Consider the following 72,089-nt stretch of genomic DNA (forward strand, 5'->3'; position numbering starts at 1 on the left):
CGTATATGCAACTACAATCCCATTAATTTAATACAAAACTACTAAATGAAATCACATTTAAACAACAAATACACTATCAGGAAGCAATACCCAACAGATAATTTAACCCATATTCACAAAATCACACCCCAAGAATTGGGGTTTTAGCTAGACATGTAAAAGATATAAAAATTTATACCAATATCAGTTTTCATCAACTGGGTATGAAGATTTAAGTCTTAAAACACGTCAAGAGTGAAGAACCATTGAGACCCAAGACCAATTTCTTGGAGTTAAAACCCTTTGAATCTTCAAGGTCTTAGAACAAAGTTTCAAAAACCCTCCAAAACTTAAACTCTCCAAAAACTGTAAAAATTTCTAATAATAATAATTATATGATATCATGATAGAAATTTAAACAAGTATTTAGAGTGTTTGAAAATTTGTGTTGTGCAGGACCATTCGGCCCAGTTAGTCGGGATCGCCGATATGCTCATCGATCCACCTTTTGGTCGATTTCATCGCCTTCCTAATTTAGCCTTCAGCCTCATCGTGTTTTGAGTCGTTAGGCGATATGGTACTGCTTCGTGAAATTGATCGGCGACGCGCCGGCTGCCCTATTTCATCGCGAAATTGACCTTTTCCTACAAGACTCAGCACACTGGAACAAAAGGCGATCTCCAGGCCCTTTGGCGACTCGCCAACTGGGCTCGACAATCTTCTGGCCTTCATTTCTTCTTTCTTTTCAGCTGCCTTGTTTCTTCTTGCCAAGTAGTGTCCATGCTTTGCCTCAAACTCTTAATACCTGAAACTTAATGATTTTCATCAGATATTGAGAAAAAATATGCCTTTGAGGACACTAATTTTATCAAATTATAGCCCTAATTGAGTCCAAATTGTGGACTCATCAATGACTAAGAGTCAATTATGCTCATTAACTATGTCTTATGTTGACTTATGACTATATGATGCTTGTGTTGGAGATTGTTGATGAGTCCACACATTATACTTATTTAGGGCTTTATTTTAATAGAAATAGTGTCATCAAATGATTATTTATTCTAAATATCTGATTAAAATTTCTTAAGTTTCAGCTATTTGAAGTTTTAATGGAAGCATGGTCTTCATGCAGAAAATGGGTGTCCGAGAAGAACCCATTTGAAACGGGGTAAATTGCCCGAGAGGGAACTTATTTCCATCTAAAGCTTATCCTAGTCATTATTATCTTTCAAATTTCCTATCTAAAGCATGTACCCAATGATTTAAATCATTACATATTGCGGTCACACCCTAAGAATCCCCTCTCACTTATAGCTTTCTTTGTTGTTTTTATTGTTTTTGCTATATTTGTGACAAAACTCCCATTTGATATTTGACACCTTTGTGTCACCCCTTTTAATTTACAATGTTTTTAATCTTTAATGTCTTTAGCTGCGACTAGTTAGAACTTAATTTTATTTTTCTACTAATTCTCAAAACCACTCCCTTGGGACACGACCCCAACACTTGGTTGGGTTACTATATTATCGACGATCGTAGACACTCGTACCAGAGGTTAGTGTCGTTGGTCACGATAAGCATCAAAATGGCACCGCTGCCGGGGAGTGGTGTTATTTGGGAATTCTTAGTTAAGTTGAATTCTTGGTTTTTCTTAGTTTTAGCTTTACTAACCTTGGTTGTAGTTTTATTTTGTCTGTCTGAAGATCAAATCAGGGAAACAAGAATGGATAATCACTATCAGTATCACACGAATCATCCTCTCCTGAAACTATTGAACCTCAGGGATAATCTACTGACGTTCAAACAACCAGGAGAGGAGACAATTCCAAAAATGTGGATGCGGTTCAAAGCAATATTACAAACATGCTCATCTCATGGGATGCCTGATAAGACACTGTTGGATTGCTTCTATCGGGGTCTCGAGCCCGAAAATAATAGCATAATTGAACACCTTTTTGAGGGTGAAATGCTCAACCAACTCTACGAAGTTGTCGCAACACTACTTGACAATATGGTCGAAGCCAACAAAGAAACTCAAAAGAAATACGAATGGGACAAACTGGTGGCTCAAGTAGATGTTTTATCTAAATGGGTGATTGGATTGGAAGAACATTTCTCCCTTCGAGAATGCAAACATGGAAAGAAGCATGGGGGTGTGCAAAAAGATGATGTCCTTTCAATCATTCAGCAAAAACTCGATGAACTGAACAAGAATTTGAATGACATGAAAGACAACATTGATATGCTAAATGAAACGACCACTGAAAAAGTCCATGACGATTCAGCTGCAAGATGCTCAGATAAGCCATTTGATGACAGGTCAATACCCACCGTATGCCAAGGACTCACCTAACTACACCATGGGTGACTCCGGGGATGAAGAATAAATGTTGACTTGCGTCTTGCCACGACGTTCACTAAGGCGTTGTTGGCGAAGCAACCCAAAACATTTTGTTATCTTTCATTTGCGTATTGGTAAAATAATGATGTGTTGCGCTATAGGTTGGAATGTGAGAAGTGCTCGAAATGTGCAGCGTGACAAGAATAGACCAAATTGGCGAGTTGTCGAAGAGGTCGGCGAACTCGACCTTATCCACCGTTTGACGCCAATTATCTCAAAAATTGAAGCATGTAAAAGTCGGCGAGCATGTGAACTTATTGGTGCATCGCCGACTCTGTTGGCGTTACCGATGGTGACCGTCGTTTGAACTCTCACGTTTACTGGAATGTTCTATAAAACATGGTGAAACAAGTGTGTAATGACCCGAGAGCCCCCTAGTCATAACACGGCGTACTCGACCTCTCGGAGGTCTTTTACAAGCCCTTAGCATATCATGAACATTAAAGCATATGAAAATAACGGAAAATTTAAAACTTTTCTTTATAGTCAAAGTCTTCATAAAATAAGAGAGAGTCTATGACACTATGTCTCAAACCATCTATAATATTTAGAATAACAACTCTTTCATAACAACTTAGGGACACGGCCCTTACATAAAAATTACTAGGGACACGACCCTTACACAAGTCTAAAGACATAAAACATAAAGACATAATGACATAAGTGTACAAGGTAGGTTCATCCTCAAAACTATAAGGATTCCCCTGGTCTTCATTCCCAAGCTCCTTAGAAACCGAACATCCAAGCATAAGACATCACGTCACCAAACCGTACACTTTGTAAAAATGTAGAAGAAATATGGGTTAGTACAACACACGTACTAAGTATGGAAGCCATGCATAAAAAAACCATTAAAACATGCTTAAAGGGACATTTAGTTGAAACCATGCTTTATACACTTTTGAACATCATTCTTTAAAAGAGTTGGAGAACATAAGTCATTAAGAACGCACTTATAGTTTATGAAACACAAGGGTAACACATCAACAAAGCATAGTCTCCAAACATAGCTATAATGCATATATCACTCATTACAAGACATGATACTCATGCATAGTCATAATCAAGGTCATTGCATCATAATAGAGTATTCACATAAGTAACCCTAGGTTCTACTTGTGCAATGAATAGGTAGGGTCCGTAGTCCTACCCACACTAAGTATTACCTTTGGATCACCATGCTCATACTTATTATACATTACTCTTATCCATAGGTCATATACATAGTAAGGTGACATTCACAAACATTAGTTCATATCAACAAAAGTCAATCATTAACATAATACAATTAAAGTATGCATTATTCATAATCTTCATAATAAGATAGAATAACACCATTAAGGCATAATTCATACAACATGTTCATATCATATATCTTAGTCATAATTCAAATAGTCTATATCATAGGTAAGCCGTCTTCATAATAATCATACATAACATAACTTCAACATACATAAGTCATAATCATCATAATCATGAGAGAACACTACTACAACCATCCCTTAGGATCCCACAAGTGCAATGTGCAAGAGAAATCCCATACCGTCCCTTACACTATATAGAAACCCTTAAGAAAGCCCTAGCAAGAGTTCACACCTTTCATACCTTCATTTACTTTTACATTACAGAAATAGTGTAAAAATCGACATAGACCATGAGAGCTACATGGAATCCGGTGTTCTACTCCCACACCGAAAAGAGAAGGTTAACACTTGCCTAAGGTGAAACCATTCGTACATAGCTATCTAGGTGGATCCACTAAGCTAGGGTCCTGTGTGGGCACATAGTTAAGGGTCAAGGAGATTGATTCTAGAAACCCTAACTTACTAAACGTGGGGGTTTTTATCTAATGAGACAACACATACCGTGGGTAATCCGGACTTGCTAAATGTGAGGAAACCCATGTGGGGAGCCAGACTTACTAAACGTGGAACCCCCATCTTATTTACGTTCCGTTTCGGTGCTAAGCATCTAATTACCTTTTGTAATCATCTTTAGTCATCACATAAGTTCAGATTAGCCTTTACTAGACTCTTATGCAGAGATCTTACTATAATAGCTCATATGTGTTCATAAGTGAGTAACAATCCTTTCACCTTCGAAACACTTAGCAAGTGAGTAAACCTTTCACTTTACATTACACTATAATCATGAGAACTACCTTTCATTCATATAGAAATCATACCATAACATACATACATACTTCATAGCTAATTCAAGTGTAGAGGGTTAAGAATGAGGAAACTAGGTCATCAACACCACAACAACACATTAGGTATAACATCATTACAATCTGAGTAATTCACCTTTTAAAGTAGTCATTAGTCTTTACATTACCAGTTAAGGTCATTTAGAATACCCTTAGGGGAATACCCCTCATATAGTCATAAAAGCTCAAGAGTTCATAGATGAGAAAACCTTTCATCAAGAACCTTCATACATGTTTGTGTACATGTGTGAGAAATCCTTTCACATAAAACACCTTTACTCATAGCATGTTCATATTGTGTTAACAAGAATTACCTTCAATTCAACATAACAACAATAATACCAACTTATCACAACATTCATCCTTGCATTGCATCTCATCATAACATGCTCAATTACTAACTAGGGTTAGAGGGAAGAGGGAACTATCATCCAACTTCATCATACATGAATTAAGCAAGTACATTCAACAATACATAAAGAATTACATTGATGTCTTCTCCTCATGGCCTTGAAGGCCCCATTCAAGACTTAGCCCTAATTCCATAGTAATCATACATAATTTATGGTAATATCATCATACAAACATGAATTACATAGCATCACATTCAATTCATAACCTTCAATCAAATATTCAACAAAACTAGGGTTAGAATTCGAGAAAGAAGGGGAAACATGGGTCTCATGGGGGATTCTTCAAAAATCACCAACACTACATGAATTCATCCATAATTGTTCATATATCATCAATCAAAGTCAGTTATAACAATAATTCAACATTTAGAAAGAAGACCCACGTTTTTGGATTGAAATCTACAATTTGGGGGATTTTGAAAACCATATTTGGAAGGACCTCTTGGGGAAATCCAAGAGTGAAGAGCAACCATACCTTAGTTAAACCCTATAAATCTCGTGTGAAACCTCTCATCTACAAGCTCTTTCAAAGTTCCTTGCAAGTTCTTCAATGGAGTCTTGAGTTGAGAGAGTTTTGAGAGAGAGAATTTTGGGAGGGAAAAGTATTGGGTTAGATTTGGGTCTTTAAATTATAATGGGTTAATGACTTAGTTTAGGGTTTTATTAACTATTTATAGGAGGTTATTTACCCACTTAACCGACCCCTAAACCCTTAATTAATCAACTAACTTGATTTCTAAACCCCCAACTTAAAGCTAAAACTCACAAATTTGGCAGCATCTACGGACCGTCGTTTGATCTACTGTCCGTAGTTTGGGTCCGTCAATTAGACCTGGGACTGACACTGCTTCACTATTTTGGCCATAACTTTTTACTCTGAGATCGGAATTGGGAAAACTCGATGGCGTTGGAAGGAGGACTCAGAGACCTTTCATTGGCTTGGTAGTGGACCACCTAATTCATTTTGAACGATGAGATATAACAATTTAATATTGACCCTCACTCTTAACTTAAAACTAAAAACTTTTTAGGGGACTGTTTTGAGGGTCTTGGTTCTAAATAAATTCATTACTTAGCTTAAGGTCTTGCTAGCTTATAAAGGTGAGTAATCAACTAGCTAAACAACCCCTTAAGTCCTTAGTCAATTAACTAACTTAATCCCTAATCATTAACTTAAGACTAGAGGGCTGGAAATTGGCAGCACCTATGGCCACCCACCTACGGACCGTAGGTGGGGTTACGGCCCATGTTGTGCTCTCGTCGTTTTGTTCAGAGGCTCCTTATTTGGGAGCCAAGCCGCCCAAGACTAAGTCCCCACCTACGACCTAGACCTATGGTTCGTAGACCAGTCTACTGGCCGTAGATGGGTCTCGTAGGTCCTGCTATCTTTTTACAGCTTTAGGGTAGATATTGGGGTCCTCCTCAAGGACCCCTTGGGTAGTCCTTGGGGGGTCGTACCTGGTATTTTGGACCCTAAACATGTCCATATATGAATAAGAGTCACTCCTATGGGTATTAGACCTCAAACAACACACCAAACACCACGACAAGAAACTAGCACCAAAACTAGTTTCTAGACGTCCTGGTCATTTCTTGACCTTTGACCTCTAAAGTCACCAAACTAACTTCAATAGCCATTTTTCATCATTTAAAGATGGTTCCAAGCATAAACTATCATCTGAGGCTATAGGTCAACCTACTAGATTCAGTCAAGCCTTAGCTAGGTCTTACTAGTTTCGTGCGGGGTGTTACAAAGTGAATGCTCGGCGACAAGGCAACTGATCCGGCGATTCAGACTGAAATAGCCGAGTATGCAGAAATTGGACGACACTTGAGTAAAGCTGAAACAAGGTGGTTGTGAAGAATTCGAGAAAGTGGGTTAAAAATAGGCGTGTTGGGTTGTTTAGCGATGTTGTGGAGATCTTGTTGAATTACTCAACTACTCACTTAACGTCGCCACCTCACTTTCTTTTAATGCTAAAATTGTGGAAGGTCTACACAGAAAAGTAGCTGAAGAAACATGTCGCCCTGACAGATGGAGCAACCGCATAGCCAGGATCACTTCTTTAACTCTGTATTTATCTTACTTATTTTTAGTTTTGGGTACTTTTATTCGCAAGTGAGGACAACTGCTTTTATTTGAGGTGGGGTGAGACCCAGACCTTCTGTGTTGATGCTCATATTTTGTGATTATATTTGGGTTGTTCTGTTTTTAAATTGTATTAATACTGCTTTATGGCTCCTTTTATTTTAAATTGCAAAACAATTTTGACCTGTCCGAAAAATTTTAATTTTTTGAAATTTTTTTCCACCTCTTGTTATTGAAAGTGGTTGTTCTTGTACAAATTCAAGTCTCAGTTTCGATCAATACCGATGTCTTGAATGGTGCTCTCGATTGAACAGACATGAACGTGCAGCTGCGACGAGACCAAATGAAGTTGCATAGACAATATGTGAACTCTTTGCATCTCATTGTGATTAGCCATTCATCGAATTGATTCTCTTGTAATGACCGTTGCACACTAGCTTCGTGTGTGGTCTTGTTTAACTTAAGTGTCGATGCCTTGTGTAATTAGCTTACTTTGGACCATGCACGAATAAACCTAGAATTTTCCCCGTAAGTCTGATTGATTTCGAAAGGTGTGCTCTTGAAATGATCTTAGGGAACCTTAAAGAGTGTGAGCCAGATTTGACATATACCTCTTTTGTGACCTACCCATGAGCGTATAAACTCCTCTTGAACACCCTTTGAGCCGTACCTTTCTTTGGAAGAACCTTGATGAACCCTAGACCTTACTTGACCCACTATCTATAATCCTCTTGATTTGTAGATTAGCGAATAGCCAACTTAGTCCAAAAGCATAAGTTGGGGGTGTGGTGAAAAGGAAAAGGAGAAGTCAAGAAGTGCAGCAAAAGTCTCCCTTAACCCATGGTGTTGCATAATAATGGAACCCCTCCAAAAAAAAATATATTGTGGAATAAAGTACAAAAGAAATCGGGTTTCCAAGCAATCCATGGAGGTGAATAAAAAGATGACTTAGAAGCACTAGAAATAGAATTGAGAAAGAAAAAGAAGGGAATTCCTTGAGAACAACACATATCAAGAGGATGACAAGTCACTGAGTCTAAATGACCATACATTTACACTCATCCCCATTACAAGCATTAGAAAGACCTTTTTTATCTTGACAAAGTCGAACCGAAGATCAGTTGGAAAATAAGGGCAAGCCTATGGGTGAAAACATGCATTGTGTTCCTCTTTTTTAGTCTTAGCGTGCATCTAATTACTGATCTTTAATTGATTAACCTATTTGTGTGAGTAAGGAATCATACTTTATGTGAGGGCATTTAGATACTTTTTGTTGAGCTTGAACTTGCACATGTAGCAAGTATTGCGAGCATGAGAATCTTTGGTAATGGTGTGTTACAACTTGAATCTTTGAGTACACAGTTGATCTTTGCTCGAGTAATTCGATTTTTGTTGTGTATGTTCATGATTTTGTCTTGTGTAGCACTATTCGAGACATCCTATTTGAACTGTTGAACTTGAGTTTTACTTGAGGACAAGAATAAGTTTAAGTTGGGGATATTGATGAGTTCACAAATTGGACTCATTTAGGGCTTTATTTTAATAGAAATAGTGTCCTCAAATGCTTATTTATTCTAAATATCTGACAAAAACACTTAAGTTCCAGGTATTTGATGTTTTAGTGGAAGCATGGACACTTAGGTACAAAAAGGAACAAAAAGACTTAAAAGAACGAAGAAGCTGAGCCTGAGCATCACCAAGCACGCTTGGCAATTTGCCGAAGGGACATATTCATCATTTTTTTCTAGTACGCGAAGCCGTGAAGGAGCAGGAATGAAAAGGCGATGAAAGGAGTATTCGACATTTCACCTAAACCAAGATCACTAGACTGATGGTCTAAGGAGTGGGTTAACATGAGGTTCAACCCGAGAGGGTGAGCCCTAGTCCCATATTCTAACGCTAATCTCGAGAGAGTGAGTTGGGTAAGGGTAGGCTGGTCTTCATGAGACAAATGGGTGTCCGTAGGTTAGTGTCGTTGGTCACGATAAGCATCAATTATGCTATGACTATGATGATTATGCTATGACTATGCTATTATCTCTAATGCTTATGTCTTATGTTTACTAATCATTTCGAGATGCTCTTATGATGTTGTCCTAGCTTTCATACTTGGTACATTTTGTACTAACGCATACTTTGCCTACATTCTAATCAAATGTAGGGTTTCGGAGATTGAGTTCATTTGGAGGCTAGGTTTCTAAGAAGCAACAAGAGTTGAAGATTTAGTGAGTCCTTATAGCTTCGAGGAAAAACTCATTATTTCCTTTATGTCATTTCTATATGTTTTATACTTTGTATGGGCAGCGTCCCAATAGTTTTATTCACGAGTTTAATTGATGGTTTGAGACAAAAAGTGTAGTAAAAACATCCGCTTGCTTATGAAAATGTTTTCGATTGTATGGTTTAAAAGAAGTTTTAATTTTCCCTACTTTTCTATTATCTTATGTTATGATTATGCTAAGAGCTTGTATGAGACCCATTCGGGGTCAAGTACGCCATGTTATGTCTAAGGTGTACCCCTGGGTCGTGACATAAAGTTCTAGTGTACCAAGCCTTGAAGGAGAAAACCAAGTTGGCGAGAGAGGGGAGCAGTCCGCGGATCACCGAGTCGTTCCATGATGCAGTGCGGGATCGCCTAGAGTTACAGAACTTGAGGATGCTAAAGGCCAAGGCAAAAAGGGTGATAGAAATGACCAAAGGGCGGATCGCCGAGTTGATTGGTGAGCCCGAATCACTTCGCCGAGTGGCTATTCGCTGCACATTTTTGGCGACTATAAATACATTTTTGAACATTTAGTTTTGTATCAATTACGAATTATTATTATTATTATTCATATCAAATGCGGAGTATTTAGACAGTTTTCTCTAGTTTTTCTTTAGCTTTTAAGAGTTTAAGTTTCTTCACTTTTGAAAAATTGGAAGTGGGTCTTTGAGATTCTTTGAATGGAACCTTTGTAAGAACGAAATCAATCTTAGCCAGTTGATGGAAACTCAATTTGGTAACAATTTTTATCTTTTTATGATGTCTACCTAAAACCCCAATTCTTGGGGTGTGATTATGGGTTGATTTACACTACAACAAATTTGATTATTATCGACAAAAAAAAATTTCACTAGAAACTCACATTTCGTCACTAAAAGAATTTTGTGACAAAAAATAATTGGTCAGTCATTCATCCCTAAAACATGGGTCACTAAATGTATACATAGACAATTTAGTGTTTCGTCACTAAATAGAAATGTAATAACTACGAACATATGTTTTGTCCCTAAATGCTTCGTATTTACGACAAATCCGTCATAAAAATTATTAAAATTTATAGGTCAAGATATATTTTTGTCACTAAATAGGTTATTATAGCCGACAAAAATGATATGTCACTAACTATCTAGTTTAATTAGTGACGATGCAATTTGTCTCAAATATTTTATGTATTTCGTATTCAAGCAAATAATATTTCGTTACTAAAAACTACTTTTTACATGGAATTTTTGCGTTGTCTCTAAAGATAAAAATTAGTGACAACTTTATATTTAAATAATTTTGTAGTTGAACAAGCATGTCGTCACTAAAAATAAATCCTTTACCGACAAAATAAAATTGTCACTAAAAAATATCATACATAAGTAGGCAATTTTGGGACCAAAAATATTTGTCACGGAATGTCATACTTTAATGATGAAAATGTTATCGTTTTATAAAATAATGTATTCATCACTATAAAAATTGAGCTTTTGAAGATAAAATGTTTTGTCACTAATGTCATTTAAACTTGTAGCAATAATATTTACAATTTGTATTAAGCAAGGTCTCTGTAAATTTTAAAATTTATTAAAAAAATTAAAATTATAAAATAATAAAAATATATTAAACTTAATAGCATGGAGTAGTTTTTTTTAATAATGAGCATCATACACTATACAAATTAAAATTAACAACATACTAAAAGAAGCAAGAAAATAATAAAAATATTACACTATCATTTATTAATTAAGAACATCTAAAATGTCATTCATAGATAAAAAAAAAAAATTACACTGTCATATATTAATTAAGAACATCTAAAATGACATTCATGAGATAATATCTTAACATTCCCCTTAAAGAAAAATATATTAAATAAAATTTCTCCAACTTGAAAGTCTATATCACGACCCAGGGGTACCCCCTAGACGTAACATGGCGTACTCGACCCCGAAGGGGTCTAATACAAGTCCTTTGCATCGTAACATAGATAATAGAATTGAAAATATGGAACAATTTAAAACTTTTACAATCAAAGTCATATTTCATAAAAGCAACAAGCGGCAGTCTTTTCTAGAACATTTGTCTCAAGCCATCTAACACAATACTTGAATAAAACTCTTGGGACGCAGCACATACAAAGTCTAAAAAATAAAGAAATGACATAAAGGTAAAGTGGATGTTGTCCTCGAAGCTATGAGGACTCACCAAGATCTTCAACTCTTCTAGATCCTTGAAACCTAGCCTCCAAAGAAACTCAAATCTCCAAGACCCTACATTTGGTTAGAATGTAGGAAATATGCGTTAGTAAAAAATGTACCAAGTATGAAAGCTAGAACAACATCATAAGATCATCTCAAATGGTTAGTCAACATAAGACATCAGCATAAGTGATATTAACATAATCATAACATATTCATCATAGTCAAAGCTTGTCTCCAACATAAACATCATATAATCATAAGTCAACATAAGATATAGTTCATGAGCATAGGATGTAACATCACACAATTTGAAATAACTAGGAAGAAGCTAATAATTGGAAATAGTCATTTTTGGAAAGAATGAAAATCTTGAAAATTTTATTAAGTTAGAATAAGTTGAGCTTTGGTCAACTTCAAATGGCCATAACTCCTAGTTCAGGATGATTTGCATGTATTTTCAAATATGGTTGGAAAGCTCTTGTAATAACCTTTCCAACGCTGCTGAGTTTGCACAATTCCCAGTTCTTATCAGTGACTTATGCCCTTTGGAAGTTGGGTTGTTTGAATAAGGAAAGCCTAATCCCGATTTGGAAGGGTAATTTAGACTTTTCCTTACCTAATTATTCTAATTCTTTTTTAGGAGTTAATTGGGGTAAAAATCAGATTTTGCCAATTTAGAAAAGTTGAAGAGACAGGAGAAGAGAAAAAGCACGATTCGCCAACAACAATCGATTTTGGTTGTGGATTTCGCCAAGGAATTGATCCTACAAGGCATGTGAGTCTTTCATAGCATTTGTTTAATTTACCCACACGCCAAGCATGTTTATTTCAGTGAAGTTTCTTCTAGAAAGTTGAAAGTTGATGAATCTTGAATGGTGTTCTTTAAATTAGCCTTCGTTCTTGAGTTTGGTTGAGATTGAGGAGTTCCTTGAGGTTAAAATGTTGTTTTCTTGAGTTGTTTGAGTTAGAAAACGAAGAAGGAACAAGTCGGGCAGAAACTGGGTATACTAGGTCTGCATTTGCGAACCTGTTAAGAGTCAAGTCAAGAGAAGTTGAGAGTGAAGTAAAGAGAAGTCAAGAGAAGTTGAGAGTGAAGTAAAGAGAAGTCAAGAGAAGTTAAGAGTTAAGTCAAGAGTCAAGTTAAGAGAAGTTCATAAAGTTTTCCAAAACTCTTTAGCAAATGTTTTAACTTTGTTTTAAGACTTGAGATTTGAGTTCAGTAAAGAGTAAAGTTTTGAAGTGCATTTCTTCAAAAGAGTATATCGGGATTATGTATTCCGAAAGAGTAAATGTTTTCACATTTAAACAAGAAAGGAAACTGAGATTTCCAAAAAATCCTTTGAGCTAGTTTTCAATAAATAGTAAGAGTAAAGTTCATTCTTCAAATAATACACGGGAACTAAGTATTCCCAAAAGTTAAAATGTTTTCACATTTGAGCAAGAAGGGAAACTGATATTTCCAAAAGATCTTTTAAGCTATGTTTTTGAGTAATTATCTGAAACCAAAGAAAGAGTTTTGTTTTTACAAACATATGAGCTAAAGTATATTTTGGGAGTAGTATTGAGTACCGATATTGGGACGAGCATGAGTTCAAATAACTCACGCTGCATAAACCATGTAGCCATCATGGGTAGTAAAGGATCATACTTTTTAGATGACTCCTATAGATGCTTTTAGCATAATCTAGTGGATCCACTAAGTTAAGCGTTCTATATGACGACAAAGTATAGGACAATTCTGGCAGCGTGAGCAAGACGTTGTATCACCACTTAGGCTCATAATGGTGGTTGTCGGTTATAGAAACTCCCACAGAAACTATATTACTTTGTTATATGAGTAAAGTTGAGTTTGTTATTGCAATTTCTTTAACTAATTAAGTTTCTTTTATTGTTTTATAAAGCTTTTCATATATTGCTTGTGTTTCATTACTTTATTATGAGTTTAGTTATTCATTAGTTGAGAACAACCAAGGTAAGTGTTTCTTTCAGAATCTTTTCAAGGATATGTTATGTTTAGCATTTCAACTCGCATACTCGTACGTTCAATGTACTGATGCCCGTTGGCCTGCATCATATTATGATACAGATGCAGGTAACCAGGATCAACATCCAGCACCTCGTTGATCAGGTTCAGTACTAAGAGTCTTTTGGTGAGCCTCCTTACATTCTGGAGGACTTCTTCTACTTTGCTTTCAATATTTTAATTGTTAGGATGATCGGGGGTCTTGTTCTGACATCCCTCTTGGTTTTAGAGGCTTCATAGACAGATAGACAGTTAGTAGTTAAGTTGTCTTTACATTATCATTCAGTTGTTGTTTAAAGATTTCAGTTGCCATTTTGGATAAGTTTTATATCTCTTTAAAGTTATGTTTTGAGGTTATCTTTTTAATTTAAGTCTTCTGCTGAGTAAGTAAGCCAGACCAAGGGTTCGCTTGGAGCCAGCAATGGTTCTTGAGTGTCTGCCATGTCCGGGGTGTAGGGTCGGGGAGTGACAAAATTAGTATCAGAGCACAAAGTTCAATAGTCCTAGGGAGTCTATGAAGTCGCGTCTGTAGAGTCCTAGTTATCGGTGTGATGTGCGCCACATCTATAATTATGAGGCTGCAATATTTAGGATTTATCTCACGTTTTTCACATTCATTTTGTGCGATAAAGATAATCTCAATAAAGTTTCTTCCAATTCGTGCCTGCGCATGTCTTTGAGATCATGCCTCCACAAAGAGTTGTTAGAGGTCATCCGGATATAAGAAAGGTTGAACCACAGGAGCAAGGGGTACCTATGCATCAGAAGTGCAACTCCAAGAAGAGGTCACCAATGTTGAGTTCCGTGAGGCCATTCTGGTGTTGAGCCAAGTTGTGACCAACTAAGCTGGGAAACATAGAGAGTCGTCAGGAAGTGGCTGATACTTCTAGAGTTCATGAGTTCTTAAAGATGAATCCTCCAAGCTTCACAAGTTCAAGTGTCAGCTTTAGACCTAAAGAGGAGATGACGAGATGAGAAATCAAGTCAAGTGTTTGAGAATAAGATAGTAATGAGTCCCAAAAAGAAAAGTATGGGAGATATCTTTTGAGAAGTCTTTTAGTAGTGAATTGATGTTTAAAGGAGAAGGCTAATTATCCACGTGCAACAAGTTGAGGAGGACAAGCTGAGGGATAGAGAAGAGTTTAAGAATAAGAGGGCTCAAACATCACGGAATGAATACGAGCAGTAAAAGAGTAATGCGAACCAGTCTTCTTTCCAACATAAGCAGAAAGAACCTGCTACATCATCTGCTAGTGCACCTGCACTAAGGAACAAATGTGGGTACAATAGTAAGAATTCTCAAAACTTCAGAGCTAGACCTGCGCATTCGCAAGGTAGTAAGGCACAAGGGGGTAGTAAGACTTCTGCATGTGCTAAGTGTGGTTGGAGCCACTCAAGGATGTGTCGTGATGACTCCACTGGTTGCTCCATGTGTGGTCAAGACAGTCATTTTATGAGAGAGTGTCCTAGGAGAAGACAAATAAATGGTAATGGGGGCAATAGAGCCCACCCTTCTTCAGTTGCTCCACCAGATAGAGTTGCATCTAAATGAGCTACTTCAATGGCAGGCGGAGAAGGAAACCGTTTTTATGCTATCGCTAGTCGCCAAGAGCAAGAGGATTCGCCAGATGTTGTCACTGGTATGACCCAAGTCTTAAATTTTGTTGTTCTTCCTGAGCATCTTCTTGAGCCTTAATTGTTTCTACACCTGATGGTGAGTTTATACTAGCAGAAAAAGTCTATCGTGATTGTTCCTTTTCTGTCAATTACAAGAGTACCATGGTAGATTTAGTTGAGTTAGACATGGTAGGTTTTGATGTCATTCGAGGTATGTACTAGCTTCATGCATGTTATGAGTCAATAGATTGTAGAACTCGAGTTGTCAAGTTCCAGATTCCTAATGAGCAAGTCATAGAGAGGAGTAGTAGTTCAACAGTGCCTAAGGGTCATTTTATTTCGTACCTTAAGGCGAGAAAGCTAGTTTCCAAGGGGTGTGTCTATCAGTTAGTCCGAGTTAATGACTCTAGTGTTATGATACCTCTTATTAAGTCAGTTCAGTAGTAAAAGAGTTTGCAGATGTTCTACATGGAGTCCCTCTAAAGAGAGAAATAGACTTCGGCATAGACATTCTTTCAGATACTCATCTTATATCCATTATGCCATATAGTATGACACTAGTAGAGTTGAATGAGTTAAAAGACCAGTTGAAAGATCTTTTAGAGAAAGGTTTTATTCGACTAAGTATATCACCTTGGGGCGCTCCGGTCCTATTTGTGAGAAAGAAAGATGGTTCCCTTAGGATGTGTATAGATTACCGTCAATTGAATAAGGTTACCATCAGGAATAAGTATCCTCTCCCGAGAATTGATGATCTTTTCGATCAGCTTTAGGGTGCCACCTGTTTTTCAAAAATAGACCTCAGATCAGGCTATCATCATCAGTTAAGAGTAAGGGAATGTGATTTTCCAAAGACATTATTTAGGACCCGTTATGGTCGTTCTGAGTTTTTGGTCATGTCCTTTGGTTTGACCAATGCGGCTACAACATTCATGGACCTTATGAATAGAGTTTTCAAACCTTATTTAGATATGTTTATTATCGTCTTCATTGATGAAATATTAATCTATTCAACGAATGAGAAAGATCATGCTAGTCATCTCAGAATAGTACTCCAGACTCTAAGAGATAGAGAGTTGTATGCCAAGTTCTCTAAGTGTGAGTTTTGGCTTGAGTTTGTGGCATTCTTAGGCCACATTGTGTCTGGAGAGGGAATTAAAGTTGATACTCAAAAAATTAAGGTAGTGCAGATTTTGCCTAGACCCACATCTGCAACTGATATTAGGATTTTCTTGGGGTTGGCTGGATATTATATAAAGTTTGTCAATGGATTTTCATCTATTTTATCTCCGTTAACAAAGTTAACTTAGAAGACAGTGAAGTTTCAATGGTCTGAAGCTTGTGAGAAAAGTTTTCAGGAATTGAAAAAGAGGTTGACTATTGCCCTAGTGTTGACCTTACCAAAAGGTACGCAGGTCTTTGTTGTATGTTGTGATACGCCTAGAGTTGTTTTGGGTTGTGTGTTATGTAGAATGGCAAAATTATAACTTCTGCCTCCAGACAATTGAAGGTTCATGAAAAGAATTACCCAACCCATGACTTAAAGTTGGTTGTCGTAGTATTTGCTTTGAAAATATGGTGACATTATCTTTATGGTGTTCATGTGGATATGCTCACCGATCACAAGAGTCTTCAGTATGTGTTTACTTTGAAAGAGCTTAATCTCAGACTGATGAGGTGGTTAGAATTACTCAAGGTTTATGGCATGAGTATTCTTTATCACCCATTTATCACCAAGGTAAGGCTAATGTTGTTGTTGATGCCCTGAGCATGTTCTGTATTGGTAGTACCGCCCATTTTGAGGGAGATAAAAAAGAATTAGCAAAACAGGTGCATTGACTTGCATGGCTAGGAGTTTGACTAATGGATTGCACAGAAGGAGGAGTGGTGGTGATGAATGGGGCTGAATTATCATTAGTGTGAGAATTAAAAGAGAAGTAAGACCAAGATTCTTTTTTTTTTCTTGAATTAACGTCAAGTGTTCATAAGCAGAAAGTGATGGATTTTGAACAAGTGGGAGATGGTGTTTTGAGATATCAAGGTAGATTGTGTGATTGATTTCAAGTGTAATTGGGATGATCACCTATTTCTTATTGAGATGCCTACAACAATAGTTACCACTCTAACATCCAAATGGCTCCTTATGAAGCTCCTTATGGGAGAAGATGCAGATCTCCTATTGGATGATTTGAAGCTGGTGAAGCAGGGTTAATAGGACTAGATCTAGTTTATCAAGCTAGGGAGAAAGTGAAAGTTATTCAAGAGATGTTGAGAACAGTGCTGAGTCGTCAGAATCCTACAATGATGGTAGTAGGAGGGAGTTAGAGTTTGAGGTAGATGATTAAGTTTACATAAAAGTTTCACCCATGAAGGGCGTTATGAGATTTGGTACGAAGGGGAAGATTACTCTCCGGTATATTGGCCTTACAGAATATCCAAGAGTATTGGCAATGTAGCTTGTGAGTTATAGCTATCACAAGAATTAGCAGCAGCACATCCGGTGTTCCACCTCTCCATATTGGAAAATTGTATGGGAGATCCTTCATTGATTATACCAACTGAAGAGATTCCTATTCAGATTCTAGATCGCCAAGTTTGCAAGTTGAGAACAAAAGAGGTAGCATCAGTTGAAGGAACCAGGTTGTTGAGGAAGCTACTTTGAAGCTGAGGAAGATTTGAAGAAGAGATATCCACATCTCTTTGAATCCGGAGAAAATGCAGACCAAGGTACTAATTCTCTTTTAGTACTCTTTAAATTATGAGTGACTATGTTGTTTGCTTGCATTCGCTTGTTGGGTGTTTGAACTTGATGGTACCACCCTTAACCTAGTAAGAGTAATCTAATTCTAGGAGAAATGTTCCCAAGGGGGAGATATTGTAACATCTCGCAATTTGAAATAACTAGGAAGAAGCTAATAATTGGAAATAATCTTTTTTGGAAAGAATGAAAATCTGGAAAATTTTGTTAAGTTAGAATAAGTTAAGTTTTGGTCAAATTCAAATGGTCATAACTCCTAGATGAGGATGAGTTATATGTATTTCCAGATATGGTTGGATATTTCTTGGAATAACCTTTCCAATGCCGCTGAGTTTGAACGATTCCAAGTTTGTATGAGTGAGTTATGCCCTTTGGAAGTTGGGTTGTTTGAATACGGAAAACCTAATCCGGATTTGGAAGGGTAATTTAGTCTTTTCCTTAGCTAATTATTCTAATTCGTTTTTTGGAGTTAATCGCGGTAAAATTCAGGTTTTTCCAGTTTATAAAAGTTGAAGCTTCACGCTAGGGCTTGGAGAAAAAAGAAAAGAAGAGAAAGAAGAAGAGGAAAAGCAAGATTCGCCAAGAACGATTGATTTTGGTTGTGGATTTCTCCAAGGAATTGATCCTACAAGGTATGTGAATTTTTCATAGTGTTGGGTTCGTTCACCCACGCACCAAGCATGTTTATTCCAAAAACTATATTCGCCTCAGAAGTGAAATTTTTCCCTTCACGTCGCGGTGAGGACACGGACCTTTCTTCCTCGAAAATTATTTTCATGACCAAAATTTAAATACACCTCCACCTCACGGACCCATTCTCAGACAGTGATTTTTTTATTTTTTCTCATGTTTAGCTATCTAAACTCATTCCTAAAAATCATTAGATATTTCCTATCACAAATCATAATCCTTCAATCCATAATTCAATTCAAGGAAAGTTAAGAGTAATGTCAAGAGAAGTTAAGAGTCAAGTCAAGAGAAGTCAAGAGTAAAGTTAAGAGAAGTTCATAAAGTTTTCCAAAAGTCTTTTACAAATGTTTTAATTTTGTTTTAAGACTGGAATTTTGAGTTGAGTTAAGAGTAATGTTTTGAAGTGCATTTCTTCAAAACAGTATATCGGGACTATTTATTCCTAAAGAGTAAATGTTGTCACATTTACACAAGAAAGGAAACTGAGATTTCCAAATGAGCCTTTGAGCTAGTTTTCAGTAAAGAGTAAAGTTCATTCTTCAAAGATTATACGAGAACTAAGTATTCCTAAGAGTTAAAATGTTGTTACATTTGAGCAAGAAGGGAAACTGAGATTTCCAAGAGAGCTTTTAAGCTATGTTTTTGGGTAATTATCTGAAACCAAAGAAAGAGTTTTCTTTTTACAAACATATGAGTTAAAGTATTTTTTTGAGTAGTATTGAGCACCGATATAGGGACAAGCTTAAGTTCAGATAACTCACGTCTCCATAAACCATGTAGCCATCATGGGTAGTAAATGACCATACTTTTTACATGACTCCTTAAGATACTTTTAGCATGAGCTAGTGGATCCACTAAGTTAAGCGTTCTATATGATGGCAAAGTATAAGATAGTTCTAGTAGTGTGGGTAAGACACTGTATCACCACTTAGGCTCATAGTGGTGGTTGTCGGTTAGAGAAACTCCCACAGAAACTGTATTACTTTGTAAGATGAGTGAAGTTGAGTTTGTTATTGCATTTTATTTAATGAACTAAGTTTCTTTTACTGTTTTATAAAGCTTTTTCATATATTGCATCTGTTTCATTGCTTTATTATGAGTTGAGTTATTCATGAGTTGAGAAGAGCCAAGGTAGGTGTTTCTTTCAAAATCTTTTCAAGCCTATGTTATGTTTAGCATTCCAACTCGCATACTCGTACATTCAATGTACTGATGCTAGTTGGACAGCATCGTTTTATGATGTAGACGCAAGTAACTAGGATCAGCATCTAGCGCCTCATTTATCAGGTTCCGAACTCAGAGTCTGTTGGTGAGCCTCATTGCATTCTAGAGGACTTCTTTTTAGTATTTTTATTGTTAGGATGATCGATTGTCTTGTTCCGACATCCCTATTTGTTTTAGAGGCTTCATAGACAGATAAACACTTAGTAGTTCAGTTTTGTTTACATTATCATTCAGTTGTTGTTTAAATACTTCAGTTGCCATTTTGGCTAAGTTTTCTATATTTTTAAAGTAATGTTTTGAGACAATCTTGGTAAGTTAAGTCCTCCGTTGAGTAAGTATGTCAGGCCAAGGGTTTGCTTGGGCCAATAATGGTTCTCGAGTGCCTGCCAAGTCCGGGGTGTAGGCTCGGTGTGTGACATAGGAGACAAGTCATAATCATATAAGCATAATTGACCCTTGCTCATCCATACCATAATAACACCATTCTCAATTAAATTCAAAAGCATGCAGGTGCAAAGCATGAATAGCATCACATAATACCACCCAAGCCAAGTGTCCCTTTCTTAATCATACTCTATGTGCATGGTTAAGTCATAAGTCTTCTTTCCATATGGGTACTATACTTCCAAGGAACCTCTCGACACACTTGTGGAATGCATTAAAGGCATCCCATACTATCATTCACACTAAGCATAGTCTTGAATTCATCTTAGTCATATTCACCCTCCTTTGGTCTTACTAAATAGCTTACTTCATAAGGACAAAGGAACAACCACCTTAGTCAGTCATATCTTGGAGGGCAACTATGGCAACAACCCAAGCTAAGTCCTACTATGTGTGGGAACCCTTCATACCTAGCCTTAAGTCATACTTGTGCAATATATGGATAACATCCCATACTACTACCCACACTAAGTACTCGTTTAGACTATCATGAATGTTCACTAGTTGGGGACTAATACCTCTATTCTATTTACCTCTATTCAAGGCTACCAAGGAATAACCACCCAATAGGCTAGACCATGCTATCGTCTTACTAATATAACTAGGTAAAGGTAAGCTAACTAACTTGGAAGACACACTAACACGCAAGTCCAATCTACTCTAGAAAATATACAAGTGTCCTATCCTAGCTACCATGAAATAGTCCTAAACCAACTAAGTAATGCTACCCTTACAAGTGTACTAGATTACAAATGCAGGCTATGCATAAGGGTGTGTGATTGTCAACCCTAAGCTACCATGACTAATCCTAATTCAAGATATCCTTGAAATGCATCTAACAATGCAAATCAAGCTACCCTTAGGAGAGTATAAGTTCTCTATCCCAAAGCTACCATGCAATGGTCTTGGACAAACAAATTCAAGCTACCATGAATGCATCGTAACAATGCTAGTTCAAGCTACCCATAATAGAGTATAAATCATCAATCCTAGGCTACCATGACTACTACTCTCTCATGCTACCATGACATGCATCTAACAATGCTAAGTCAAGCTATCCCTTAGGAGAGTATAGATCGTCATCCTAAGCTATCAACCTTGGTCTTATCCTACTAAGACAAGATATACATGAAGGGAACATACAATATAACTTCAAGATATTCTAGTCTAACATGCTGTGATTCATTTTAGGTTATTAAGCAAACCTAGAATCTTTCTATGTGAGAGAACTTGAATCTCCTAGCATATTCATGTCTAAGTGTATAAGAGAAAGAAAATATTCAATCAAGATCACCTCATATTGACTTCACCTCCAAAGCCCTAACAATGATGGCGACAAGTCGTACTTTCAAGTTTAACTTCATTCTATCATGATCCATGTCTAAATTACAAGTTATTCAATCACATTGTTCATTAGAAGGTGATTCTAGTTAAACTTGATCATAAAGGTTCAATTGTAACTTTACAAGTCAAGATCATTCCTACCGAATCAAGTCTAGTTCAATTCATTATAAGATGATCCAAACTATGATCAATTAGTAGTCAAGACATTGAAATAGGAAGATCACTTTAGAACCTTTAATTTGCCTCTAATGGCATAATCCCACAAAGATCACATTCATCAATTTAGAATAGGGTTCATCATAAAAATCACATGAATTCTTCATAATATCATTGAAAAAAGCTAATTAAATAATAATTTGATGTTATCCACTAGATTGGAATCACATCCAAACCCTACCCACAATGTAATCAGAACCCTAGCTAGAATTGAGTTTTTGAATTCACAATTGAGGGGAAATTATGGGGGCTCCCTGGATGATTAAGCTTCAAATACCTTTAATCAATTCCGTAAACAAAGCTTGAAATCAATGGAGAATCGACCTAGATGTTGTCCCTCTTGTTCTTCGTCTTCTTTGCTCCTAGAGACAAAATTTCTTGAGAGTAATTTGAGAGTTCTAAGATGAATGAGTTAAAGTGATTAGTTTAGGGGTCTATTAACTATTTATAGGTGGTTATCTAACTACTTAACCGACCTCCTAAGCCCTTAATTAAATAACTAATTAATTCCCAAACCCCCAACTTAAAACTAAAAGTGACAAAACTGGCAGCATTCACGAGACCCCCCATCCATGGACCGTGGATGGGTCTACTGGGCGTGGTTTGAATCTGTGGTTGGGGACTGAGTGCTGGAGTTGCAGGCCTGTGCAGGCCTTGACCTACACCCATGACCTATGGGGTGTAGACCAGCCTACCGACCGTGAATTGCAACCGTGAACCAAGCTGTTTTGACTGATTTTTGGGCAGTGTTGGGGTCCTCCTCAAGGACCCGTGAGGTGGTCCTTGGGGAGTCGTACCCAGATGTTTAACCCCTAAACATGTCATTTTAAGTAAGGTAGTCATTTATCTTGATTTTAATCCTCATACGACACACCAAAATTCTTGCTAAAGACTCTAGAACTCACTAGTTAAACTAACTAAATTCCAGGGTGTTACAATATCCCCCAATTGGAAACATTCATCCACGTATGACACTCTAAACACTTCTTAAAGTCTAAAATATATATTAGCATCCCATTATGCATGTACTACATCTAATGCACACTATCAGGAAGAAAACTCAAATTGCGAGCTAAACAAAATCAAAGCGACACAAGGGAGTAGGAACTACTTCTACCAAGCCAAGATGCACTATACTATAAATCTATTCATTCTCAAGGAGGAACTAACATCTCCTAGCTAAAACATGCTCAACAGATACACATGGATCCTAAGAGCAAAGTTCATCTCTTAAAGTATTTATACATTGAGGAAATCTTTCAACTCTAAACTAGGGAATGCTCATAGTCCAACTCATGAAGCATATATGTAACTCTACTCACATGCACCACAACATGAGGAAACAATACATAAAACTTATTTCTAGCAAGACCTAAACAATTTCATGAACATGCATATAAGGAAATCACGACAACACATAAAGGAGACAATAACCCTACTAGATAGGCACACTAACCCCCACTTATGAGTGAGCCTACTCAAACTTTTTTAAACATCATATATTCTAAAGTAAGTTCAAAATCCAATCATAAAAAGTCATAAAAGACAAGAAGTCTAGAATTTTTGCTAGAGCATGAAATGCATACCGGAAGGGATATGAGGAGATCACTCTTGATCTTCTCTAGATTGGAGAGCATAAAACCTATTCTTCTTTTGAGGCTCCACATCCCTACAATTAGAGGCAACTTGCTTACCTTCTCTCCTGCTAACCTTAGCCTTAGGGCAATCTTTGATCATGTGGCCACTCTCTCCACAACTAAAGCAACCCTCTCTACCGGCCAAACACCTATCCTCATGTTTCTTACCACACCTACCACAAGAGGGGCATAGGGACTCATTACCTGTCCCTTGTGGCCTAGGGGTAGACACCATCTCATCATTATGCTTAGGAGCATTATAAAAACCTTGTCCGGAAAACTTTTGTCGATTCTTAGAACGACCATGTCCATTGGACCCATCATGAAACGACTTATCACCTTCTAACCTACACCTCTTCATTTATCTAGCTCTTTCCTTATTGAGTTTTAACTATTTTATTTGTTCGGCAAACACCATAAGGCATGAGATATCCATATCTTCAACAGCCATTGCCATACGACATTCTTCTTCTACCAAATCAGACACCCCCGTCATAAACCTATTCATCAAATCCCTTGTACTAGCTACAAAGCTTGGAGCATACTTAGGCAAAAGGGTGAATTTCAAATAGTATTCCCTAACACTCATACTACCTTGCTTAAGGTTGATGAATTCTCCCAATTTGGTTTCCCTCAACTCCTGGGGAAAGAACTTATCTAGAAATTCTGACTTAAAAGCTTCCCACTATATAGGGCCCGCTAATATTGGCCTACTATCTTTCCATTGCTCATAACAAATTTTGGTAACGTCCTTCAATTGATAGGCGGCTAGTTCTGCTTTCTCAATAGAAGACACCCTCATGATTGCTAGCACCTTATAAACCTCCTCTATGAACCCATTTGGATCATCTTCCACATTGGAGCCATAGAACTCCGAAGGGTTCATTCTGTAAAACCCTCTCACCCTAAAAACACCCATTCCTCCTATAAGGTTTGCAGGAGCCACCACCTCTCTATTAGCTTCCACCGTCAAGGCTTGAGCAAATAGTTGTATAGAAGTCCTAAATTCATCAAGAGTGGAATTCCCAATTTGAGGGCCATTTGGAGCTTGAGGAGGATCTTGGTTTGGAACTTGTAGAGGAACCTTTTGTTCTCCATTGTCTTCCTCATCCTTCCTAGCATTAGCCCTAGTATTAGTCATAACCTGAAAACCCGTAAGGAAAAGGTCAGGAGAAAGACTTACTAGAAACAAACTCTATAGCACCACTTAGAGAATGAAGAAGTGAGATTTCCGAAACATCCAATAGCCTCCTATTCATAAAATGTATCGCGCCTCATACCCATGAATAAGACTCTACTAGACGTTGTTTGAGACATCCTAAATTTATCCCAAAAACCTTATGCTTTGATACCAAGTTTGTCACGACCCAGGGGTACCCCCTAGACGTAACACGGTGTACTCGACCCCGAAGGGGTTTAATACAAGCCATTTGCACCATAACATAGGTAATAGAATTGAAAATGCGAAGCAATTTAAAACTTTTACAAATATTTCATAAAATCAACAAGTAGAAGTCTTTACTAGAACCTTTGTCTCAAACCATCTAACACAATACTTTAATAAAACTGTTGCGACGCAGCCCATACAAAGTCTAAAACATAAAGAAATGACATAAAGGTAAAGTGGATGTTTTCCTTGAAGTTTTGAGGACTCACCAAGATCTTCAACTCTTCTAGATCCTTGAAACCTAGCCTTCAAAGCAACTCAAATCTCGAAGACCCTACATTTGGTTAGAATATAGGCAATATGCATTAGTACAAAATGTACCATGTATGAAAGCTAGAACAACATCATAAGAGCATATCAAATGGTTAGTCAACATAAGACGTAAACATAAGAGATATAAACATAGTCATCACATAATAATCATAGTCAAAGCATGGTCTCCAACATAAGCATAATATAATCATAAGTCAACATAAGACATAGTAATGAGTATAGGAGACAAGTCATAATCATATAAGCATAATTTACCCTTGTTCATTCATACCATAATAACACCATTCTAAACTAACCTCAAAAGCATACAAGTGCAAAGCATGAATAGAATCCCATAATACCACCCAAGACAAGTATCCCTTTTAAGTCATCTTAATCATAGTATATGTGCATGGTTAAGTCATAAGTCTTCTTTCCATAAGGGTACTATACTTCTATGGAACCTCAAGAAACACTTGTGCAATGTATGAAAGGCATCCCATACTACCCTTCACACTAAGCATAGCCTTGAACTAATCTTAGTCATATTCACCCTCCTTTGGTCTTACTTAAGAGCTTACTTCATAAGGACAAAGGAACTACCACCTTAGTCAGTCATATATTGGAGGGCAACTATGGCAACAACCTAAGCTAAGTCATACTATGTCTGGGAACCCTTCATACATAGACTTATGTCATACTTGTGCAATGTATGGATAGCATCCAATACTACTACCCACACTAAGTACTCATTTACACTATCATGAATGTTTACTGGTTGGGGACTAATCCCTCTATTCTATTTACCTCTATTCAAGGTTACCAAGGATTAACCCCCTAAAAGGCTAGGTCATGCTATCATCTTAGTAACATAACTAGGTTAAGCTAAGCTAACTAACTTGGAAGACACACTAACATGCAAGTCAAAGCAACTCTAGGAAAGATACAAGTGTCCTATCCTAGCTACCATGAAATAGTTTTAAAGTAACTAAGTCATGCTACCCTTACAAGTGTACTAGATTACAAATGCTAGCTATCCACAGGGTAGTGTGATTGTCAACCCTAAACTACCATGACTAATCCTAATTCAAGTTATCCTTGAAATGTATCTTACAATGCAAGTCAAGCTACCCTTAGGAGAGTATAAGTCCTCTATCCCAAAGCTACCATGAAATGGTCTAGGCCAAACCAAGGCAAGCTACTATGAATGGATCCTAACAATGCTAGTTCAAGCTACCCATAGGAGAGTATAAATCCTCAATACTAGGCTACCATGATTACTACTATCTCATGCTACCATGACATGCATCCTACAATTCTAAGTCAAGCTATCCCTTAAGAGAGTATAGATCTTCATCCTAAGCTATCAACCTTGGTCTTACCCTACTAAGCCAAGTTATACATGAAGGAATCATACATCACAACCTCAAGCTATTCTAGTCTAACATGTTTTGATTCATTTAAGGTTATTAAGCAAACCTAGAATCCTTCTATGTGAGAGAACTTGAATCTCCTACCATATTCATGTCTAAGTGTATAAGAGAAAGAGAATACTCGATCAAGATCACCTCTTATTAACTTCACCCCCAAAGTCCTAACAGTGATGGCTACAAGCCGTACTTTCAAGTTTAACTTCATTCTATCAAGATCCATGTCTAAATTACAAGTTAATCAATCACATTGTTCATTAGAAGGTGATTCTAGTCATACTTGATCATAAAGATTCAATTCTAACTTTACAAGTCAAGATCATTCCTACCCAATCAAGTCTAGTTCAATTTAGTATTAGATGATCCTAACTATGATCAATTAGTATTGAAGACATTGAAATAGGAAGATCACTTGAGAACCTTCAATTTGCGTCTATTGGCATAAACCCACAAAGATCACATTCATCAATTTAGATTAGGGTTCATCATAGAAATCACATGAATTCATCATAACATCATTGAACAGAGCTAATTCAATCATAATTGGATGTTATTTACTAGATTCGAATCACATCCAAACCCTACCCGCAATGCAATCACAACCCTAGCTAGAGTTGGGTTTTTGAATTCACAATTGAGGGGAAACAATGGGGGCTCCATGGGTAGAAGAACCCATGGATGATTAAGCTTCACATACCTTCAATCAATGCCCTAAACAAAGCTTGAAATCATTGGGGAATCTACCTAGATGCTTCCTCTCTTCTTCTTCTTTTTATTTGCTCCTAGATAGAGAATTTCTTGCGAGTAATTTGTGAGTTCTAAGATATATGAGTTAAAGTGATTAGTTTAGAGGTATATTAACTATTTATAGGTGGTTATTTAACTACTTAACCGATCCCCTAAGCCCTTAATTAAATAACTAATTAATTCCCAAACTCCCAACATAAAACTAAAAGTCACAAAACTGGCAGCATTCAGGAGACCCCCCATCCATGGACCGTGGATGGGTCTACTTGGCGTGATTTGAGTCCATGGTTGGGGACTTAGGCCTGGAGTTACAGGAGTTTGCCGGCCTTGACATACACCCATGACCTACGGGGCGTAGACCAGCTTTCTGACCGTCAATTTCAACCATGAACCAAGCTGTTTTGAAAGCTTTTTGGGCAGTGTTGGGGTCCTCTTCAAGGACTGGGTGGTCCTTGGTGAGTCGTACCCAGACGTTTTACCTTTAAACATGTCATTCTAAGTATGGGAATCATTTATCTTGATTTTAATCCTCATACGACACACCGAAACTCTTGACAAAGACTCTAGAACTCACTAGTTCAACTCACAAAATTCCGAGGTGTTACAGTCTAACTAAGATATACTAAATATTAAAAAAACTTAGGCAGTAAAATAGAGGTTGCTTCTCAAAATACTATTGCAAAAACACTTCATTAGCCACTAGTCTTGATTTCCACCTTCCACAACTTGTCTAAAAGAAAAAAAAATTGATTTCATACTTTATGATATCATGATATACAAAAACATATCCAAGTGTAATCCCACAAATGGAATATGAGGGATAGAAAGTAGAAAGACCTTACCTCTATGCTTGTAGGATAGAGAAGTTGTTTTCAATAGACATTTGACTCAAAAGAAATGTAACCAACGCAAAAAAAGTAAGAAAGAAAAAGAGACAACAAGAGTCGTCATGTCTCTTTCTGAACACCCAACAAGATGAAAACATCACTCCTTAAGTTGCAGTTTGCCTTCACAAACACCATCACTAAATTATTCACCTCTCACAGTAGAAACTTTAAAAGAAAAAAACACTATTAGAGTCATGAGACTGACCTCAAGTGCAATAGATTTTGATAATTCAAGGCTTGCAGGAGTATTAGCAACTTTATACAAATAAAGTAGACTCTCTGATTATCAAGACCTAACAACTGCAGAAAATAATGCACTAAATTTTTTGCCCACAAGAAATGCAAACTGATTGTTCCCAACAAATTTACAAGATTATAAATCCTCAAGTAATAAGAATAGTTGAAAACTCGATATGATCACTTGGACTAACAATAGACAAAACATCGAGATTTAAGTCTTGTTACAAAAGTAACAATTGAAAAGGATATTTTAATAAAGGGAGATACATCTAAGTGCATGACAACTTGGTCTTACAAAAGAATTCTTCCTTTGCTACCCAGGCGTGAACTTCTTAGGAACTTTAGTACATGAGATTAGTGATATACTATCAAGGCACTAAAATAATCTGTTAATTATTAGAATCCTTAAATCAATTAATTAGCCAATTTTTTGTAAAATTAAATCGAAATATAACATAATCAATTAGGTACCAAAGTGATTTAATTAGAAAGAAGCACTAGAAATGGGACATATTGATCTTTTTTAAATATAAAAATCTCAAATTATATGCGTACCAAAGTTGTCCAGTTTTAATACGGATAAGAAATTAATCAAGGGTATGACTAAGCTAACATGAAATCACAGAAAAAGTAAATGTATTGATACTATGATTAAGATAAACAAAACAGATTGTTAATGGTAAACAAGCTTAAAGTATGAACACATATCAATCAAGATAATTTAGCAACGAAATCAATTAGTATTACTTATTCATGATGAATAATTTATTCATGGTGAACAAGAGATAGTGCAGACTCAACTTAGTGAATCAAAACTGCACCAAAAACAATATTAGAACAGTACCAAAAGCAGCAGCTGAGAAGCACAAAATCAGCACAAGGCAACAATACCAGCAGAATGTTTGGGGTTAGGACCTCAGACTCATCAAGAAAACTTACAACTAGTTTATTCCGACTTGTAGAGTAAATATCTGGCAAGTATATGAGATTTTGAGTTCTCCGATTACAGGTAACAATACCAGCAGAACTGCATTGTGGAGAAACATCATTAGTATTCCTATTTCAATTAATGAGATAAACTAACCAATCATTAGAAGATTTTCCAAATCAAGAACAATGCAGTTCTTAGAAGCTGATGGGGATAAGTAACTCCAAACAAAGAGTTTCTTGCCACATATAACCCACGCCAGGGAAGTTTCCTTATCTATTTCCCAAAGATGGACACATTACCTTAACAAAAGCAAATGCGTCGTCTCAATATCAATCACTGAAGAAGATAACACTTTATGGTAGCAGGCATTCAAAGAACTGGAATAGTGGAATTCATTGCTTAATCTTAGTTATTGAAAGCATTATTGATAAAAAGTGAAAGCAAACAAGAAAGATTATCAGCTCATTCACTAACCAAGAGCATGTTTCTGAAGCAAAACAACATGTTCATTACGTAGGACTTGTGGAAAATTTCCAACATAGACAGGCTGAAGTGGATCAGTCTGTTCACCTTTATCACTCTTCTTCGCAAGTGAGAATCTATGACAATTAACAACAACCACTATATTAATCAGTTTCCATTCAAATATACCACTAAAACTTATCTCTTCATTAACAATCAATGAATGACAACCATTGACATAATAAATGTGCATTTCCCAACCACACATTTGTTTCCCAATAAGAAATCTGAATACAAATAAAAAGGCAACATTTGACACTATAATTTTTTAATCTATTGAGATAAACATGTAAACAACAAATTGAGAAAATGAGCAGATAAATCAAGATTGCACATATATTGTCAAGTAATGAAAGAACAACCAAAAACCCATACACCTATTAAAATCCAAAATCTTAAGTCGTGCTGAATGTAAAAAAACATGTGACTTGTGAGTCCCAAATCTAACAGTTCCTTGGAAGAATAACAAAGGGGTTGAGTGGACATATATGCCACGACCCAAGCCTAGGGCCTAGACGTGACATGGCGAATGAGGAACCCGAAGGAACCCCAAACAAGCCTCTCAAACTTGTCATCACACTTCATCGGTTGCGGAAGTACATTTAACATTAATTAACGGGAAATAGGGACTAAGGGCAAACCATTTCAAAATGACATCATAGAACAAGAGTCAAGCTCATTTACAAAATACTTGTCCAACGCACACCTCTACATACATAGATAGGACGAAGCCATGACATACTACCGGCTCCCCTCATAGTCAAAATACAATTGCAAGCTAAAGTCTCAAAACATAGGAGTAGGAAACATAACATAGCCCTCGAATCATTGAGGACTCACCAACAACTCGGATAAGCACCGTACTAGCCACGTGAATGGAGAGAAGGATCAAGAGTAGCTTCGGTCCCTACATGGTGACATCATGTAGACAAAATATGCGTTAGTACTTGGAATGTACTAAGTAAGCGGGGTGCAACACAACAATAGACAAGGACACAATCAAAATACAAGAAATAGTTTCATAGGCATTATGAATAACAATATGAGGATGCATGATCAAAGTGAAGTCAAAACATGTTTATGTAAATCTATACTAATAGTAGATATCATATGTGTATGCATGATCCAACCAATCTATAACCCCAACTTAGGATGGGGGATGCCGTTCACACCCGGACACCCTGGTGGCAAGGTATAAACCCCTCACATGGTTGATGTTGGTCACACCCCAAGCATCCTAGGTGGTGAGATATAAACCTCTCATATGGTTGTCCGGTTCTTTTCCCCCGGACCGGGCATGGTCATGCAACACTTTATATAGGAAATTCCCATTAGGCACTAATGCAATCTCACATATGGAATGAACATATACACAAGCTTAGTTTGTCATCAACACATCTCTGGATTTCCATACATCTCATAACTCAAGCTTTAAAGCATCGATTCATCAATTCTCCATAGTTGGACATTTTGTCAAACACCTTGAAGGCATGTAATGGAATCAAAGAGCATGAAAAATAGGGTAGTAATTATGCAACCAAACCAGTGAACAACCTAGAACAACACATTTTTAACACCCACAATACACAAGAAAATCTCCACATCCATTCCAAATTTAGGTTCAAGTTCTAGAGTCACAACATGCTTAAAACAATCACTTTTCATGTTTAAAATTCAATGTGCAGGAAATTATTACAAAGAACAAGACTAATTTATGAATCCTAACTTAAACCATGAATTAGTGAGTAGAATAGAGTCTAGGCACTATGTGTGGAAGGACCCATGAGTTCAACACCACATACCTTGAGTTTTTATGAAGTCTTGAGAGTGTCTTGAATGGAAGCTTGGAACTTGGAGCAAGAGTCTCTTCAATCTTGAGGAAGGTTTTGGATTAGGGTTCTTGAGAGAACTTGAGAGAAAATGTGTCTAAGTATGGGAGAGGTGTTTTGGGAAATGTTTTAGAGATGGGAATTGAACTAATGGTATATAGGAAATAACATATGCCCTTTGGAAAAATGGTCCAACACTTAGAAAAAAAAATGAGGCGGGTGAACAGTAAAAACGCTCACTGGAAATTGTCTTTCCTGCCGGACAGATTTTACGAAAATGGGCATAACTTCTTCGTCCGAACTCCGAATGAGGTGAACAAAGTGCGTTAGGTAGCTAATCAAAGGGCTTTCCATGAATATGTTATTGGCCACCCAATAATTTGTGTGCTAGGAGATATGACCCTCCAAAGTAGACCCTCGAAAAAGGCTTCACTTGGAAATTTCGGATTTTGATACGGTTGCTCTAAAATTTGGGTTAACCCATTTCCCACTCAATTTGACCCCCTAAACAAGAATATGAAGTCGGATTTTTGAAAAACGAAACGGATTTTTTTATATATATAGCTAAACAAGTTTCCGGTAACTTCCGAAGCACATTTTTAAGAACTTTTTGGGTCATTTCAATATCTCCCCTTGGGAACATTCGTCCCCGAATGTGGAGAGACGTACAAGGCAAGACTTAGTAAGAACATATCAGCCCAACATGAATGCAAAAATTTTATTTAAACATCACTTCAAGATTTCAAAACTTAGTGTAAAGCATCCATAACTCATCAATTTAAACATATATGCACATTAATGATTCAGGGGCTGAAATGTAAGACTCAATGGAGTACAAAGGACTTGATTTAATACCTTAGGCTTGAGTGGAGTTGAATAGATAAGGATAACGTCTTTGCATGTCCGCTTCGGCCTCCCAAGTAGCACTCTCCACTTGTTGATTTCTCCAAAGCACCTTAACGGACGCCACTTCTTTGTTCCTCAACCTTTTAACTTGTCTATCTAAGATCTGAACCGGGACTTCTTCATACGTCAAATTATCTTCTACAACACCCACAACCTCAAGAGGTACAATAGCGTTAGGATCACCAACACATTTCCTCAACATCGATACATGGAATACCGGATGAACTAATTCCATCTCCTTGGGCAACCCCAACTCATAGGCTACTTTACCAACCCTTCTTATTATCTCATAAGGACCGACATACCTAGGACTTAATTTCCCCTTCTTACCAAAACGAACCACACCTTTCATTGGAGAAACTTTCAAATAAACCCAATCACCCCACTTTGAATTCAAGATCCCGTCTCCTCACATCGGCATAAGACTTTTGACAACTTTGGGCTGTTTTCAACCTCTCCCTAATCATCCTTACCTTCTCAAGAGCATCCATGACCAGATCCGGACCCAACAAGGCCACCTCTCCAACTTCAAACCACCCAACCGGTGACCTACACCGTCTACCATAAAGTGCCTCAAAAGGAGCCATACCGATACTAGAATGATAACTATTGTTGTATGCAAATTCAATCAAAGGAAGATGATCATCCCAACTACCTTTCAACTCCAATATACAAGCTCTAAGCATATCCTCCAAGGTTTGAATTGTTCTTTCGGCTTGGCCATCCGTTTGGGGTGGAAGGCCGTGCTAAGCTTTACCTTTGTACCAAGACCCCTTTGGAATGACTTCCAAAAGTGAGAAGTGAATTGGGCACCACGATCCGAGATGATAGACAAAGGAATCCCATGCAACCTTACCAATTCATGAATGTACAACTTGGCATACTCTTCAGCCCCGTAAGTAGTTTTAACCGGTAGGAAAGGAGCCGACTTTGTCATCCGATCAACCACCACCCAAACCGAATCAAAGCCTCTTCTAGCCTTGGGTAAGCCCACTACAAAATCCATGTTGATTTCTTCCCACTTCCAAGTAGGTATCTCAATGTCTTGAGTTAGGCCACCCGGCCTTTGATGTTCGGCCTTGACTTGTTGACAACTATGGCAACCCGAAACAAATTTTGCAATGTCCTTCTTCATACCGCCCCACCAATACACATCCCTCAAGTCTCTATACATCTTTGTTGACCCCGGATGAATAGAATAAAAAGAATTATGAGCCTCATCAAGGATTCTTTCCCTCACACCATCTACACAAGGAACACATAATCTACCTTGGTACCTAAGGGCACCATCTCCCCCTTGGGAGAAAACCTCCACCTTACCACTACTCACCGAAGCCTTTAATTCTACCAAAGAAGGATCAAGATCTTGCTTGACTATCACCTCATCAACCAAGGAAGACCTTGAACCATCAACAACAACTATTCCTCCACTATCCACCCCTTCTAACCTAACTCCCAATTTGGCCAATCGATGGACCTCCTTAGCCAATTCTTTACTACCTTCCTCCACATGAGCCAAGCTACCCATGGACACTCTACTCAATGCATCCGCCACCACATTAGCTTTCCCCGGATGATAGTGAACACTCATTTCATAATCCTTAAGGATTCTAACCACCTCCTTTGTCTCAAGTTAAGATCTTTTTGCGTGAACACATATTGGAGATTCTTATGGTCGGTGAAGATATCAACATGCACCCCATACAAATAATGACGCCAAATCTTTAAAGAAAAAACCACGGCGGCCAATTCAAGATCATGGGTTGGGTAATTTTTTTCATGAACCTTAAGTTGCCTAGAAGCATAGGCTATAACCTTACCACTTTGCATCAACACACAACCCAAACCAATACGGGAAGCATCACAATAAACAACAAAACCTTCTAACCCATCCGGAAGTGACAAAATAGGAGCGGACACAAGCCTTTCTTTCAAAGTTTGGAAGCTTTCCTCACACTCATCCGACCACACAAATTTAGCCTTCTTTTGAGTCAACTTAGTCATAGGAGAAGCAAGAGAAGAAAACCCTTCCACAAATCTCCTATAATAACCCCTAAACCCAAGAAACTCCTTATATCCGACGGGGTCAAAGGTCTAGGCCAATTCCTAATAACATCGGTCTTCTTAGGATCCACCTTAATACCATCCCCCGACACCACATGGCCTAGGAAAGCAACTTCCTTCAACCAAAACTCACACTTTTCATATTTAGCGTACAACTTCTCTTCCCTCAATCTTTGGAGTACAACCCTCAAGTGACCCTTGTGCTCTTCCTCACCCCGAGAATAGATCAAGATGTCATCTATAAACACCACCACAAAAGAATCAAGGTAGGGTTTGAAAACCCTATTCATCAAATCCATAAAGAGAGCCGGAGCATTAGTCAACCCGAAAGACATCACCACAAACTCATAGTGCCCATACCTAGTACGAAAGGCCGTCTTGAAAATATCACACTCCCTCACCTTCACTTGATGATACCCTGACCAAGATCAATCTTAGAGAAATGACTAGCCCCATGCAGTTGGTCAAATAAATCGTCAATCCTTGGAAGAGGATACCTATTCTTGACGGTGACCCTATTAAGTTGTCGATAATCAATACACATTCTAAGAGACCCATCTTTCTTCTTCACAAACAAAACCGGAGCACCCCAGGAGAGTGACTAGGTCTAATAAAGCCCTTCTCTAACAAATCTTTTAATTGCTCTTTCAACTCTTTCAACTCCGCCGGGGCCAACGGTAAGGGGGGATAGAAATAGGTTGAGTATCGGGAAGGAGGTCTATACCAAGATCTATCTCCCTTTCGGGAGGGACACCGGGAAGGTCTTCTGGGAAGACATCTAGAAACTCATTAACAACCGGAATAGACTCAACAGGAGGGACTTTAGACTCCACATCATTGACTCTCACAATATGGTACAAGCACCCTTTGGAAATCAACCTATGGGCTTTAATGCAAGAAATGAATTTCCCCTTACCACAACATCCCGGCTCTCCCACTCAAGGACGGGTTCATTAGGAAATCGGAACTTGACTTTACGAGTCCTACAATCAATAGAAGCATAATATGCATGCAACCAATCCATCCCAAGAATAACATCAAAATCCACCATGTTCAACTCAACAAGATCGCAAGGCAACAACTTATTCAATATGCAAACCGGACAATTTCTATACACTTTTCTAGAAACGATAGAGACACCAATGGGAGTAGATACTTCATATGACTCATGCAACAATTCCGACTCGACATGAAATTTTCTAGCAACTAAGGGGGTAACAAAGGAAAGGGTGGCACCCAGATCAATCAACGTATAAACATCAAGATCAAAGATTTGCAACATACCGGTCACCACATCCGAGGTCTCATTAACACCTTGTCTACCATGCAAAGCATAAAATCGATTGTCCATTGGGGCACCACTTTGAGAAGCACCTCTACCCAAAGGAGTAGTGTTAGCACTTCGGACCTTGTTGCGGATCTTGGGACACTCAAACCTCTTATGACCCACTTCTCCACATTCAAAGCAAGCACCCGAACCCTTCATGCAAGGACCACCATGCTTCCTCCCACACTTAGGGCATACATCCATAGAACCCACTTCACCTCCCCCTTGAGGTCTAGGAACATTGATAGCAAATCCCCGGTTGACATGAGGGTTTCCTCGGCCATGATGAAATCTAGCACCCTTAGGGAACCTATTCTCCAATCGGGCCCTCTTGGCCTCGTGCCCCCTTTTCTTCCTCAATTTTTCCTCCTCCATTTGCTCGGCATAAGTCATCAACCGAGACAAATCCATATCTCCAATGAGCATAGCGGACCGACACTCCTCACTAACCAAGTCGGATACACCCATCACAAATTTGTTCATCCTCGACCTAGAGTCGGCCACCAAGTGAGGTGCATACTTGGAGAGTTGGACAAATTTGAGGGCATACTCCGTCACACTCATAGCTCTTGCTTCAAGTTCATGAACTCCACCAAATTTGCCTCCCTAAGCTCAAGAGGGAAGAACCTATTAAGGAAAGCAAGTTTAAACTCCTCCCACAACACCACATAGCCATTACCTTTCTCACCCTTCCATTGATCAAACCAAATTTGAGCAACCCCCTTGAGTTGGTAGGCCGCCAATTCCGCCTTCTCACAAGCACCAACATCCATAATGGTCAAGATTTTGCATACCTCATCGATGAACTCTTGCGGGTCCTCATCCACCTTTGAACCATGGAAGACCGGAGGGTTCATCCTCATGAAATCTCTCACCCGTTCCCCCGGGGTGGTAGTTCGAGGAGCTTGGGCTCCTTGTTGCACTTGGTTAGCTACCACTTGTGCAAGCATGGTGAGTGCATCACGGAGCTCACAATTGGTGGGTGGCTCTTTCGGTGATCGGGCCCGTCTTCCCCTCATGTTTGGCATGATGATCTAGCAATCCAAAGAACAAGCGTTAGGGAGGAATCACCTTATCGCACTCTAAGCACGACATAGAACATGAAGAAGGGAAACCTTTCCTAAAACGTTTTGTAGCCTCCCATTCATAGTCGTGGCGCGCTTCACAACCATGATTAGGACTCTACTCAATGCGGTGTATTGGACTCCGAGGATTTAACAACCTTGTGCTCTGATACCAAGCTTGTCACGACCCAAGCCTAGGGCCTAGACGTGACATGGCGAATGAGGAACCCGAAGGAACCCCAAACAAGCCTCTCAAACTTGTAATCACACTTCATCGGTCGCGGAAGTACATTCAACATTAATTAACGGGAAATAGGGACTAAGGGCAAACCATTTCAAAATGACATCATAGAACAAAAGTCAAGCTCATTTACAAAATACTTGTTCAACGCACACATCTACATACATAGATAGGACGGGTCCATGACATACTACCGGCTCCCCTCATAGTCAAAATACAATTGCAAGCTAAAGTCTCAAAACATAGGAGTAGGAAACATAACATAGCCCTTGAATCATTGAGGACTCACCAACAACTCGGATAAGCACCGTACTAGCCACATGAATGGAGAGAAGGATCAAGAGTAGCTCCGGTCCCTAGATGGTGACATCATGTAGGCAAAATATGCGTTAGTACTTGGAGTGTACTAAGTATGCGGGGTGCAACACAACAATAGACAAGGACACAATCGAAATACAAGAAATAGTTTCGCAGGCATTATGAATAGCAATATGAGGATGCATGATCAAAGTGAAGTCAAAACATGTTTAAGTAAATCTATACTAATAGTAGATATCATATGTGTATGCATGATCCAACCAATCTATAACCCTAACTTAGGATGGGGGATGTCGTTCACACCCGGACACCCTGGTGGCAAGGTATAAACCCCTCACATGGTTGATGTTGGTCACACCCCAAGCATCCTAGGTAGTGAGATATAAACCTCTCACATGGTTGATGTTGGTCACACACCAAGCATCCTAGGTGGTGAGATATAAACCTCTCACATGGTTGTCCGGTTCTTTTCCCCCAGACCGGGCATGGTCATGCAACACTTTATATAAAAATTCCCATTAGGCTCTAATGCAATCTCACGTATGGAATGAACATATACACAAGCTTAGTTTGTCATCAACACATCTCTGGATTTCCATACATCTCATAAATCAAGTTTTAAAGCATCGATTCATCAATTCTCCATAGTTGGACATTTTGTCAAACACCTTGAAGGCATGTAATGGAATCAAAGAGCATTGAAAATTGGGTAGTAATTATGCAGCCAAACCAGTGAAGAACCTACAACAACACCTTTTTAACACCCACAATACCACATGAAAATCTCCACATCCATTCCAAATTTAGGTTCAAGTTCTAGAGTCACGACATGCTCAAAACAATCACTTTTCATGTTTAAAATTCAATGTGCAGGAAATTATTAGAAAGAACAAGACTAATTTATGAATCTTAACTTAAACCATGAATTAGTGAGTAGAATAGAGTCTAGGCACTATGGGTGGAAGGACCCATGAGTTCAACACCACATACCTTGAGTTTTTATGAAGGTCTTGATAGTTTCTTCAATGGAATCTTGGAACTTGGAGCAAGAGTCTCTTCAATCTTGAGGAAGGTTTTGGATTAGGGTTCTTGAGAGAACTTGAGAGAATATGTGTCTAAGTATGGGAGAGGTGTTTTGGGAAATGTTTTAGAGATGGGAATTGATCTAATGGTATATAGGAAATAACATATGCCCTTTGGAAAAATGGTCCAACACTTAGAAAAAAAAATGAGGCGGGTGAACTGTAAAAACGCTCATTGGAAATTGTCTTTCCTACCGGACAGATTTTACGAAAATGGTCATAACTTCTTCGTCCGAACTCCGAATGAGGAGAAACGAAGTGTGTTAGGTAGCTAACTCAACGGGCTTTCCATGGATATGTTATTGGCCACCCAATAATTTGTGTGCTAGGAGATATGACCCTCCAAAGTAGACCCTCGAAAAAGGCTTCACTTGGAAATTTTGGATTTTGATACAGTTGGTCTAAAATTTGGGTTAGACCCATTTCCCACTCAATTTGACCCCCTAAACAAGAATATGAAGTCGGATTTTCAAAAAATGAAACGAATTTTTTTTTATATATAGCTAAACAAGTTTCCGGTAACTTCCGAAGCACATTTTTAAGAACTTTTTGGGTCATTTCAATATATCATATAGCTAGAAAAATCATATCCAAAATAAGCTCGCCTTCAACGGTCCTTGAGCAATGTATACTTAATCATGGTCATCGTCACTTTGCCGAAACTAGAGAGGTGATTGGCTTGCTTCGTTGTCGTTGGCCGACCAGAGTTTGCTGGTCCTGGGTGGAATGGAGAGAAAAGGCTTTGGTGGTGCTCAAGGGGTTTCTGGACGGAACTACTGAGAGGAAGAGAGATGGAGCGGAGAGCGGCGCCGGAGAGATGAGGTGCTGCCGGTAGTTCACTGGTAGGGTTTTTGGTGGAGGAGAATGGAGGAATGTTTTAGCTGTTTTTTAGATGTGTAGTTTTTTTTAGTATTTAAATTTTTTAGTGATTGCCTAGAATAGAATAGAATAGGGTCCATGTCCAAAAAGCATCAATAAAATATAAAAGGAAGTCATAATATTTGCTATGAGTGTAGAAAAGCAACGGAAAATATTTTTTTTAAAAATTGGGTTGTTGGAGTAGTCTACGGTCCCCATTTATGGTCCGTCGTTATATCGACAGACCGTAGATGGAACTTGTAGACCCCTAGTATGTATTCTAAAATTCACAAAGTGTTAGGGAGAACCACAAAACCAATCGCCTAACCGTCGATTTACCCACATACCGTCGACAGGGTTTCGTGGATCAAAACTAGGGTTTCAGTACACCCGACCTAGACCTTTTTTCTTAATAATCCTCTTCAAATTTTAAACATCCCCATTTCCCTCTTTTACAACTCTCCAAATAAACACCCCTACACATTCCCAACCCCGTATTTCACCAAATCACTCCTCTAATTACTTCATTTTCTTCTCCCCTAGAATCCCTCACTTAATCTTCCAAATTTCCTTCCATTCTCCTTTTCCATCTTCCCAAAAATATATTATCTTTCATAATCCTCTCTCCTAGAGGTAGCAAGGTTCGGGTTCGGTATCAGTATCTCATTAGGGCGCAAAGGTATCACTGCAAACACACATACAAATTTGAAATACTTGTAGGGTACGCGATTTCAAAAACTATGAACTTTTTATTGTTTAAATTGAAATAACAAAGTTTTACTTGACCTTGGTTATAGAAACTTCAAGTTTAAATATGTAAAACTAGTTAAAATCACACGTGTAATGATGATATTCTGATTGTGTTGATTTATGAATCTAAAAAAATGGGATTTATGTGTCTAGTTGGAGTTCTTGAGTTGAGGTTTTTAAAGTATGATTATTTGAACGAATAAATTGCATGATTGAAGCCCTATGAATGATAGAATACGATGTAAATGTGTTGAAATGTATGTTCTAGATGTTCTGTAGAAGTTATGATTCGTAATTGGAGTGTGAATGTTGTTAAGTGAATCACAGATGTAGTATTCCCGGATGACAACCATGCTCCATGGACCATGGGGCAACCTACTGACCGAATATCTAGGTATGTTTTTGAAAATAACATAATAGTAGCACAAGTTGTGAACCACGACATGGACTACGGTCTGTCGTTCAATCGAATGACCATTCTGCACGACTGTGGTTCCCAATTTAAGGACCAAAAAAGTTGGATTCCTGATGCACGGAGGGGACAAATGGGTTGTCGTTCAATCGATGGTCCGTAGGTACCCACTGTAGGTCCCAAAAACAACTATTGTCCCGAAAAGTCAAAAAATAATTTAAGTTCAATTTTTATTCTAATATTTTTATGGGATCTTTTTAAGTTATTTTGTTACTAACTAGTTCTCTGTAGGTAAAATGGTGCAAAAGCAAGAACCCATCTACCAGAGGAAGGGCAAGTCCAAGTCCATAGCACCATCCCACCGACTGATCTATGAATCTAGTGAGGATGAGTATATCCTACAAACCACCAAAGGCTCCACCAATAAACCTGTTACCACGAGGCACAGGTCTAGGCATCTCATCAGATGATGAAATAAAGATCGCTGCCTTCCATTGTGAGGAGGGGGCCCAGTCTTTAGGAGAGTCATAGTCCGGCTCAAAGTCGCAATTCGGCTGCAGTTGCAGCGGCCCACCACCCTCAACCTCTTGTGCAACTACTTTAGTTGAACATCATGACCCCCCCCTCCAAGTATTAGAGTTGTGCCAGTACACATCTCTACCGAACCAAATAAGTGGTGCGTCAAAGGGCAGTTTCAGATCTACTTTGACGGGAAGGTGTTAAATAAACATTGGAAGGTTGCTCGACCTATTACTGGGAAGCATCAAGTGTTGACCACGATCCTCCACACTGTTCCCACTATTTCTGAACTCTTTAAGAAGCACACATGTGATAGGATGGTAGAAAATTTGGGATGATATATCAAAGAGATGGTGAGGGAGTTATATGCTTCCTACTCGGCCAGAGTGAACAATGTCATACCACCACGATCCAAGTGATGAGTCCAAGATTTGGACTCATTTACTGTCTTATTTTAATAGAATTAGTGTCCTCAAATGCATGTTTTGTGCCAATGAATGATGTAAATCCTTGAATTTCAAGTATTCCAATTTTGGAACGATGCAAGTACACTATTGATCCAGAAAGAAACAATGCAACCTAAATGGATGAGGAATTGATGACCTGATGATCGCCGATGTCATTCGGTGAATCCTCAAATTGCCAAGATACCGCCTAAAGTTATAGAACACTGGAACTAAAATTGTGGTGAATTTGGAAAGCTGTATTTCCATTCAGCATGTCGCTGATCTATTTGGAAAAAGAAAACCAGGTCGCCAAAACTGCTAAAGAAGATTCAAGCAAGTGTTGATGGGAGAGATAGAAGGAAAAAAGGTGTATCATGGAGTTATTCGGAGATCCCGACCTGGATCACCTAAAGTTACAGTAGCCAGACCAAGAAGAAGTGAAAAATGAAGGCGAGATGAAGAACAATCGGTGAATCGTCGATCTGTCGACGGCACCTGACTTATCTCGCCAAGTGGTTTTAAATAATGATACATCAGACTTGTTTAAATTAGTTTTGGCTAGAGAGAGAAATTCATTCAAAAATGTGAGGAAGAAATTACTTAGAGAGAAAACACTACCAAAGGCTTTTGCAAGTGATTTTAGAAGGATTTTTCTTAGAAATTTTGTAATAGAGAAGATTTTTAGTTGATTTCCTCATACAATTCTCATTTTGTACTCAACTATGGGAGTAAAGATGGTTGTTGATGTGTCTATTTTCTGTATGAGTGGCTAAAACCCTTCTCTTGGAGTTTTGACTATAAAGCCAATTGTTGGGTTTTACTAAGCAGGTCTTGTTGAATTGCACATAATGGGGTAACTTTGAAATGGGTCTGAATTTTTGCTGCTTTTTAAAGTTGTTTTGCATATTTAGTGAAACAAGTTTAGTGTTGTGAGCTTGCTCGAGAGAGAGAGGCATAGAACCAAGGTAGCAAACTAGCATCCTTAGTAGTGGGTTACCTAGATTTCAGCTTGAGAGAGTGAAATACAGAATCTGACCTTTGTATCCAGCTCGATAGAGTGGATTTGATGAGGACAAAGGGCTGGGCATCTTCCGATTAGTGTTGAAGTTCGAGATAATTTGACATAGAAAAGTTAATTGTTCGAAAGAAAGTTATCTTATATAAGGCCTGACCTACCCACAACAAATTTCCCTATTGTGAGTATCAACATTCACTCTCTAAAGTAAAATTTGACAATTGGCTGGTTCCACTTTACTATTTTTTTTATTTCATGTTGATTCATGAAATTTTAGTGAAATTTGACATTTGAAACTCAAACCATAAAAGCGTAACAAGTGTTTCATTGAAGAGATTGTTGTTACAACTTCATCTTCGAATTGGAAGGAAAAACTACTCCCTTGGGACTCGACCCCAATTCACTTAGTTGGGTTATATTACTATTGAACGATCATTGGCACTTAGTATTGGAAGAAGTATCTTGATACTTTAATCAAAATGGTGTCGCTGCCGAGAAGTAGCTTTACTTAGAATTCTTTGATTGAAGATTTGACACTCTCAAATTTGTTGGCTGTAGTTGAATTAGCTTTGGTGGCTTTGCGTAAGAGTTTGTTGGACTACGTAGAAGTGAACATGAGTGAAGAAGAGATGAATAATAATCAAGCAGGTCTTCGGAATGGTATAGACGATATCAATAGTATCTACAACCCAGCTCAATCGGGTGGAATGGATGCAATTTGCATTCCTCAAACTAATGAGAATGCAATGTTTGAAGTCACTAGCACCACTCTTCACTTACTCGAAATGAGTGGACTATATAGAGGGCTGGATCACGAAGACCCGCATGAGCACGTGAGAAATTTTACAAAGGTTTACAACCTTTTTCATTCGAAATTGTGTCACAAGAGTTAATCCGGATGCGGTTATTCCCACTGTCCCTTACGGGAGAAGCTAATAAGTGGTTAGATGAGTTACAAAAAAATACCATCACATCATGGGAGGAGCTGATTATAGCATCTAACACAAGGTTCTTTCCTCCATCAAGGATGATGAAACTTAGAGATGAGATTGAAGGTTTCAAGCGACGAGTGGGAAAACCCATCCATGAAGCGTGGGTCAGGTTTAAGAAACTCCTACTTAAATACCCTACTCATGGGTTACCAAATGATTTGTTACTTCAATATTTTTACCGAAGTCTTGATTCGGTTAATAAAGGAGTGGATGATCAATTGGTACGAGGAGGTATAATGTTACAATCATTTGAGGTAGCTTCGTTTTTTCTTGATGACACAACTAGAATAAACCAAGAGTGGTACACCCAAAAGGATCAAGTCTCTCCATTTTGTTTTAGATTAATGCAAGAACAACTTGAGAAAGAGAGAGAGGGATGAAAACATCAAGAAGATGCTGACCCAAATGGAATTTCTACAAGAGCACATAAAGAGGATCTGTGAGTTTTTAGAGTTGAGGAGAGTTTTTCTTTCGGTTACTCAAGACCGTGGGAGAATCAAGGTTCGAGCTCTAAGAGATATGAGGAGGGTTTCCACCCACGCTATCTACAACGAGGCAAAATTCAAGGTTGGAACTATCACAAGGGAGATGAGGAAAGGAAATCCTATCAAAGATTGGGCAGAGAAAAATGATTATTGGAGAAGGGAAGATGATCATGATGATAACCGTACTCACTCGAGTGAAATCCCAAAATCAAAAGGAAGTGCAAATTGTCTCCGGGTGAATGACTTGTCGTCATGCATACTTGATAAAGTTGAAGGTTCGGATGATTTGTTGAAAGGGATGAAAGATGACTTTTCATCATTGAACAGTAAAGTGAACTCTCATGTTGATGCCATCAAGATGCTTGAAGGACAATTGAGTTTATTATCAGCTCAATTGAAACCACAGATGACGATGGAAGATCACGTTAGAGGGCTGGTTGTAGCTACTCGTAGCGGAAAGGTGGGAATAGGTAATGTGATGGGAAATGAAGATTCTCAAAAGCATGAAGAAGATAAAGGCATGGAGGAACAAGAGTTACTTAGTCATCAAAGCATTGCAAAATAACCACAAAAGGAATTGGAACAACACGTTCAATTCCAAATATCATGCAACCTCTGCCCAATAAACCTCCCCCATTTCCCTTACGTTTGAAGAAAAAGAATGAAGATGAGAAGTTCAAGAAGTTCTTATCGGTGTTTAAGACATTGTCAATTAAACTCCCCCTTGTAGAGGCATTGTTAGAAATGTTCGAATATGCCAAGTTCATGAAAAAGTTAGTCACAAAGAAAAGGAGCTTGTATTTTCAGACAATTGAAGTTTCCCAGAGTTGCAGTGCAATTATGACTAAGGAGTTGATAAAAAAGATAGAAGATCCTGGGGCATTCACAATCCATTGCACCATTGGCATGCTCCAATTCTCGAAAGTTTTATGCGATTTGGGGGTGAGCACCAACTTAATGCCCTATACGATATACAAATAACTTGGGTTGGGTGAACCAAAAGCAACCACAATGAGACTCTTAATGGCTGACCGTTGAATCAAAAATCCCATGGGGATACTTTTGACATCTTGGTGAAGGTTGATCAGTTCATTTTCCCGGCTGATTTTTTCATTCTTGATTGTGAATTAGATGCTGAAATTCCCATCATTTTTGGAAGACAATTCATAGCAACCAGAAGAGCATTGGTGGATATTGAAAGCGAAGAATTGAAGTTTTGGGTGAACGAAGATAAAGTGACCTTCAATGTTTGCAAGTCAATGAAACACCCAAGTGATATTCATGTGGTATCTACCGTTGATGTTATCGATGAGGCGGTGGCTACCTTGAGCCATTTGATATGCATGAGCGAACTTCTTGAAGCAGTGCTTGCTAACTATGATGAATTTGATTCAATGTTATGAAGAGGGAGTAGCTGCTCTTTCAGACTTGGGAGGGTATTCAAAAACTCCATTGAAATTTGACATTGATTTGAAAAATAGAAAGAGTCATCCCTCAAAGCCATCAACAAAAGAACCACCACATTGGGAATTAAAAGCACTTCCCCCACATCTTTGGCATGCTTTCTTGGGGGCAAATAACACTCTACCGGTGATTATTGCGGCTGATTTGCTTGAATGGCAAGTGAAATTGCCTCTTGATGTGTTACGAAGGCATATCAAAGCTATAGGTTGGACCAAAGCTGATATAGTTGGAATTCCTCTAGGTATCTGTACTCACAAAATTCAACTTGATAGTGAGTGTAAAAGGAGTGTTGAACATCTAAAGAGATTGAAACCACCAATGCAAGAAGTAGTGAAAAAAGAGATAATAAACTGGTTAGATGCAAGTGTAATCTACCTTATTGCTGATAGTAAGCCCGGTGCAATGTGTGCCAAAGAAAGGGGTATTAGAGTAGTCTCGAATGAAAAGGGGTAACTTGTGTTTATGAGGCCGGTGACCAGATGAAGGGTATGCATGGATTACTGGAAGTTAAACTCATTGACTAAAAAAGATCACTTCCCCATGCCCTTCAATGCTCAAATGCTTGATCAACTCCGGAAAAGAGGTTGGTATTGCTTTCTGGATGGGTATTCTGGTTACAACCAAATCTCCATTGCACCAGAAAACCAAGAGAAACCCACCTTCACATGCCCCTATGGGACGTTTGCCTTTAAAAGGATGATATTCAGATTATGCAATGCCCCGCCAACCTTCCAACGTTGCATGCTATCGATTTTAGCCGACATGTTGGAAGATTCATTGGAGGTATTTATGGATGACTTCTCAGTTGTGGGTGATACTTTTGAGACGTACTTAGAACACTTAGGACATGTTCTCCAAAGATGTGTAGAGACGAACTTGGTCCTTAAGTGGGAAAAGTGTCAATTCATGGTTAAAGAAGGAATAGTACTTGGTCACAAGGTGTGGCAAAAGGGGCTGGAGGTTGATAAAGCGAAGATTGGAGTGATTGAGAAATTACCACCACCAATTTTGGTAAAGGGGGTTCGTAGTTTCTTAGGACATGCCGGTTTCTACTGGAAGTTCATCAAAGACTTCTCAAAGATTACACATCCCTTATGCAAACTCTTAGAGAAATAGGTGAAATTCCAATTTGTATGGTGGGTTTCTGGTGCTTGAAGGAGAAATTAGTATCTACCCCGGTCATTATTAGTCCTGATTGGTAAGAATCTTTCGAAGTAATGTGTGATGCAAGTGCAACGGCTTTGGGTGTTGTTCTGGGGCAGAAACGCAACAAGCATTTTCACCCAATTTATTACGCAAGCAAGACCCTAAACAGTGCTCAATGTAACTATAACATTATTGATAAAGAGTTGCTTGCGGTAGTCTATGCATTTGAGAAATTCTGAGCATACTTGTTAGGCACTAAAGTAATTGTTCACACTGATCATGATGCACTCCGTTACCTAATGGCAAAGAAGGATGCAAATCCGAGGTTCATAAGGTGGGTGCTACTATTACAAGAATTTGACTTTGAGGTAAAAGATAGAAGAGGTTGCGAAAATCAGGTGGCTGACCACTTATCAAGGTTAGAAGGCAAGGAGAATGGCGAGCATGAGGTTGACATAGACGATTTCTTCCTTGATGAACAAGTGTTTGTAATAACTCTCAAACAAACTCCCTGGTATTCAGATTTCACCAATCACATAGTGTGTCGATTAATGCTGGGTGAGCTGACTTCTACCAACAAAAGAGGTTCATGTTCGACGTTAAAAAGTACTTTTGGGATGAACCATACTTGTTTTGAGAGTGTGCAGATCATATCATTAGACGGTGTATTTCGGAAGAAGAGGCGCTAGAAACTCCTCAAGCTTGTCATGTTTTACTGGTTGGGAGCCATCATAACGGTGTGCGTACATCGGCTAAAGTTAGCCAAAGTGGATATTACTGGCCATCCCTCTACAAGGATGCACATGAATTTGTGAAGAAATGCACACAATGTCAGAAGCAAGGTGCATTGTCTAAAAGACACGAGTTACCCCTTACGCCCATTTTAGAAATTGAGCTATTTGATGTTTGGGGAATCTATTTCATGGGCTCATTTGTGATTTCCTTTGGTAATAATTATATCTTGGTGGCAGTAGATTATGTTTTATAAATGGATGGAAGTTGTTGCACATCCAAACAATGAAAGGAAAAGTGTGGTTCAATTTCTGAAATGCTACATCTTTGCTAGATTCGGTACTCCTCGAGCTATTATTAGGGATGGTAGATCCCACTTTTACAAAAATGGTTCTCAGCTGCATTGACTAAATATGGGGTGAAACACAAGGTAGCGACTCCATATCATCCCCAAACAAGCGGTCAAGTTGAAGTGTCAAACTCGGAGATCAAGAACATCTTGGCTAAGACAGTGAATGCTAATAGGACGGATTGGTCTCAAAAGCTTGATGACGCACTATGGGCATATCGCAGCACATACAAAACTCTAATCAGTATGTTTCCATATCAATTAGTTTTTGGGAAGTCTTGCCATCTACCAGTCGAGTTAGAACACAAACCAAGGTGGGCATTGAAAGCTCTTAATTTGGACTACACAAAAACCTCAAAAGAGAGAGTAAAACAGTTAAACGAATTGGACGAATTCAGGTTTAAAGCTTACTAAAGTTCAGCTCTCTACAAGGAAAAGATGAAGAAGTGGCATGATGCAAAGATACTTAAGAGAGAGTTAAAGGTGGAAGATTGTGTGTTACTATACAACTCCTAACTTAGACTCTTTCCTAGAAAACTCAAGTCCAAATGGTCAGGACCATTTAGAGTAACACGAGTATTGACCAATGGGGCCATAGAAGTTAAGGGTCAAGAACGACCTGCATTTAAGGTGAATGGGCAGCGCTTAAAGTTATATTTTAGAGAGTGCCAGAAGATCTCCTTGATTGAGCTAGTGTACCTGGAAGATGCCTGGGAGCATTTCAACATCGTGTCGCGACGTTAAATAAAGCGCTTCTTAGAAGACAACCTAAGTGTTAGTTTTTTCAATAATGTGTGAGCGCGACAAAAGTACTATTGGCTAGTCTCCAAACCCATTCGGTGAACTCAAATTGGTCAGCCATATGGACCTCAAAAATGGAGCTTGAGACTCTAGAATATGCCGCAGGATACATTCACCATTGGGCGAGTCACCGATGTGCTTAGGAGACCTGACTTTTCACGCCCTTTTGCCTTCGACGTTGATTATGTCCTTCCAGGATCGTACGATGATATTCTGAGTCCATTCTGTGAGTCGCCAAACTGTTCGGCGACCTCCTACATCTTCCCAATCTGCCCTTGTTTGGGAGTGTAGTCCATTGTAACTAAGGGAGATCGAAAGAACATTAGGTGCATCACCAAAGCATTCAGTGACTGGTTTACTCTCTCGCCAACTGGGCGTTTAGTGAATATTCCTCGTTACCCTGCTTTACTTGTTTACACACTAGAATGTTTTTATTTCTTATTAGTCTTTCTTTATTATTCTTATTTTGTTTAATTTGCGGCAATGCCCGTTCTCTACCTACATTGAGGAGAATGTTGAATGCTTTTGGTGGGGGGGGTTGGAATTTGGTCAGTGTCCTCAACGAACCACCTCCTCTTTATACCACCTCTCCTATTTGTGAATGTGGTTGTTCTCTTGCAAATTTGAGTATCATTTTTTTTATCAATACTGATGACTTGAACAGTGCTCATAATCAAAGAAAATTGAATGTGCGGCAACGATAAGGCCAAATGAAGCGCATAGTCAATATGTGAACTCTTTGCATCTCGTTTTGACTAGCCCAGTATCGAATTAAGTCTCTTGTGATGAGCATTGCACACTAGCGAAAGTGTAGAGTCTTGTTTTGACATTTGTGTCGATGTCTTGTGTGAAGAGCTTACTGTGAACCATGTGTGATGACACCTACAATTTTTCACGTTGATCCGGTTGACTAAGAAAGGCAATCTCTTGATATGATCTTAGGCAACTTTGAATAGTCTGACACAATTTGATATTATACTTCTTTTGTGGCCTACCTTGTGAATATGTGAAACTCTTTTGAACACCCTTTGAGCCTTAACCTTTTCTTGCAAGAAACTTGATAAAATTGTGACCTTTCTTGATCCATTACCCATAATCCTCTTGATTTGTGGTTTGTTTGAATAACTAACTTAGGCCCAAAGCCTAAGTTAGGGGTTGGTGAAAAGAGAAGGTAAATCAAGAAGTGAAAGAAAGTCCTCTTTGACCCATAGTTTTGAGAAAAATGGAACCCCTCCATACAAAAAGAGAGAGATAAAGAAAGAAGAAAGGAATAAAAAAGAAAAAGAATGAATAAGTTGTGGAATAAAGCTGTGAAAATACAAAGAAAATGGGATTTCCAACATTCCATGGAAAGTTAATAATGGGATGACTTGTGAGCATGAATGAAAATGATGAAGAAAAGGAAAGGAAGTATTGTTCGCACCACATTTCATAAAGGTTATAGGCATTGAGCCTAAATGACCATACCTTTGCAATCAGCCCAATTACGAGCCTTGAAATGACCTTTTTTATCCTGAGTGAGCTGAAGAAAGTGATGATTGGAAAATACGGGCAAACCTATGGGTGAAATCATGCAATGTGTTCATCTTTGTTAGTGTGAGCATTGCATTTGATTCCGAAGCTTCAAATTGTGATATTGTGTGTGAATATGGAATCATTCTTTTTGTTAGGGCACTTGAGTACCTTTGTTGAGCTTGAACTTGCATTTGAAGCAAGTATTGCGAACTGGAGAATCATTGATAGTGGTGAGTCACAACTTGAATCTTTGAGTGCAAAATTGATCCTTACACGAGTAAGTTGAGTCTTTTCGTATGCATTCATGATTGAATCTTTTGTTGCACTTTTTGAGACATCCCTTTTTGAACTGCTGAACTTGAGTTTTACTTGAGGACAAGCAAAAGTTTAAGTTGGGGGTGTTGATAAGGCCACAATTTGGACTCATATAGGGCCTTATTTTAATAGAATTAGTGTCCTAAAATGCATGGTTTGTGCCAATAAATGATGTAAATCCTTGAATTTCAGGTATTTGTATTTAGGAACGATGCATGGACAATATTGATCAAGAAAGAAATAAGCAAGCTAAAGGGATGAAGTCCTAATAAGCACCGATGTCATTCAGCGAATCGCCAAATTTCCAAGATACCGCCTAAAGTTACAAAATGCTGGAGCTAAGATGGGGGTGAATTTGGCGAGCTGTAATTCCATTCGGCGTGTCGCCGATCTATTCGGTGAAGGACAATGAGGTCACTGAAAGTACTAAAGAAGATTCAACCAAGTGCTGATGGGCGAGATAGAAGGAAAAAGGGTGAATCGCGGAATTATTCAGTAATCTCGACCTGGATCGTCTAAAGGTACAGTAGCCAGACCAAGAAGAACTGAAAATGAAGGCGAGATGAACAACAATCGATGAATCACCGATTTGTCGGTGACACATGACTTACCTCGCCGAGTGGTCTTAAACAGTGACACTTCAGACTTGTTTAAATTAGTTGTGTGTAAAGAAAGAAATTCATTAAAAAATGTGCGGAAGAAATTACTTAGAGAGAAAACATTATTGAAGGCTTTTGCAAGTGATTTTAGTAAGATTTTCTTAGAGATTCTGTAATATAGAAGATTTTTAGTTGATTTCCTCATACAATTCTCATTTTTTTCTCAACTATGGGACTAAATATGGATGTTGATGTGTCTATTTTCGATATGAGTGGCTAAAACCCTTCTCTTGGAGTTTTGACTATGAAGCTAATTGTTGGGTTTTGCTAAATGGGTCTTATTGAATTGCACATAATGGGGTTAATTTGAAGTGGGTATGAGTTGCTGCTGCGTTTTGAAATTGTTTTGCATATTTAGTGTAACAAGTTTAGTGTTGTGAGCTTGCTCGAGAGAGAGGCACATAACCAAGGTAGAAAACTTAGCATCCTTAGTAGTGGGTTACCTAGATTTCAGCTCGAGAGAGTGAAATACATAATATATCCTTTTTATCCAGCTCAAGAGAGTGTATTTGATGAGGTTAAAGGGTTGGGCATCTTCCGATTATGTTTGATGTTCGAGAGAATTCGACATAGAAAAGGTAATTGTTCGAAAGAAAGTTATCTTATATAAGGCCTGACCTACCCACAACAAATTATCCTATTGTGAGTATCAACATTCACTCTCTAAAGTAAAATTCGACATTTAGCTGGTCAATTCCCCAAGTTCCACTTTACTGTTTGTTTATTTCGTGTTGATTGGGGAAATTTGACATTTGATACTCAAACCATAAAAGTGTTACAAGTGTTTCATTGAAGAGATTGTTGTCACAACTTCATCTTCGAATTGGAAGGAAAAACAACTCCCTTGGGACTCGACCCCAACTTACTTAGTTTGGTTATATTACTATTGAACTATCGTTGGCACTTAGTATTGGATAAAGTGTCTTGATACGTTAATCACCAAGTCTTTTGCTCAACTGCATCTATTGTCTACCATGGTGCGGGGTCTATCTGTGGGTATTTTAGAGTCCACTATCTGCAATTTTATTTATGGCCCATCACATGCTTGATGTGTCTGAGATTTGGACCTATTTAGGTTATTGTTTATATAGATTTAGTGTCCTCGAATGCTTAATATGTGCCATAAATTGATGCTAAAACCTTGATTTTCACGTATATTAATTGAGGAGCAAAGTAAGCACACTAACACACAAAAAGGAATAAAACAAGCTGAAGAAATGAAGAATGGGGAGCCTGAAGATTGCCCAGAGCACTTGGGTGTGTCGCCGAGTGGCTAATCTCACCGCCTAAAGTTCCAATGTGCCAAACTCAAAAAGAAATAAACTAACTAGGCGATGAAAAGGAGGAGTCGGTGAATCATCGAGCAGTTCCGCGAAGCAAAGATAGATCTACTAAAGTTTCGAATTTCAAGGATGTTGAATGCCAAGGCGAAAAGGTGATAGAAGAGGTCAAATGGTGGCTCACTGAGTGGTTCGGTGAGCCCTACTTACTCCAGCAATCGGCACTTCGTGGCCTATTTTTTGTGACTATAAATTAGATTTTAAATTGTTAATTTAGTATTGAATTTTGTAATCAATTTAGTCAAGAACGGTTTTTTTCTTAGGTTTCTCAGCAAAATTGAAGGTTTTGAGACTCAGATTTTGCAAGTGGGTTTCAAATTTTCTACAAATTGGAGCATCGTATAGGCTTAATTACTCTTACTCAGTTGATGGCTAATCGATTTTGTAATTGTTTTTACTTTTTATGATATTTGGCTAAAACCCCAATTCTTGAGGTGTGATCAAGTGATTATGGGTTGAATTAGTTTATGGGTATTTCTAATTGCTAGTTTAATTGCTATATTGAAGTGGGTTTAATCAGTAATTATGGTTTAACTTATGTATTGTAGTTGCAAATGCATTTCTATCCTTGTGTTCTTAGCTTGCGGGAGAGAGAGGTTTTAGAACTCAAATTATAAATTAATAATTTGTAGTTATTGGGTTAATATGGGTTCAGCTTGAGAGATTGAATCCTCTACCTAATCCTACTGAGCTTGCTCGAGAGAGAAGATGTATTAAAGTTATGGGATGTTCTTAATTGCTATGCTTATTGATGTTCGAGAGAAATCATTTGATGTGGAATGGTTTTTCAAACGAAAGCTATTTCAATTATAGTCTAGCCTACCCACTTATATTTAGCTATATACTAGTAGTTTCAATTAACCATATATCAAATTTTTCTATAATCGATCACATCTAAGGAATTCCTCTCCTTATTGTTATTTAATTATTGTTTGATTGCGTTGTAGTTGATAATTGCAAACCAAAACCCCCATTTGACATTCGTGTCCCCCATTTGACTTGTTTATATGTCTTTTTCCGATAATATCTATTCCTATATTTAGCTAGATCACATTTTTACTTCATAACTAGACTTTAAACACGTATCACTCCCTATGGGATTCAACCCCAACTCATTTGTTGGGTTTTATAATGCTTAACGGTCGTTTGCACCTAGAATTGGATGAGGTGTGCTAGAAATGTTAATCAACGCTCAGCCAATTAATACTGTGGAGTACGATTATCCGATGAGGATAGTACAGGGTAAATCTTTTTGAGATTGCAAGCAGAGGGAATCAGTGCTACGCTGGATGGCCCGGCACATCGTTGAGGAAGGAAGGAGAATCGAGTGGGTGTAGAATATGCAGTTGCCTATCAAGAAGGTAACTTTGAAATTTAAGGCCAAATTTTGGTGGTCCATCGTCCGACATTGACTGTCCCCCACACATGCAGACAATGTTGTCACTTGGGACTGTGCAGTGATGCTTGGGGCACTGATGTCAGGTTTTGAGATTGACTTTGCCAAGGTTATTATTGCACAAATTCATGAGAGGGCTTTTTGGCGAGCTACTACCTTACCCATTCCGTGCTTGGTTTTTCACCTGTGTAGAAAGTATACTATGTCGATATTGCATTGTGTAGGTTGGTCGACATTACCAAGACAATTTATGTCTAGTTAACACATGATTATACGAACCACGCTGCCCCTCATAAGAGTACTATAGTTACAGTCCATCCATTAGGTGTTTATCTAGCTAGAGATGTTGAGAAGGTAGAGGTGGAGCAGGCTGCTGATGCTACTATACCTGCCACAACAGTCGAGGCACGGCCCCTCTTTCCATCTCCATTAGTCATACTGCGAGCTTTTCACGTGCTACTACCCCTTTGAGGTATTTTTTTATTCTTGTGGCTCGTGTTCATAAATTAGACACTTAGATGTCTACACTCTTCCGGCATATGAGACTATGGATGCAGAGGTCCATGGAGGATTTAGAGGCTATCATGGACAGGATGATGGATGAGAAGATCAAGGCGGTTCAGACAAGGTTGGATGCATTCTAGGTCAGGGTATTGGAGAGGCATAGGCCCACTATTGATCTCACTACTTTCAAGATAGAATTGTCTATGATCAAATTTGATGTTGATGCCCTTCTTTCTCTTGCAGAGACTATCCTTGGGACCACACAAGAGGTAGAGGCAGATGATGTGGTGTTGGGCGCATTATATGGGGATGACATACTGTTACCTTACACTTGAAATTCAACTGGGAAGCGCACCCGCTCCTTTAAGCACACAACTGATGATGATGAGGCACAACGGGTAAGGAAGAGAAAGCGGCAACAGTTGGAGACATCACAACGACAATTTGTTTTTGAGGAGGAGCTGCGGCGGCGAAAATTCTAGGAGATGGGTCTAGGTGCATCCGGCTCATGGGGCACTAGTGATTGTGCTTCTACTACTATTGACGGCCTTACTAAGGGTGCCACTCGGGATTATCCAGCAGGTTTTGGGAAACTAGACCAACCTGCTTCATAATGGGTCTTCAGCGCTTATGTGCCACAGGTTTGCTTCACCCTTTGTTTTACATTCTTTGTGTAGTGAGGGTAATTAAACTATATTTACATGGGGCTGGGGTAAATGGGTTGTGAGTGGTAGGGTGAAGTTTGAGTAATCCAACTCATAATCCTCCCTTGGGGTTTTCTTGCCTATGTTCTTTTCCCCCAAGGGATTGTTTACATTTCTGTTGAAGCGGCGTGTTTTGGATGGCATAAGTGCATAGGTAAACTAAATGAATGAAAGCATGATGGCAAGAAGAGAATAAAAATGGATACCTTTCCAAATATTTCAAATTGTGCTAAATTTGTAGGCTTAATGAGTTGAATGTGTTTGATCTTCATATGATATGATAAGAAGCGATATGATATCATCACTTAAGCTAGAGCTTGAACTAGATGCTTCAATGATTCGATAATGGAACAATGTGCAATGTGTGTGTAAGGTGATTTTTCATATTCATATAGTTAGTGTCAATCTAGAACTTGACTTGTTGTTCCTGCTAAGATGATCTAGGCTTTAAATTAGGAAATGATCATAGGAACTTGTTTATAATACGTCCATATGAGCCTAAATGAACCAAACAAAAAGAAACAAATGTTCCCTTCGATTACCATTTCTTTCAATACACCTAACTCACCTTCCTTAAAATATGCTTTGCCCCTTGTCCCTCCTTGGACATTGTGCACCTTAACTTAGCCAAAAAGCCTAAGTTGAGGGTGGCTAAATTCAGAAGATACCTTATTCTTGGACCTGGTCATACCTAGGACAACATGCACCTCAACTCATGCAGGATACATAAGTTGAGGGTGGTTGTCACGACCCGGGATCACCCCCTAGTCGTAACCGGCGTACTCGACCTCTTTGAGGTCTAATACAAGCCTCTTAGCATTCATTCATCGCATAGACACTAAAACCATAAGGAATTAAAAACTTTCTTTACCAAGAAAACATTTCATTAAAAAAAACAATAGCAAGCGGAAGACTTTCTAGACTTTATACATGATGTCTCAAAACCATCTAATACTTTAGAGTACAAATTTCGGGACTAATCCTGTACACAACTTAAACAATACTAAAAGACATAAAAGAACGTATTGGGTATTGTCCTCGAATCTATGAGGACTCACCAAGTCTTCATCTTCAACACTTAGAAACCTATCAAAGCCATGACATGTCATCTTCTCCAAATCCCTACACTTTAGTTCAAAAAAGGGAAAGAAAGGGGTTAGCACAATTAAGTACTAAGTATGGAGACCATGCAAAAACATGTCAAAAAGGACATTTTCAAAGAATAAATGCTTTCATATCAATTTGATAAAACCTTTCCTTTACAAGTATAAGAGACATAATACAAGTCAACATTAACATATAAGACCATAGCCCACCATACATATAATCAACATATGTCCATATACAACTCATGCTTAACTTTAAAAGAACACATGTCATTTCATTACCATAGGACCTCTACCTAATATAATCTTAAGACACACTTGAGTAAGACAAGAAGTGACCGCCCATACAACCTCTTCAAGCACACTTAAGTGTTCCTCAAGATTACCTTAGATAAGGACATTTCCTTTACAACATAACATCAATAGGCCAACATTCTTTAAGAAACCATTTTGGAGACATTCAAGCACATAAGGGGACTTTCACATAATAGTCGTTAGACTTAGGGAACTCACTTTAGTATCTTCAAAGCCTACTCGTGCCATGTGTAGATAGCATCCCATACTACTACCTACACGTTGTAGAACCTATCCAATAACTAGAGTGCACATCCCACATGATGGGAATAGACATAACCGACATAGACCATACTAGCTAGGTATGGAATCCGGAGTCTATCCTACTCCGTGGAGGTTGTTCTACTTGCCAAAGGTAGAACTAGTAAGCAACCCATGTAGGCACATGGTTTAAGGGATGTCCAAGGAATTTCATTGTGCCTAATCTCATACTCAACTAGGCCACCTTCCTAACCACATCCACTCGGTGCTAGCCTTGTTTCCCATAGAGTATTCAATCACATATGTACTTAGAGAAGGTTCCTTTTCTAGTTCAACCAACTCATAGTACCTCTTCCCAAGAAAGGCCCCATTTCTTAGTCATGGCCAATCAAGGTTCATAAGGATAGCTCATTAAATCCCCCTGGAAGGGTGCCTTAGGCCTACCGATTTTTCATTAAGGGTGCCTTAAGCCTGCCGATCCAAGGTTCATCATTTCACAGATGAGAAGGGCTACCACCATTAGGTCTACCGATTTCATGGTTTTACATTTACTTAGGAAAGCTAGACTTATGAAAGGGCACCATTTCTTAGTTTTGCCGATTCAAGTCTTGGCCTAGAATTCCTCTTTTAGCATTTATAGAAAGGGCACCATTTCTTAGTTCTGCCCATTTCACACATTCATGCATTCAAGACTTTAAGTAACAAGGAGGGACACTTTAGTCTACCAACCAAGTCACAACATTTTCATTTAAGGATACTTCATAATCCAACATCATTTCATATATACATCATAAGAAATCATACTTTAACTCACAATGCTATCCACTTTACATAGGATCATCACAAGATCACATAAAACTCATTCACATCATACCTTCACATATAGTTTCATATAAAACTCATTCACATCATACCTTCACATATAGCTTCATATAAAACTCATTCACATCATACCTTCACATATAGCTTCATATAAAACTCATTCACATCATACCTTCACATATAGCTTCACATCAAACTCTACATATAGCTTCATATAGGACTTTACATATAGCCTCATATGTGTATAATAATACAACAATATAATAACATTCACATAATGCCCTTCATGGCCTCAATTCACAATAATACAACAAATAACCACCTCCACCAAAGGTGGATCAAACCAACCAATAACAATTATATTAATACTAAGAGATCAAGCCATCTTACCACCCTTTTCAAAGGCCATAAGCCACAATACTCAATTTCATGCCAATTATACAATATTTATCAAGTTTGATCAACTTACCCTCTTTCCATGGCAATCTTCATCATCCTCATATTCCAACAATTAACAATACAATAACAATGATAATAACAACATTCAACTATACAAACTAAGCTAAGCATAAGCCCATAATCAACATGAAGACCAATTCACAATTTTGCCCATTCAAGGCTAACATCCCACATCCTTCAATTCAATAACAATTCAACATAGATAAATACATACATGAACAGCCCATAACAATTTACACAATAATCGTCCATCAAATTACACAAAATCAATACACCCACTTTAGGCCAAATTTAGAGAATTTGTAAAGGCATGGGTTCATGAAGATTTCTTTCCTAAAACCATCAATAATCATTAATAACAACATAAAACATCATTGGAAATCATTTAATGCAAGGACCCATGCTTAGAATTCGAAATAGGATTTTGGTGTATTTGAAAGACCTTGAAAACCTTTTGATTGAGCTCCTTGAAAGAAAGAATGATCAAGGATAAAGGATCCCCATACCTTAAAGATGAATTCCCCATGAAATTTGAAGAAGAAACACCAAGAAATCTTCAACCCTAGCTCCAACTCCTCTTCTTCCTCTCTTCTTCTCTTCTTCACTCAAGAACCCTAACTCTTATTCTTTTAAAATTGAACAAAAATGATCCACAACACAGCCTAACACAACAATATAACCTCAAAAGAAAAGATTTGTGAAAAGACCGAAATGCCCTTAAATTTCCGGACGGACTCCCTTCCAACTACCCAACTTTCAAAGGGCATAACTCGCTCATACGAACTCGGAATCGAGCAAACTCGGTGGCGTTGGAAATATCGTTCCAAGGGATTTCCAAAAATAACTAGAACTACTCCTGGATCATCCTGAGCTAGGAGTTATGACTGCTCAAAGTTGGCCAAAAACTCACTGATTTCCACACTTGGCCGAATTTCCAGATTCTGAATTTTTTTCCAAAAATGACTACTTCCAATTTCAAGCTTCTTCTTATTCATTTTAAATTGTCGGAGTTACACAATTAAAACGAAATTACATATAAACCCCTCATAGAACCTCATTATAAAGTCAACACAAAGTCATAGGCTCTTGCTTAACCTATCATTTTTTTCCATGTCGTTACAGTGGTTATGAGAAGAAGGAAAACTAAAATAAAAAAAGGTATGAAAGTGTTGTTATCAAAGGAAGAAAAAGATGAATGGAAAGTAAAAGATGTGACTTGAATACAAAAGAAATAAAAGAATGAAAATGCTTGAATAAAAGGATGAAAAAAAGTTTAAAAAATGAAGTAAGCAAGAATGATAAGTTCAAGTCACAATCGCTCTAAATAAGTCATGGAAAAGAGTAGAAAACAAAATGATGTAAAAAGGAGGTTGTTAAAAGAGGTAAATGTCCAATGTTATGTCAAATAGTGCAGAAAAGTCACTAAAATGCCCAAATGTACAATACATGACCCTAAGCCTACGTTACAAGTGAACAAACCTTATATTTATCCTAGTTAATCAGTCTAGAAAGAAAAAGCAGTGAAAATAAGGCCAACCCTATGGCATTGAGCACTAACTAAATCTAAATCTCTTTTAAGCATGAGTGTCTACTGAATTCTTAAGCTAAAAATCAGATTTGGTGTGAGAAAAAAGATTTCTAAGTGGTAAGGGCACTAGTTACATTGTCAGATATTTGGTCTCTTGGTGATTGTTTACTGTGTATGTGATGATATTTGTTGGTCTGTCTGTGTCATGTTTTGATCTACAAAAGTTAACTTTTTGAGTCTAAATTAAAAGATTTGCACGGCACGAAAGAGTTGATAGAGAAAGCCATGTAATTTCTTGAGTTTTTGTGTTTGCTTTTGCATAAGTGTCTTTTAGAGTTTATCGTGTCGCCTAAGGAAAAACAATAATTTTATGTTGAGGGTGTTGATACACCGTGAGTTAAGGTATTTTTGATGCATTATACTTGAAGTTTGTGTGAGTGTTGGGCATTTTGTTATTAGATATGATGGTTCATTGAAGTGATTTTGGCATAATATTGGTTTGGAGCAGTTGAGTGAGAAAAGAGATGAAGTAGTAGAAATGGTAGTTGACGAAGCCCAACCACGGGCCGTCATCTAGTCGAGGAGACATAGTTAGAGAGGCGTAGGTGTGAGTTCAAGGAAGTCTAACTAAATGTGGAACCACGGATGCAAACGACCCCCTGTAGATTGAGTGACGGACCGTCGATCAGTGTCCGTCGATTGAATCACAAAGTTGAGTTCCAGTATTTGAACCACGGAGGAAAAGAACAGCGTGTGAATAGACGTATAAACCGTAGGGGATGACCATCCATTGAAGACCATGATTTTGGGCCAACTGATGAACCACGAGGGAGAACCACGGACCATTAGTTGAGTAACAGTGTGTAGGTTGTAATCATCGATCGAAACCGCGTCCATACTGCAATTTCCTATATTTTCTTTTCCTACTTTTTTTAGGATTTCTTTTGTATAGATATAAGTTCTGTTTTTCGTTTTTTGGTTGTTAGACACTTTGGGATATTTTGTTTTCACTTTAAGGATTATTTTGCAAACATCTTTTGCATTTATTTCTTGAATCTTGGTTTATGATATTTGGGTTTGATATTAAATTGATGATTTCGATATTCAACTATTTTAATTGTAAGTTCATGATTTATCTTGTTAACCCTAACATGAATTGTGAATTCTCAAGCATGAGTAGCTAAATCCATAACTAGGGTTCTGGGAACCATGAGCAATTAACAATGTATGATTAATAATTAAGTAATTGTAGAATAGTGTTTATTCATGTATGGTTAATCCTTTCATTTTAGTGCATTTTCACGGTGGCCAACATTAGAACTCGCCTCGTTCCTACTTGTCGGACTAAGGAAGTAATGAATGATAATGGATTTAACAATGGAGATTTAGACATGTTTACCCCGTTATCTAATAGCCTTGCCTTGATATTTCGAAGGCTAATATGGGGTAAGGGTAAGAGTTAGTTAAGCATACACCTGTAGACGGACCAAGTTGCGTGGTGAAATCCCTACTTGGAGGACCAACCACTTAGGGATACCTAACTTATCAACCTTGCATGTCAACACTAGGATAGAGTTACTATTATTAGAAACGCTGCGTTAGGAACTCGTGGGGAACACTTATGCCCTAGTTTTCATCTCATCATATTGATCTCTCAAAATATGAATCATGTCTACTTTTTACTTATAGATACAAATCAACAAACTTATATATTGTTTAAAACTGCCCCCCCCCCCCCCTCCCTTGTTACCTTTCTCGAAAATAATCTAACTAAACATAGATAATAGTAAGTCAGTCTAAGTCTGAACCATATTTTTCATGGAATCGATCCTAACATAAAAATTTAGGTTCTTTATTTGACAATGACCACGTATACTTCCTTCGAGAGGTATAATTTGGGTGTATCACTAATCATCTAAATAACCAAATTTAATATTTTTAAAAGGGAGATTAGTTCAATCGCAATGTAAAGGGAAAATTTATAATAAAGTGGATGAATAAATAGTGAGAGTTGTAGTTAATATAAATGCCAAAAGAGTTGATTTTGATTGAGTTATTGGTAAAGAAATTACACATATATCTCTATCACCTTAAAAGCATGAACTCCTAACTTGAATGTTAAATTACTATAATATCCCTAACTTAGGTTGTGACTTTTTCGATAAGTTATTACTTTTCTTATAAGTTGTGACTTTTCCGATAAGTTGTGACTTTATTCAAAGGTTGTGATTTTTCGATGAGTTGTGGTTTTTCCAAAGAGTTATGACTTTTTTAATAACTTGTGACTTTTCAAAGGGTTGTGACTTCTCAGAAATGTCATGACTTTTTAGATAAGACACAAAAAAACATTTGTTCATACTACCCTTTGTTGACTATAAATAGAGGGGTTTCCTCTCATTTTTCAACCACAATTCTTTTTAATCTTCTACTCTTCTTCTTTCATTTAATTTTTTTTTATGTGATTTATCGTCATTGACTGAGTTCGAAGTTTAGCGGAATATGAGGTACCACTATTCTAATGAAGTAAGTTGTTCTATACTAAGACGGTATATTCCATAACCTTGAGTACTTTAGAAAAATAATTTTGATGCTATAATAATTATTTTTTTGCTTAATATATACATAAGTATGTAATATTCCAATATATGAAGTTAACAAGATGTAGTCTAAATTCATTTGTTTTTTGTTAACAATTTTTCTTGTGATATAGATATATGCTTCTGAATATCTTTTTCCAAAATTTAGATAATTGTCACGATTTTTTTTTAAATGATTAAGACAATTTTTTTTAATGTTATGTATGCGGCAGAAAAAAGGAGAAGACTACAATTCCACAAAGAGAAGGTAGAAACTTAAAGAAATGAAATATTTTTTTCATTATAAGTGATGTTGTTCAGATATTAACATTAAATTATGCTACTGAAGAATATATATATTTTCTTCAAAATAGGTATTACTATGTAAACATCGCTCTTTTGTTTTACTTATTTACTATTTTTTATTATTTCAGTAATTTAGAGGAACAAAAGTTCATGTAACTTGTAATAACGCCAGTTGAAGTTTGTAATAGTTTGATTTTTATTATTTATTTAATAGATAATTTTGTGAGATAAATATATTTTTCTTTTGTGTTTTAATTCGAGAGAGAATTTAATTATTACTGTTCACATAACGAGTGAACAGTGGCGAATACACACGTTGTTGATTATTTATAATAAAATTTATAGATCAAGTTGTGGTAGAGACAACAATAATAAACAAAGACATAAAGGGCAAATGATCTTTTTTATTTTTCCACTTTTTATTCTTTTAACCTAAAACGAAGGAGTTTCTTCCTAATTTTTCTAAAATAGCGGCCATCGTTGCAGTCCATTGTATTATTATTTGTTATTGTAAGTCCACTATTTCAAAAATAGATTTTCACTTTTACTTATAATATGATTATATAGCCATGATAATAAATATTTTTTTAATAGATATGTAAGTAAAAATATTTTTTTTTCAATCAAATGGAACATTAGAGTTTATATATCATGAACATATATTTTCTCTTTCTTCTTCATTGACTATTAATTGTGTTCCATATATTTTATCTTTTTGTATATTTATATTGAATATAAAAAAAATTGAAGTATGAATTTTTTGCTAATTTGTGTTTATTTTAAACTAAGAAAATGTTATGTCACAAGATACGCTCCTTGCTAGCTATATAAAATTAGATAAGAAAATAGTGATTGATCATAAAGTGATATTAAATCAAATTAAAGATGCTATAAATAATACATTAAAGTTTATTCATCTATCAATTTTTTTAATTGAAAATGTTTTATGTTTTATGTTACGATACAACTTCTATAATATACTAGATACTTTCATTAGACAACAACTATATGATATGTATGCGGCAGAAAAAAGGAGAAGACTACTATTCCACAAAGAGAAGGTAGAAACTTAAAGAGATGAAATATTTTTTTCATTATAAGTGATGTTGTTCATATTTTAATATTAAATTATCCTACTGAAGAATATATATATATATATATATATATATATATAACAAAGAATTGGTCAAGCTAAATATTTCCTTGTAATCCACCATTTCACCTGCGTATTATCTGTTCTTACAATGAACTTATTATATACTATATATGGTTCAAAAGCTAATAAACATTTATATAGTGCATATAATTCTTTTCTATTTATTTCCCATTTTATTTCAGGATTTGTAAATGTTCCTGAGTAGTATCTACAATGATGTTCTAGGTTTTCTTTTTCATATTTATATTTTAATACTCCTCCGTTACTTATTTCACTAGCGTCTGATTCTACTATGTATATAAATTTTTTATTTTCATCTGGAAAATATAATTTAGGTAACTTTTTACATAATGATTTTATTTTTTGTATTTGTTCTTGATCTTTTTTATCAAAATAATATTCTACGTCTTTCTTTAATTTTTGTGTAAAGGTTTTAGATTTTCTGCTAAATTAGGTATATATTCTCTTACTTGGTTTACTAATCCTAAAAATGATTGTAATTTCTTTTTCGTATCTATTTGTTCGTCAGAGTTTATTATTTTTTGTACTATATGGTTCTGCATTTTTATACCATTCTTATCTATTTGTATTCCTAAAAATTCTATTTGATTTTTCATTATTTCTGCCTTTTTCTTACTTAAACTTATTCCTGAATATGTTATAATATGTATAAATTTTTCTAACAATCGTATATGGTCTTCTTCTGTTCGTGAATATAACAATATATCATCTATGTATACTATACAATTTTCTAGTTGGTTAAAATAATTATCCATAAAATGTTGGTATCTTTCTAGTGCATTTTTATATCCAAAAGGTAGTACGTTCCATTCATAAAATCCTTGTGGTACTGTAAAAGCTGTTAATTTTTTAGATTCTTCTTCTAACTTTAGATGGTAAAATCCTGAGTTACAATCAAATTTACTAAAATAATTATATCCTTGTATTTGTCTTACTTTTAATACTTTGTTAGGTATGGGGTAATTATATGCTTTTGTCTTTGCATTTAAATTTCTATAGTCAATAACATACGACTTTTACCTCTTTTTTGTTCGCTGTGTTTATTTACTATGAATGCTGGACTTGTATGTTTGCTATTACTTTCTTGTATATATTTGTTATCTAATAATTCTTTTATATGCATTTTAAATTCTTTTAGATCTTCAAAATTATATTTCAATGGTTTTTGGGTTATTATGCTATTTTCATCAATTAGTTCAATTTTACTTTTGTTTTATGGTTTTCCCATCCTTTTAAGGGATCTTCACTATATAACATATCTAATTTTTCTTGAATTAATTTTAATTTGTCTATTGAAAATATTATTAATTCTATATTGTGAGTATTTTCTTTAACATTTTCTAGTTTTTGAGTGATTTTTTTCACTTCCTTTAATCCATGGTGTAGGTTTTCTGTTTTTATTACTTACTCTTTTTGCTCCTATCTTTTGCTTACATGGTGTGGTAAACCACCAATGTGTTTTTGTTATTACATGGGGATATAGTTTTTCTAGAAATAACATTCCTAAAAGCATGTCTTTATTTATAAATTCATAACTATATATATCTTCTATAGTTAATATTTTATCCCATATTTGTAACTTTATATTTTTTGCTTTATATGTTATCATACTTCCTTCATTATTAAATCCTGTGACAACTATAGGTGTTTTTAGTTTTTCCCATTTTTCATCTGGTAGACAGTTATGTTTACACATGTTTGCTTCTGCTCCTGTATCTATCATTGGAGTATAGTATCTGTTGTAGTAATTTTCTACTATTATTTTTGCAAGTATATAAATTTTCATAATGCTCTTTTTACTATAATCTTTTTATTTTTATAGGTTATTGTTAATTGGGTATTTTCTAAATTATATGGTTTCATTTCTTCTAACCATTTTATTCCTAATATTATATTATCTTCTTGATATATTTTAAAGTCTATTAATATTATTATACCTCCTATGATTATTTCTTTTTGAGTTGTTTCCTCTATATGTAACAATTCTTTTGGTAATTCTGGGCATTCTTGTTCTTTAGAGGTTATCTCTTCTTCCGATACTAATTCTCTTGGTATATAATTTTCTTCTTGTCCGGTATTTATCATGATGATATGTTTTCTTTGTTTTATTATTCCAGTTATATAGTAGTGATATGGTTCAATTTCTTTTATTCTTTGATATTCTACTGATTTTCTTAATGGTTGGGACGTATCAATATTTTTATCTATGTTTTTTATTCTTTTTGATGTACTTATCCTATCACTCACTATTTCTAGATCCTCTTCTATGTCTATTTCTTTGTAACTATAATCATTATTATCTATCACTGTTACAATTTGTTCAAAAGGATTCTCTATTTTTATTTTATTTATCTTATTTTTTGCTGTTATCTTATGTTTTGTTGTTAATACATATAGATTTTTACAGCGGGCTATAAATATTTTACTTCCTGGGGCTAACTCTATTCCTGACATTTTCCAATATAATACTAATGATTTATCTATATTTCTATCATTTATTGCTACTGAATAATTAGCACTTATTATAAACTTAAATTTTTGGTAGATTAAATTTCCTTTTACTGCACTTATTATACTTCTTTCTATTGGTTCTACTATTCTGTCATCCGCCAAATATATTTCTATTGGTGTATCTATTCCTTCTCTAAAACAAGCTTTTATTAATATCTCTGTTCCACCTAAGTGTACGTATTTTATTGGTTCTTTAGCTTTAATTTCTTGTATTTCTTTATTTATTATCCTTTTATTTATTATTGGTATTATTGCTTTTCCTTTGGTATATTTACAATCTATTATGTGTTCTTTTTGGCTTACTACATAGTATTCCTCTTTTTGCCTTTTAAATATATTTCTTATTAATGGTATCTTAAATATTTTTTCTACACTGAGATCTAATTCTTTTCCTTTTATTTGTTCAAATATATTAGTATCAAATATTACCTTCTGTTCCGTAGATTCTTCATTTGTATATTCTTCTTTATTTATCATTTGTACGTCTTTTTCAGTCATTATTTCCTTCTATTTCATTTTCAGATATTTCGTTTTCAAGTGATTCGAATTCATATATACTATCATCACTATCTGGTTCATAATCTATATAATCTATTTGTGTATATGTTTCATCATTAATTATTATTTCAGATATTTGTTTTTTCTTTGGATTTTTGGGTAATTTACAATCTTTAGCAAAGTGTCCTAGTTTTCCACAATTATAACATGTACATTCTGTTATTTTTTTCTTTGGTCTAAAAGGTCTTTTTTCTTTAGTATTTTTTATGTAATATCTTCTTCTTGGTCTTTTATACCTATATTGGGATTTATATTTTTTATATTTCCCTGGTTTTCTATATTTCTTTTTATAATAATTATCATTGCATCCGAACTGAGGTGCTATCTTATCTTTACAACATGCTAGGTTTTTAATTATTGTTTTTTCCATTTTTATGTCTTCTCTATATTTTTCACATATTGCTGAATACCATTTTTGTAGATATCTCATTCTTGCTCCAAGTGTATCTTGTAATCCTGCTTCGTTCCAATCTTTTATTATTTTAGAACTAAATGGTTCTGGTAATTTTGTAAAATATAATTTTCTTATTTCTTTTGATTCTTCTACATTATATGTTCCTTTATAATAATATTCTCTAAATACACATGTATATTCGTCTATGTAGCACATGTTACATATAGCTAATTTTAGCATTAAATTCCTATGTAACTGTTTTTCTCTATTTTGTTCTTCTACTTCTGTAGTTGTACTACTGAATTCATTTCTTATTGCCATTTCATATTTATTTAATATGTCGATTGGTGTGGTTGCACTATCTCCATCTATTTTTTTATTATTTCTTAATGTTTTTATGCTTTCTTCTGCTAAATTTTGTAACCATAATTTTACCGTTCCTAAAAATGTTCTTTCTATATATCCTGGTACTTCTGACATTCCAATTTTATTATCTATTAGTTGTTTTGCTATATATCCTACCCATAATTGTATTGTTTTATTTATATCTGTTACACAATCTAGATCTAAAAATCCGTTATTGCGAGATGTTGTTGATGGTGTCCATTTTTTGTTTAGTCTCTTATTCCATAAACTATCATATCTGTCAGAATCTTCATAACTAATTGTATAATAATTAGGTCTTAGTGTTTTTGGATTTTTTACTTCTGGTGTACTTGTACTTGCTTCATTTTTAACTTCTTCCGTATTTATTTCTATCTTATTGATTGTTTCGGCTTCTTCTATTTTTTCTATTATTTCCGTATATGTTTCACTTATATCTGAGCCTTGTTTTGAGTAGTTTTCATCTATATCGACATTATCAATTCCTATATTTGGGTTTTCTTTAGTTAGTTGTTCCTTAAATTTTTCTATCTCTATTTTTAAGTTCGTTTCTATTTCTTTTTCTTTTTGTTTAGCCGCATATAATTCTTTAAGCATAGTTAATTCTTTTTCTAAGGCAATTATTTTATCATTTTTTACTTTTTCAATCTGTTGTATTTCTAATTTTGCTTGTTGTTTTATTGTGTCTATTTCTTTTTTCCTATCTATTTCTTCATTTTCTCTAGTTATCCGTACCATTGCAGTCAGACTATTATGGCATATAGAGGCAAGACTTTCTACACGGAAAGCAAACCTCTCTTGTAAACAAAAATATTCTCAATAAAAATCTAAAGTTTCAGTTAAGCTATGGATCCAAATAGTGAAGATACTACACAGGTATATACATTTATGATTATGCATAACTAAATTTATTAATTCCTGAATATCATAGTAATGATAGAATAGAATTTATATTAGTTATTATATACTAGAATTATTTTTAGATGTTTTCTAGTTTGTTAACATGAGGAAAGAAAGGAAAACTCCAGACTATGCCATCCTAAAGTTGAAACCATAGGCAAGAAGCCGTGAGGGGAGTAAACATAGTTGAGGCGCTGTTAGGAAGAAAATACTTTCGAAAGTACGATGTTAACAGTTACCGGAAAACATGTTGAAAATAATCTAGTTTATAGTAATCTAATATGAATAATATTCGTCAAGACTATGGTATAAGGGAATTATGTTTTGAAATTATTATGCCTAATTTGCATGACGAAATGATATTAGCATATAAAATATTAATCTTGTATGTATTAAGAAACATAGAAATTACGGAACTAAAACAAATGATATGGCAGCTGATATTTGAAGAAGAAGAAGAAGAATTAATGAACCAGGAATGGTATGAATTCGAATTAGATAAAGTAGAAATGGAAATGTTAAAATTTAACTTAAGTGATTTAGAAATCCAATATACTGATTAATGATAAATCAAGAATACTTAGAATATTGACAACAAACTATAATAGATATTACTTTATTAAGTAATTTAATTAAAGAAAACATAGAAGTATTTCAACAAACTCACGACATACAATACATAGAGTATAAATTAGAAAACATAAAAGAAATTATAAGATTAATACCTCTAGAAAAGATGTATTAGACAAAATTAATTCATAATATATTTATGAGGTTCGTGATGTTCGTAGATTGGCCCGTGTAGGTGTCTAATGTTTGCGTAATCAAGACAAAACTACCAATTAAAGTGTCTACGATCGTACAATAGTTTAGTAACCCAATTAAGGGTTGCGATCGTTCCCATAGGGAGAGGTATTGAGAATTAATAGAAAAATAAAACTATGTTCTAATTAGTCATAGTTAAAGATATTATCAATTAAAACCTTTATAAATCACAGGGGTGACACAAGTGTCAGTTAACAAATGGGGGTTTGTCACAAGTAAGCAAAAACAACAAAAATACAAAAGTACTAATCAAGGAGACAAGATTCTTGGGATGGGATAGGAATATGAGATAAACGAGATTATTCGGTACATGCGTTTGATAGAGAATTCATAGAATAATTGTTACTACATAAGACTTTAAGGGGGATAAGCTCTCTCTCGATCAACATACCCCATTTCAAGTGGGTTTCTCTTGAACACCCTCTTGCCGCATGAAAAACAACCTCCACCTTAGCCCACTCACTATCTTGAGCTGAGTGTGTGGGAATGAGACTAGGGTTCACTCTCTCGAGCTGAACCTCATGCTGACCCACTCCCACCAGCCATCAATTCAGTAGTTTTAGTTTTACAACCTCATGCTGACCCACTCCCACCGGCCATCAATTCAGTAGTTTTAGCTTTACGATCTCTCTCTCGAGCAAGCCAAAAATATATATATGAAATCGTATTTGCAACTATAATTTCATTAATTTCATCCACAACTACAAAATGAAATAACATTTAAACTACGATTAAACTATCAGCAAGCAAGACCCAACAACTAATCTAACCCATATTCACAAAATCACACCCTAAGAATTGGGATTTTAGCTAGACATGTAAAAGAGATAGAAATTTATACCAAAATGAGTTTTCATTCAAAAGACCCAAGCCCAAATTTTTGGAGATGAAACCCTTAGAATCTTCAAGTTCTTCAAAATCCTCTCCAAACTTAGAACTCAAAAATTTATGATAGAACTATGTAAAATTTGATATATAAAAATCTGATACTAAACTAGTATTTATAGTTTTTACAGATATGTGCTGCAGCGGATCACTCGGCAACATTAGTCAAAATTGCCGATCAACTCGGCGATTTGTCATTTGGTGTAGTTCATCGCCGGCTTCCATTAGCCTTCAATATCGTCGTGTTTTTGATCATTAGGTGACATAGTACTGCTTCACGGAACTGCTCGGCGACTTGTCGATTGCTCCTTTTCACCGTCAATTTGATCCTTTCCTTCAGGACACAACACACTGGAACAAAAGGCGAGGTGAGATCATTTGGCGACACGCCGAATGGCTTTGGCGATCCACAGATCTTCATTTCTCCGTTCCTTCAGCTTCCTTTGTTCCTTTTTGGTCAATTGCGTCCATGACTTTGTCTCCAAGTATCAATACCTGTAACTTAAGGTATTTTATCAGTTTTTGAGACAACATATGCATTTGAGGACACTAAAACTATTAAAACTTAGCCCTAAATGAGTCCAATTTGTGGACTCATCAACATTTTCTTGTCCTCGAGTAAAACTCAAGTTCAGCAGTTCAAAAATGATGTCTCAAATAGTGCTACACAAGATTCAATCATGAATGCACACAGCAAGACTTAATTTACTTATGCAAAGATCAAATGTGCACTCAAAGATTCAAGTTGTTACTCACCACTATCAAAGAATCTCGTGTTCACAATACTTGCTTCAAATTCAAGTTCAAGCTCAACTATAGTGTTCAAATGCCCTCATACAAAGAATGATTCTATTTTCACACAGAATGAGTTAATCATTAAAAGTTCTGGAATGAGTTGCAACGCTCACACTCAAAAAGAAGAACACAATGCATGCTTTCACCAATAGGCTTGCCCATATTTTCCAATCAGCGTTTGTTTCAGCTCACTCAAGATCACTAAGGTCTTTCAAGGGTTGTAACCGGGTTGAGTGCAAAGGTATGGTCATTTAGGCTCATTGACTTTTGTCCTCATGAAATATGGTGCTCTTAACTCTTTCTTTCCTTTGCCTTCATCATTTTCATTAGTGCATCATAAGTCATCCTATTATTCACTTCCTATGGATTGTTTGGAACCCCATTTCTTTGGTACTTTATTCTACAACTTTCTTTTTCATTCTTTTTCTTTTTCTTTATTATTTTTTTATATGGAGACTTTCCTTGCACTTCTTGACTTGCCCTTATCTTTTCACCAACCCCCAACTTAGGCTTTTAGCCTAAGTTGGCTATTCAACCAACCACAACTTCACGAGGATTATGTGTGATGGATAACGAGAGGTTATTGTTTTTATCAACTTTGTTCTAAAGAAAGGTAAGGCTCAAGTGGTGTTCAAAAATGGTTCACACACACACAAGGTACGTCACAAAAAATGTATATGTCAAATTGGCTCACACACTTAGAAGTTGCCTAAGATCATGTCAAGAGAAAGCCTTACTTAGTCAACCGGACTAACGGAGAAAATTCTAGGATCCATCATGCATGGTTTAAGGGAAGCTCATCACACAAGGCATCGATACTAAAGTCAAACAAGACTCCACACTTGCGCTAGTGTGCAACGGTCATCAGAAGACACTCGATTCGACAATAGGCTAGTCACAACGTGTTGCAAAGAGTTCACATATTTTCTATGCAACTTTATTTGGCCTCATCATAACCGTACATTCATGTTCGTTCGATTGCAAGCACTATTCAAGTCATCGGTATTGATTGAAATTGAGACTCAAATTTTGAAAGGAACAACCACATCAAAATCATTTTTCAATTAAAAAAAAATCCATAAGGTCAAACATCCATAGAAATGCAGTATAAATGCAAAATTTTGGT

Source organism: Solanum verrucosum, unplaced genomic scaffold (assembly GCF_900185275.1).
Source record: "Solanum verrucosum unplaced genomic scaffold, falcon-dt-bn FXZP01000188.1, whole genome shotgun sequence".
NCBI lineage: Eukaryota > Viridiplantae > Streptophyta > Magnoliopsida > Solanales > Solanaceae > Solanum > Solanum verrucosum.